This window comes from Mauremys mutica, chromosome 4 (assembly GCF_020497125.1).
Source record: "Mauremys mutica isolate MM-2020 ecotype Southern chromosome 4, ASM2049712v1, whole genome shotgun sequence".
NCBI lineage: Eukaryota > Metazoa > Chordata > Testudines > Geoemydidae > Mauremys > Mauremys mutica.
In genome coordinates, this window is record NC_059075.1 from 67,696,445 (window position 1) to 67,765,218 (window position 68,774).

A 68,774-nucleotide genomic window follows, 5' to 3' on the forward strand; every position below is an offset into this window, starting at 1 on the left:
TGCCATGGCTGAGGATTATGCAGACGGGGAAGATGAAGATGAAGAAGAGGAGGAAGACCTAGCAGAGAGCACACAGCACTCCGTGAGCCCCAGCAGCCAGGAGCTTTTTATCACCCTGACGGAATTACCCTCCTCCCAGCCCTCCCAAGCAAGTATCCCAGACAATGACACCATGGAAGGGAGCTCTGGTGAGTGTACCTTTGTAAATAGCAAACATTGTTTTTTAAGCAAGCGTTTTTTAATGATTGATTTGCCCTGAGGACTTGGGATGCATTCGCAGACAGTATAGTTACTTAGAAAAGTTTGTTAACATGTCCGGGGATTGAGAGGAAATCCTCCAGGGACATCTCAATGAAGCACTCCTGTAGGTACTCCAGAAGCCTTTGCAGAAGGTTTCTGGGCAAGGCAGCCTTGTTCCGCCCACCATGGTAGGACACTTTACCACGCCATGCATGTAGCAAGTAATCAGGTATCATTGCGTGGCAAAGCATAGCAGCGTATGGTCCCGGTGACTGCTGGCATTCAAGAAGTATCCGTTCTTTATCTTGTTGTGTTATCCTCAGCAAAGTGATATCGTTCAGGATAACCTGGTTAAAAATCAGGAATTTAATTAAGGGGGATGGCCATTTTCCTACTGGGTTCGTGGACTGCAGCAGCTTAAAAAAATCCTTTCCTCCACGTAGCCAAGCGGGGGGAGGGGAGGAATGAAATGCCGATGATCTTTTTTGTGTTTGGTCAGCGGGGCTTCCCCAAGCTACCAGCCACGCAGTGGGGGGTGGGGGGTGGGAAGGGTGTTGATTAGCAGGGAGCTAGCGTGGTATTAGCCATGCGTTGGGGGGAGGGGTAAATCACTACAGACGCCGAAAGACAGTGGCTTACCATGGCCGCATGCAAGCTGAATTCTGAAGCCTGGACCTGTGTCTGTGAGATCTGTAACTCCAGAGCTGCAGGCACTCACTATTAAGATGAAAAATGCGACCTTGTAGGGAAATCACATGTGCTATGTAAGGTGAATAGAGCTGTTCACTGTGAAAGAGTATAACCATTGTTCTGTAAAATGTATCTTTCTAAATATTTCTCTCCCTCATGCAGCTGCAAATTTTTCAACCATCCCTCCTCCATCCCAAAGGCTAGCACAGATAAGGCAGAGGAAAAAGAAGACGCGAGATGAAATGTTCTCGGATATTATGGAAGTTACACGCAATGAAAGAGCTCATCTGAATGAGTGGAAGGACGTGGTATCAAATTACAGGAAAGAGGCCAGTGAACGTGAGGACAGGAGGGACACCCGAGATGAGAGGTGGCGGCAGGAAGACCGGCAGGAAAATCAGCGGTGGCGGCAGGAAGATCAGCGGTGGCGGGATGCAACTCTGGGGCTGCTGCGTGATCAAACTGACATGCTCCGGCGTCTGGTGGAGCTTCAGGAACGGCAGCAGGATCACAGAGTGCCGCTGCAGCCCCTGTATAACCACCCTCAACCCTCACCATGTTCCATATCCTCCTCACCCAGACGTGTAAGAACGCGTGGGGGGAGGCTCCGTGCACCCGCCCACTCCAGTCAATCAAGGGGGGTTGGGTGTTCATCAACAAACACAGCAGTCACACTGTACCCTGGCCATTGATGAAGCTCGTTTTCAAAGCTTCTCTGATGCGCACCGCTTCCTGGTGTGCTCTTCTAATCTCCCTGGTGTCTGGCTGCGCGTAATCAGCGGCCAGGTGATTTGCCTCAGCCTCCCACCCCGCCATAAAGGTCTCCCCCTTACTCTCACAGAGATTGTGGAGAATACAGCAAGCAGCAATAACATAGGGGACATTGGTTTGGCTGAGGTCTGAGCGAGTCAGTAATGTCCGCCAGCGCGCCTTTAAACGGCCAAATGCACATTCCACCACCATTCTGCATTTGCTCAGCCTGTAATTGAACAGATCCTGACCACTATCCAGGCTGCCTGTGTATGGCTTCATGAGCCATGGCATCAAGGGGTAGGCTGGGTCCCCCAGGATAACGACAGGCATTTCAACATCCCCAACTGTTATTTTCTGGTCTGGGAAGTAATTCCCTTGCTGCAGCCGTTTAAACAGAGTAGTGCTTCTGAATACGCGAGCGTCATGAACCCTCCCTGGCCATCCCACGTGGATGTTTGTGAAACGTCCCTTGTGATCCACCAGTGCTTGCAGCACCATTGAAAAGTACCCCTTGCGGTTTACGTACTGGGTGCCCTGGCGCTGCGGTGACAAGATAGGGATATGGGTTCCATCTATCGCCCCCCCCCACAGTTAGGGAATCCCAGTGCAGCAAAGCCATCCACTATGGCCTGCACGTTTCCCAGAGTCACAACCTTTCGTAGCAGCAGCTTAGTGATTGCTTTGGCTACTTGCATCACAGCAGCCCCCACAGTAGATTTTCCAACTCCAAATTGATTCCCGACTGACCGGTAGCTGTCTGGCGTTGCAAGCTTCCACAGGGCTATCGCCACTCGCTTCTCTACTGTGAGGGCTGCTCTCATCTTGGTATTATGGCGTTTCAGGGCAGGGGCAAGCAAGTCACAAAGTTCCATGAAAGTGCCCTTACGCATGCGAAAGTTTCGCAGCCACTGGGAATCGTCCCACACCTGCAACACAATGCGGTCCCACCAGTCAGTGCTTGTTTCCCGGGCCCAAAATCGGCGTTCAATGGATAGAATCTGCCCCATTACCATCAGGATCTCCAAAGCGCAGGGTCCCGCGGTTTGAGAGAATTCTGTGTCTACGTCCTCATCACTGTCATCGCCGCGCTGCCGTATCCGCCTCCTCCTCGCCTCGGTTTGAAGGTCCTGGTTCACCATAGACTGCACGAGAGTGCGCGAGGTGTTTAAAACATGCACGATTGCGGTATTGAGCTGAGCAGGGTCCATGCTTGCTGTGTTATGGCGTCCGCACAGTTCACCAAGCAAAAAAGGCGCGAAACGCTTGTCTGCTGCTTTCAGGGAGGGAGGGGTGAGGCTGTACCCAGAACCACCCGCGACAATGATTTTTGCCCCATCAGGCACTGGGATCACAACCCGGAAATTCCAAGGGGTGGGGGAGGCTGCGGGAACTATGGGATAGCTATGGGATAGCTACCCACAGTGCAACGCTCCAGAAATCGACGCTAGCCTCGGACCGTGGACGCACACCACCGATTTAATGTGTTTAGTGTGGCCGCGCGCAATTGATTTTATACAATCTGTTTTGCTAAACCGGTTTATGTAAAATCGGAATAATCCCGTAGTGTAGACGTACCCTAATACTGACTTTGGTCTGCAGGTGGCTGTAGGCTTTCAGGAGTGACCACAATACAAGCTCCCTCGGGGTAGCATTTTCATCAATGCTTATGGAATCTAATGCATTTTTCTTAAAGGGACATTAGCAACTGCAAAGTGATCAGTTTCACCCAAACCTAACAAAAGCAGCTCTTGACCCCAAGTCCCCTGGCCCATTTTTTTGTTTTTTTATTTCCACGTTTGTTTTTTGTGGGCTTTTGAAAAATATTTCCCTCTGTCTCCCCTGCTGCTGTTTGCGACCCACAGGAAAGGACTGGGGCTGCAGCTCACGCAAAGGGCTACCAGGAACCCTGCTAGCCACCCAACTAACAGACTGGAAAGCAGCAGGAACTGTAAGGAAAGCATCTGTCCCTGCTCACTCCCTCTGGTCTCTGGTGCTTCCTAGGGAAAGATCACCTGCCCCTGCTACTTCCATTAGTGTTCACCTGTCCCCCCAGTAGGGTTGGGGAGTAGGGCAGACCCTGCTCTCTCTGACTCTTCCCACAGTCCCAGGAAGGGGTATGACTCTCCTGCCACTCCAATCTCCCTGGGCAATTTCCCAATAGAGTTTTATATTTTTACCTTTTAGAGTCTTAAAAATTAAACCGTATTGACTAGACGAGGCAGAGATGGCAGCATCCAATCCTATTCTCAGACAACAGCGGTGCAGTCCACTCCTTTTCGGAGAGGCTCCCCAAGCAAGGTATCAGAATGTGACGCCGTCAGACTAGTGCATGGCACTGAGATGGGAAACTATCAGTGCAGAAGCAAAAGTGATTCGACACAAAGCCCTATCCAAAGCACCCAACCAGCTCAAAGAGGAAACTGTTCTTGAGTTCCAGAAAACACCAACACCTTGAAAACACTTTAAGCAGAAATATGACCACAGCATTAACAGGAGAAAGCTCATTAGTGACCCCATGCAGGCTGAAGAAAGAAACGCTGCATCACTGGGGCAGCGCGTACCAATGGTACTGCCTGCTCACCAGTGAACAAGGGGTTAACTCCAGCACTACTACTTCCTCCTCTTGCATATAAGCTCAGGGGAAAGGCTAGAAGGGAGCTGCCTGTAAAAGAGCCTGTGGGGCTCAGCACCTGGTGGCCAAAGGCTGGGTTTACCCACAGGATGGGATGCTTTTCTCTTAGCTTTCTGGTAAGGTAACTCATTTTGCTTTCTGGTTAGACATATTAACCTCTGGGGAAAAGACCTCACTGAATGCAGCTGTTTCCTGCAGCTCAGTCACTCCCTCCGTTCACAGAGGCATTCCTGGAGGACACCTGACTATGGAATTAAGCAAAAGGCGAGCAGGAGCAATCCCTTCCTGGCTCGATATGAACACACGGATCGCAGAAATATCCCTCAATTAATCACGACAACCTAAGAACAACCACCACCTTAGCAACCACCTGGAAAGTCCTTGGCAAAACATATCAGCTGAACTCACTGATTTTCAAGGCAAATATTAGCAGCTGATTTGTATTCAGACTTTGCTGAATTGAGTCTACAACAAACTTTCTGAGTGTAGCCCACTTCTTGAGAGAGGGACTGTCTCGTGCTGCGCTCCCCCCACATCCCCACTGGCAAGAATCACCTTCCCTCCCCATGGCAACTACAGCAATTGCTCACATGGAAAAGTAATCATAGGACAATGTTTAGAGGGTGCCCACCATCTTGACTGACACCAGAGATTGACACAGCAACCTCCAGAGCTAGAAGCACAAATGTCTACAGCTTGAGGGAAAGAGCCAGGCTCTTAGCTGAGGCCTCTATTCTCTGTGCATGGGGCACACAGCAGGACACACCTAACACACACTGACAGTGGGTTATTACATACAGTTATTCTCAACTGTTCTGCTTCTGGCTCTGAGGACCGTTTCCTTTTCCTCTCCATCTCCTCTTATGTAGGAGTGGCTAACACTGTTGCAGATCGCATGGCTCCTCCTCCTTGTTTTCATTTATTTCTCTAAACCCCCGTGCTCTTGTGTGCAATGTGGACCTTGGGCAACCATAAAAGCAACTGGAAGCAGAGAGGAGGAGCCAGCCCCAGAGGAGCTGCCCTGCAGGCCAACAGGTGTCCAGGGAACCACAGTTTGTGAACCACCATTTGAAAAAATGCCCTGAGTGAAACTGATTTGTCATCAGAAAACTTCCTTTGCCAGCCACGGAATTCCTTTTCAAGCCTTTCCACATAATAGGTTTAAGCATGTTACATAGAGGCCGATGTACCCTAGAAATGGGCTAGCAGGCTGTACTGTTCAAACCGTCAGATACACTCAAGGACACAAAGGAGCAGACTCAAAATATACTTCAAGGGCACCCTTAAAGAAGGAAGGGGTTTCAGAGGCAGCCATGGGTGGGAGAAGCTCTTGTTAGCATGGCCATGGGAACCAAAAGATGGGGCTTTATGTGGAGGGCTTAGGGCCACCCTGAATGCCTACGGTCTGTGTAGATCTGGGGGAGCTGCATATTCTAGGGTGGACCTGCCTGCTTTTGCACGGGGGGGAGTAAACTCCCCCGCCCCTACACATGCAATGGAACAATTTAGGGAAAGCTCTCTAAGGCAGACCTCACAGAATTCTCCTGCCCAAAGACCCTGCCAGGTTTTTTTCTGTGGGATTGGCTAATCTGGCTGATGGTGATTAATGGTGTTATTGGACTAGGTGGATCATTTCCCTTAGCTGCTGACCCACTGGCGGATGTTACTGCTTTACATTGAAAATCCATGTAAAGCTGTAGGGTTGGAATAATTGTTTCCATTTCACTGCTGGTGAGCATGGCACTTTGCAGACAAAGAAAAGACAAAGGTCCTGCAAGGACATATAATCTATGGGCTCAGTCCTGCCCTGACTTCAATGGGAACCCTCCAGGCTTAAATCTATGCACTAGCAGATTGCATTTCAGGATCAGAGCCTAAACTAAGCCAAGAAAAATGGCAGCTGGGGTGCAACAGAAAATCTTGTGCTGTGAACTGGTAGGTTAACCACACAGTTCATTGATTCCAGTTGAGGTTTTTAGTTTAGATTTAGTGTATCTTTACTTTAATTTTAGAATAAATTTTAAACTGCTTGGCAGCAGAGATGGACAGAGGAGCAACAAGACCTGGGTGTACGGGTCCATCATAGGATGACTATAATCCACCAATGTGCTGCAGCTGTGAAAAAGGCAAATGCACTCCTAGGATGTATCAAGTGAGACATTTCCAGTAGAGAGAGAGAAGTATTAATGCCATTGGGCAAGGCACTAGTAAGACTTCATTTGGAATATTTTGTAGTTCTGGTCACCCATATTTAAGAAAGATGCATTCAAACCGAAACAGGTGCAGGGAAGAGCTACTAGGATGATCATTGGATTGTAGGGCCTATCTTATGAGAGGAGACTGGAGGAGCTTGGCTTGTTTAGCCTAACCAAAAGAAAGCTGAGAAAGAATACAATTGCTCTTAATAAATACATTAGGGGGGTAAATACCGGGGATGGAGTGGAAAGCTATTTAATCTAAAGGACAACGTTGGCATGTGAACAAATGGGTATTAACTGGCCAGGAACAAAGTCAGGCTGGAAATTAGAAGATTTCTAACCATCAAAGGAGTGAGGTTCTGGAACAGCCCCCCCAGTAGACTTCAAGCAGGCAAACAACTCTATTAGTTTCAAGCGAGTGCTGGACACGTTTACGAGTGCCATGGTAGGACAGGGTTGCTTGTGATGGGTAGTTGGCAGGGCTCGTCTGTTTCTGTTTTATGTTCCTAAAGCTCATACTTCAGGGTTTTAGCTGGCCACCGGCAGGGGTAAGAAGCAGATTTTTTTCCTCCCCAGGGTATTCTGGGAGGTTGTGACAGAATGCACTCCTGTATTCATCCCCTACACACTGCTGTCAAAATCTGTGTATGCAATATGCCTTGTGAGGTATCACTTGAAAACTAATAACTTTCAGGTCAAGAATATCAAGGTGTAAAGTTATGAACATCAGCTGAAATTATGACAGAAGTGTGTTTACCAGACAAGTCTGGGGAGTGGGTAAACCTGTTTCTCAAAGACAAAGAAAGAGGGTTTTTTTTTAAATCTCCTTCCTCTGAAGCATCAGGGAAGGCCATGGCTGGAGATGGGACATTGGGTTAGGAGGGCACTGAGGATTCTCTCTCTCAGGTGCTTGACTGGCTGGTTCTTGCTCCCATGCTCAGGGTCTAGCTAATCACTTTATGTGGGGTCAGGAAGGAATTTCCTCCCAGATCTGATTGACACTGACCTTGGAGGGTTTTCACCTTTCTCTGCTGCATGAGTGCAGATCACTTGCCAGGATTATCAGGTATAGCTTATTTAATCATTTCCAAGCCATTGCAGGGGCCTCAGGTACTGGTGCACTTTGTTCCCTCCTAGTCTTTGTCTGTGACACATAGCAGTCTAGTCTCCTGTGAGCTGTAATCCTTTGGTCTCATTTTGGTTGTTGGCTTAGTGTGCGAGTGGCATTGGTGGCCTGTGATACACAGCAGGTCAGACTGGATGATCTAGTGGTCCTTTCTGGCCTTAAGCACTAGGTCTCTACCACACTCGAGGAAGGTGAGTGAAAGTGGGAGGCCAGGGAGAAGGCATTTTATGTGCACTACTGTCATAGTTTGGCAGTGTACAGCACCTAGCACAGTGCAGTCTTGGTCTACGACCAAAACTCTTAGGCGCTACTGCATTGCAAATAATAATAAACAACAACAACAATAAATTCACTCTAGTAATTACTGAAGACTGCTAGAATAGTTTGATTGATTTTCATAGGGGAGAAGTAATGATCAATATTGCAATGTCACATCAAAACCAAACAGCCCCTTTAGAGATAATGTTGCTTTATTTGTTATGTAACTAATGTGCTGTATCCTGAAAGCAACAGCTCCGTATAACTGATATTGTGGAATTCAATATTTATTGTCGTTTAATGACTGCAGATCAGAGGTGTTGTGTTAACAAATCAAAAGGTGATTTTTCTAACTGCCGGGATTGCTAACTCTCTCGCTGGGATCTAGATATGGATGTGTCTTTCTCCCTCTTACATCATCAAGTAACAAAGATTCTGCAACTGGAAATTAAATGGTATTTTGGCCAGGAACGTGCAAGGAAGAATAAACTCCAGCTTGCTCCCCCATAGCTTTGGCTCCAGGGGTGCTGGAACAATTTGTATAGTGGGGGGTGCTGAGAGCCATTGAACCAATCTGTGAACCCTGCATATAATGGAAATCACTTCAAGTCAGGGGGTGCTGCAGCACCCCTACTTCCAGCACCTATGACTGGCTCTGCAGAGAAAATAGGAATTGAAAACACAAAAGGATCAAAACTGTTAAGGAGGCATTTTGACAAGGTCACTTATCTGATGATGACATTTAATGCCTTTGATGTCAGACACTGGAATCGTTAGGCACATCCCATTGCCTTGGCAGAAGGATGCCTGCGACTGCCTGCACAAAGGTATAAAATGAGGCACAAGCCATGCCTCCATGACTTCCCCTCAAATTTCCTGCTTATTGCCTAGGTAACGTCTGCATCTCCTGAATCACTGTTTGGCCCTGCTTTAGGATGGAGAGGGGAGAATGGAATTCTGCATAATATACAGAACAAGCCCTTCTGAATTACAGCAGCAGAACTACTCTTCAAGCTTAACAAACACTATGTTCATTGGGACAGCACGAGGCCTGGTTCCAGCCTCACTGCTGCTTTCTACCTATAAACTACACTCCATAGATAGGAAAAGTGGCCTACTAGATATCTGTAAGATACTAGATATCTGAATTCTAATCCAGGTTCTGCCACTAATTTTGTGGCTTTGGATAAGTCACTTAACTCTTCTGTGCTTCAGTTTCCCAATCCATACAATGGGGATATTAATACTCACCTACCACATATGTTTGTAAGTTATATCCAAGTGCTAAGTACTATTATTATTGTATTCTGGATACAAGCCTTGTACGGCTTGTTACTTAAAGAAGGTGCTAGTGGCCATCAGGTTTGCATAAAAAAATGATTCCTCTCTCTTCAGCAATTTACAGTATTATTACATGCTGGGCAAATCCTCTCTTCCAGCCTAGGTTGAGTCTGGGGGGAGGGATAGCTCAGTGGTTTGAGCATTGGCCTGTTAAACCCAGGGTTGTGAGTTCAATCCTTGAGGGGGCCATTTAAGGATCTGGGGCAAAAATCTGTCTGGGGATTGGTCCTGCTCTGAGCAGGGGGTTGGACTAGATGACCTCCTGAGGTCCCTTCCAACCCTGATATTCTATGATTCTATGATCAACACATCATCTACAGCATTCCAGGAAGGATGCAGGCCATGATGGAAAGGGAATGGAAGGGAAAGCCCTGATCTCTCAATAGGGGCACCACCATTGATAACACTTGGATAAACCATGGATGGTGTCCATCCTGCTACAACCTGGATAGTTGTAGTGAGATGGCTCCCAAACTTAAACCTGGTAGGTAGCTGACATGACGATGATGGTGTTATTCTGGGAAGTGAGGAAGCTAGTGCTCCTCAGGTTGTGTGTTAATTAACTAAGACTGTGGTAGCAGGACTTGTTGCTGGGTTCTCTTCACCCACCCTATGTTATCTTGTTGCCACTGATGGCGATGGCACCATAGACACCGACTCCATGGGTGCTTCAGGGCTGGAGCACCCACAGAAAAAAAAAAGCACCCACAGCAGCCCCGCGGATCAGCTCCTCCCCATCCTTCCCGCCAGCAGGCCCTGCTGATCAGCTCCTCCCCCTCCCTCCCAGCATCTCCAGCCTGCCATGATCAGTTGTTCAGTGGTGTGTAGGAGGCGCTGGAGGGTGGGGGAGGAGTAGGGGCAGGAAGAGGCAGGGCAGGGACGGAGAGGGGGCGGGAGGAGGGGGAACGCGGCATGCTTGGGGGGGGGCGCGAGCACCCACCGGCGCTGGGGAAAGTTGGCGCCTAAGCAAGTAATCCCCTCACCCCCCAGAATTTAGTAATCTGGTGCCTCTGGATGTCCCCCTCAGCCTTGCATTATTACAGGGATCGGCAACCTTTCAGAAGTGCTGTGCCGAATCTTCATTTATTCGCTCTAATTTAAGGTTTCGTGTGCCAGTAAAACATTTTAACATTTTTAGAAGGTCTCTTTCTATAAGTCTATAATATATAATTAAACTATTGTTGTATGTAAAGTAAATAAGGCTTTTAAAATGTTTAAGAAGCTTCATTTAAAATTAAATTAAAATGCAGAGCCCCCCGGACTGGTGGCCAGGACCCGGGCAGTGTGAGTGCCACTGAAAATCAGCTCACGTGCCGCCTTCGGCACCTGTGCCATAGGTTGCCTACCCCTGCATTATTACCTGCTTAAAGGGTTCTACATCAAGAGGTTGTTCCAGGCTTGACGTCATTGCACGCGCTTAGGAGATTGATATAGCTGCAGTGTCTAGGAAACATGATAAGGAACATCCTCCTTCCCAGCACAGATACTGTATTGGACCAGCTGAGAAAGAAGGCAAGACAGAGCAATTGGGCTGTGCCTTATCTGCTAGTTTCACTAGCTGGACATTAGGCTAAGAAAGGGGTTTATCAGCAGCACCTACATTTGGCTGCGGGACTAGACTGTGAAGAAATGACCTGACACTCCCTAAGCTAAAGTGTGTGATTCATTTGAACACTGATTGTGGGATTTTGGCAGAACACGTCCTAATGGAAACGGCTAAAGTAAAGGGAGGTGATTTGGGGGGAATGTCAGAGCTTCCCTGTAGTCTAGGGAAAGAGAGATTGGCACTGCTCAGGAACACACACTAAAAGCCACAACCCTGGAGAGTATTGCATGCATCCATCCTGCCCCTTTCCCCACAAAGGAGCAAATCCTCCCCCTGACCCCAGTGGTTTAACTTCTGATGAGGTGAACAATGAGCTGAGATCAGAAGCCCCCTCCTGATGGGAGGAGACAAGGATTCACTTTTCGTCCCCTGAGGCAGAATTTTTTTGTGACATCATGATTTGATAGAGGGTTTCTCGGAAGTGCTGATCCCGGCTCAGCCTCTTGGCTGCCTCCTTCAGCTCCTCAATGTTATCGGCTTCTGTCTGGGAGAAGATGAACGACTGGGACTGTTTCACTGAAACAACAGCAGCAGTAAAACAGGTTAGCACTCCCAGGCCGAAGACCACCCCACAGCTGCCCAAGACCCAGATTCAACGGAGAGCCAATGCAGAGCAGTGACATCTTTACGACCCTGGGCCCTGGCAGGGGAGGAGATAGTAACCTATGATGCCATTTGAGAGCACATGGAATAAGTCCATCTTGCTCTCCTCAGAGAGGGGCAAGAATGAAGGCAAGGCAGTGCCTGTTCCCGCCCTTTGCTGCTGTCAGGTTGCACAAGGGCCCCAAAAGGGGGCTTCCTATGGATCAACCACTCAAAGCAACTCAGCCGCAGGAGCGTGCTTCCCCAGCATGCACACAGAGAGCTGATGGCACTGAAAGGGTTCACCCATATGTTTCCAGGTATGTGAAAAGCCAGGGAATTCAGGTGGAGAATTGGTGCCTGAAGTTTCTCTGCCTTCAGCCCTGTGAGTGGGTGATGCCACAAGGGGGCAAGAAACACAAAGCACTTGTGGAACAAATTCCTCACCTCCTTCACCAAACTTCCCCCCCCCCATCCCCACTCCCCAGAACATAAGGGGAGAAGAGCCGCCAACACCTACAGTCATTCCATGAAGCGCTGGACCTCCTGCGGTGAAGCCGGCAGCTCTTTATCCGGCGGGTGGCAGCCTTGTGGAGATACACGGAGTTCTTCATGATCATGGGCATCTTGGCTTCCAGCTCGGCATTTCGGATGCACTCCTCGAAGAACTCTGGGGAGCAGAGATTCCAGGAAGCCATGTGAGGGAGGCACTTCAAACATTAACATTGGCGCCAGAGCGAGCCTGTCCCAATTGGGCATACTAGATACTGGATACACTGTCCTGCTCAGAACAGTCCTGCACTGCCCAAGGAGATGGACCAGGTACTCATACCTTGCATTTCTATAGCACGATTCAGAGAAGGATCTGATCCTGGAGCACTTTCACAGACACTCATTCACAAAGCCCCACAACATCGCCAGGGGATGGTGCTTCAAGTGGTTTGAAAGTAAGCAGGGCATCGATCATAACCTAGGAACAGCAGCTTTGGTAAGACACTGCTTAGAGTGTGTTCGGCAGTGACCTCGTGCAATTAAAGCAAACTTTTTCCAGGTCTGCACCCACTGGCAATCCCCCCTCCTTTCACTCTAAGTACTGCCAGAGGGCAGCAACTTCAAGACACTATTGATCTGGGCTGGATTCAGACTGGCGAAATGAAGGCATAAGAGCCCATTATCAGTCCCACAGAAGCCATCCACTCCCACCTCAGTTAGTCCTACAGCTGCAGCAAGAATATCGCAGCGTCACGGTCACTAGCTAGGAGCCAGCTAGCTCTTTCCTGGGTATTTAGCAGGAGAAGGTCTCTCTTCATGGGTCTCCAGAAATACAACTCTTTGAAGCACATCCCACATTGCACTTTGGTTCAGAGAGCCTGAAATCAGCAAAGTAATCAAGCCAGATGGAAGCTGTGGCCAGTGGTAAGCACAGCCATATTTCACGGCTCAATGGAAGCAGAGAATGGGACTGTGCCCCTGGCCACTGCACTCCTTGTTTCTCAAATGCTTCACCTTCCCCAAGGTGGAAAAGGGGAAGTCCTGCAAATGTTTCCATACATCTCCAAAGAAAGAGAATTTGCCCGTGTTTTATTCTCTCTCCAGGTAAGCTGTAGAAATGGGGGGACTAACAACACGGGCACATGCTGGGCAAACATTGCCGAGCAGCTCTGCTGATGCGTTTCTTTCCTGACCTGCAGCACCTCCTGCTATTCCAGCCTCAGTCCCCCTCCCCCTGACAGCTCTGCCAATGCACCTGCGTTCTGACCTGCTACATACCCTTCTATTCCAGCCCTAGGCCCAGCTCCCTTCATGATATGCCAGTGCACCTCCTCTGCCCTAGCCAGCTACATCTTGGGCCATTCCAGCCTGGCTCTCCTCCCCCATCTGCACAAACGCCTTAAGTCTCCTCTGCAACTCCCCTGCTAGTCACGGGCCCCCAGACATCTTTGCTAACACATCTTGATCCTGACCTGAAAGAGCAGGGGTGAGATGGGGTTTGCAGGCCAGCTTGCGGTATGTGATATTGGCCCCTGACCTTTATAAGCACTTAATTCACCCACACTCTTTTATTCTTTTAAGAGGAGACACAGTAAAACCTAGGGCAGGAAATTAAAGCTGGGAGGGGTCTAGTCCCTGTGCGAAAAGTTACCTGCCTTTTCTGTGCCAGAGCTAAGGTTTCTGTTCAGATAACTCAACACAAGGTAGAATTCTGTGCTGACAATGTAGATTTTGGACCTGATTTTCCATTCTCTAAGGCCTGGTTTACACTACAAAGTTAGGCTGATGCAAATTGGCCTCCCACCGCTGTAAGCACTGACACAGTAACACCACCTACTTGAGCTATGTAGAGCCACAGTCAATGTACTTAGGTTGATGCAGTGCAAGTGGAAACACTGTGTTACTTATGTTGACCTTAACTGTCCTCTAGTAGCTGTCCCACAATGTCCCACACTGACCGCTCTGGTCACCTTTGTGAACTCCACTGCCTGGAGTCACGGAAACTAGAAGCCTTCCCCCCCGCCACACACTTTTAAAGCCCTGTGAATTTTTGAAATTCCTTTTCCAGCTTGGTGAGCACCCCTAGCAGTTCTCCATTGTTGTGTGCGACTGCCCAGCTGACCATGCTGCCTACACACTCCAGACATGCTCCTGCCGGAGTAGACAGGGGATATTGGCTCTCCTGGGCCTGTGGGGAGATACTATGCGGGCACAGCTCCCATCCAGCCACAGAAGCATGGTCATCTATGAGCAGATTGCTCAGGGGATGCAGGAGAACCAGCACTACAGGGACCAGCAGCAGTGCTGTGTGACAGTCAAGGAGCTGCAGCAGGCAAGTCGGGAAGCCAACAAAGAAGCAGGTGCCAAGCAACAGACCTGCTGCTTTTACAGAGAACTATATGCCATCCTCATCAGAGATCCTCCCCTCCAACAGCATCGTGGATATGTCTAAGGAGCCTAAGTCACAGGTTCCTGCCATGAAAAGCGAGGAAGGAGGAGAAGTATGGGGGACAGGTGACAGGGGATCCAGCTGCACAGTGAACCAGGACCTGATTTTGACTCCATCGCAGTCTGCTGGAGCAATGTAGTGGAGAACCAGGCCCTTTGCTTTGCCACTACTTTGGAATCTACTGATTCACATAAAATGGACTGAATGCTAATCACTTGTATTTCTACGCTGCATCTCACGCTCAGGATCCCAAAGATCTTTACACACTCTGTACACAGGCTCGCGTCACCCACCCTGCACTGAAATGAAGCCTGGCCGTTCTTTAACGGCTCCCAGCAACATTATTCAACGTTTTATGACAGGCAGTGAAGAATACTGCTAATCTAATTGGAGCTGCAAGGGAATCAGAAGGATCAGAGTAAGGATTATATGGTGGTGGAATCACAGGACTGAGATGCAGAGCTCCATTCAGTTCTGTGTTCCCTGGTCTGCCACAGCTTTCCTGTCTGACCTAGGACAAGTCACTTAACCTCTCTATGCCTCAGTTTTTTCATCCGTAAAACAAGGGAGAATAACACTCACCTTTGCCAGAGTGAGACTTAACTCACTAATGTTTGCAAAGTGCGTTTGGAATCTGCAGAGGGAAGCTGCAAAGTGTTTTGAGAACTCACTAAACACCACTTTGCTTGGCCTGTGGAGATGGACCCTTCTGTGGAGCATATTCACCAGCAGAGAGGGGAATGGCGGATAGATGACTTACTTTTCAAATTGCTGACATCTGTTTTCATTTTCTCCTCCTTCTCTTTGTTGCGATCCAGAGAATTTAAGCCTTGCTCCAAGCTATGTAGGGCTTCCTCAGCCTCCCTCAGTCTCTTCTCTAGATCCATACGGACTTTCATCTCAGCCTGAGGAGGACAGAAGGAAATCAGTCACTCTGGAAAACCATTCAACACAACAGTGATACTGCTGCTGACTCAGGAGTTGCAAGGAACCCAAAGCTGAGGGTGGCATTGAATATGAAGGGATAAAAACAGGGAGAGCCAGTGTAGATAGAAACCATGCAAGCTGTTTATCAGTTCCTCAAACTGAACCCCTCCTTGAGGCTCAGCAGTGTTTGGGTAACTGTCTATTACTCCAGCTTTCTGATTTCACAGCTGCCCCCACCATTCTAGGTTCTGTTTGGAATCAGAGGTGTTGAAACATGTAGCGAGTCGGTGTGGCTCCCCTCCTGCCCAGCAGAGGGAGCTCCCTCCCAGACGCCCAAGTGGGCTGAGTCACCACTTCCTGTTCCCGCCCCCTGGAAGTCAAGGGGCGGGACAGGAAGTAGAAAAGCCGGCCGCCAAAGCTCAGTCAGGAGCCAGCCACCGCCACGAGTAGACGTGCCGGCGGGAGCTCCAGACTGGGAACCCTCCATGACCCGAGGCGGCGATCAGGACTGGCCCCCACTGCCCCACGCCTGGTACGATGAGGAACCCGCAGAACTTCCCTGGGATCGGAGCCCGGAGCAGCCGCTAGGACTTCCTCACGCCCGGTACGAGGAGGAGCCGCCGCCGCTGCTTCCGCCCTGCTGTTATCCGGAGGAACCACCAGAGGCAGCCGGGCCGGACTTCCAGCAGGAGTTGCCGGACCTGCCCCCAAGCCCTGGTCCTGCAGACCCCATGCCGATGGACTGGTCCGAACTCACGGCGACCGAGGAGCAGGTACCCATAGAGGGGGAAATGGAATGTAGCCCGGGGATAGCCGACCCCTGTCAGGCTGTAGGCACCGAGGTGCCCATGTCAGTGTGTTGCGGTCAGGACCCCACTGACCAGCGGCAGTGCTAGCCGCTAATAGGGCCCCGGGCTGGGACACAGTGGAGTGGGTGGGCCTGTGTCCCCCCTGCCACCCCACTCACGGGTGGCAGTCTCCCCCTCACCCCAGCGCAGACAGAGACGCCTGCACTAATCTGAGTTGTGGTCATTGCTCAGCTCCTGACACCAGGACCTGAGTCCGGTGGACTATGGTTTGTTGCCCCGCCCTGACCAGAGGGTCTGGGCTTACTGACTGTGTAGTTGCTCAGCTCCTGAGGCAAGGACCTGAGCCCTAAACTGAACTGCGGTAGTAAACTACTGTGGCCCAGCCCCCTTGCTCCAGAGGGCCTGGGTTTTATATTGAACTGGTGTTGCCCAGCTCCTGCTGTAAGGATCTGGGCGTAGAACTGCTATTGTGCTGCCCCGCCCTAATTGAGGGCCTGGGCTTACACTGATTGACTGTGTGCCTTGTGTTCGGCCCCTGCCTGAGGGTCTGAACCTGTGAACCTTCTTGAGACTGATTGCTGTTATCCAGCCCCCTGCTCCAGAGGGCCTGGGCTTATATGGAACTGCTGTTATCCAGCCCCCTGCTCCAGAGGGCCTGGGCTTATATTGAACTGTTGTTATCCAGCCCCCCTGATCCAGAGGGCCTGAAGGTGTTGAGATTGATTGCTGTTCAGCCCCCCTGATCCGGAGGGCCTGAGACGTGAGACAGTGCTAACCCTGCTTTCTTGCCGCCCCGCCAGTTAGAGGGGACAAGGAGCGAGTTGGTGTGGCTCCCCTCCCGCCAGCCGGAGGGTGGAGCCCCGACCAATAGTTTACAAAACACCATAAGAAAGGCTGTTTGTGCAGGTATTGCTGCTGAAAAAGAACAAGAAATATATGGAATCTTATGGAGGGGAAAAAACTGTCCTTGTGACATTTCTAGCTAAATGTTATTGACTCAAGATGAGGGTAAAAAACATTGAGACTTTTGGGTGTTTATCGAAACTGAACCGCCAGCCCTTCTGCACTCACCCATCTTGATAAGATAGGTGGAAATCCATTTTCCTTTGCCCTTTGGCTAAAACCAGATACTCTCTCATGGGACAGACTCTCTCATGGGACAGTATCCTCTTTTTTCAAGAGAAAGAGTCTGGTGGGCTAATAGACCAGCGATTCCCAAACTGTGATGTTTGGTCCATTAATTGCAATGAGATTGACATGGGACAGCCAAGATTCCCTTGGTGCAGACTGCAGCCCAATCATGTCAGCCGTCAGGAACATATAAGCCCCACTCTCCAGAGACTGTGCTGATCCTGTTCAACTCTGATGTTGATCTATAAATATCTACAAGATTTGGGTTCTGGCTAGTTGAGAGACTGTCTCTCTATGCAGCACTATAACAGCTGAGATCATCAGGAGAGTCCAGGAGTCCCTGGATATGGGCATCTGGTTGCAGAGGCAGGACAGTCTCTCAGAGGATAGCCCTGCTTAGTGGAATTCACCTGTTTGTCCCATCAGAGCTAAACCGGTTGACCTACAGGATATGGTATACATCTCTACTCTATCCACTCATGCTTTTTGCCTCTAGAGTGGAAGGGCTGATCATGGGGAACCCTTCTTCAGAGATTGAGTTCATTTAGGTTGACATTGTCAATAAGCATCTCTCTCACCAAGTGCAGGCCCTGAACCTCTCCCCACGCCCATCGTAGGCCTCAAAAGAAAAGCTACAACACCCTGAGGTCCCTGAAGAAGTCTGCAGTGGATAGGGGAGAAGAAGGAGATCATCTGTTGGGCCCAAAGCAGGAGCAGATCCAGTGAGCAATGTACAGGGGCGGTTCTAGGCATTCTGCCGCCCCAAGCACGGCAGGCAGGCTGCCTTCGGCGGCTTGCCTGCAGAGGGTCTGCTGGTCCCACGACCTCCCACAGGTGTGCCTGTGGGAGGTCCTCCGAAGCCGCGGGACCAGCGGACCCTCCGCAGGCAAGCCGCCGAGGGCAGCCTGCCTGCCGCCCTTGCGGCGCTGGCAGAGCGCCCCCCGGGGCTTGCCACCCCAAGCACGTGTTTGGCGTGCTGGGGCCTGGAGCCTCCCCTGGCAATGTATGCAGTACCTTGAGGTCTCTCTCCGTCTGCTGTTTCTCTGCAGTCAGTTCTGAGAGTGAGTTCTGCAGCACCTGTGACTGAGATGAGTAAAACTCCCGCTCCTCCTCCAAGGCTTGGGACCGCTCCTCATTCTCCTTCATCCTGCCACACAGCACGACAAAGGAGCATTAGAGAAGACCTCTCCCAGGTCATTGCAACTCCCAGAAAGGAAGGGAAAGAAAACCTTGGTTGAAAGCTGCTCTGATGGGTCAGACAGAGCAGGGCTGGGCTTGCAAACCCAGTTGGCCTCAGTTTTAGTTGTACATATTCACTGGGGCAATTCCCTTAGCACTTTATCTCCATTTTTGAAACCGGTAAATGTAGTGACCCAGATTGACAGCTCTGGAGGGTTAAGTTCTCTATGAACAGAACAGGTCCACCAGTAGCACATGCTTCTGGCCTATTGTCAGGCTAATGTGCCCCAATCCTGATCTGAAAGGAGCAGCTCTAGAGTCAAAGAGGAGTTCATTCTCCATGGCCCATTCAACCCTTGGCCTCTCTGCTCAGACTGTCAAGTGTCTACAATATGAACACTTGACCACAGGGAATTAGAAATGCCAACCAGCTCATTTCACACTGGCAACCAAGCAGCACAGCCACAGATGGCCACCTACCAGGATGAATTTGAACCGGCCTGGCAATCTGAATTGCCTGACTAGCACTTTCCCCCTCCTCAGCTGGCATCCACGAGGGGAAATGACGAAAGGTCTAAAAACTCTGCAGAAGGCTGTTGGCACCAGGAAATAGCCAATGTTAATGAAAATAGAGAAAATGCTTTAAAATGATCACAGTTTTAAGTCTGGAATTGTATTCCAGTGTCTCCTATTACCACAACCTTCCCTCTGCAGGAGTAATGGTAGCTACTTTCCCAACACCACATTCCCTCTGCAAGGAGTAACACTACGTCCAACCTCTTCTGGGACTCTGTAAGCTACTTTCCCAACCTCACCTTCTCTCCGCCAAGACTTTCTCCTCCAGCAGCTGGTGCATCTTCTCCTCAATCTGGCGCAGGTTGCTGTGCAGACCCCCGGTGGGGTTTGGCTGCTTGCTAGCATTGGCCAGGGGCTGAAGTTGGCTCTCATTCTCCTCCAGCATCTCCAGAGTTCTCTGCTTTTCCTGGGAGAGCTCCTTGGGACAGAGAAGGAACAAAGCATGTCATCATTAGCCAGGCCACCAACATTCTGACATTGATGTTTCTGTGGGTAGGCACCTTCACAGATGACTCCTCTCCAATCGCTCCCTATTGCCCCTCCTTCCTTCTGCTGCCCTCCTTTCCCCACCCACTTAAACCTTGGATTCCCCTTCTCCCCTGAAACCCTGGGAGCAATCACCGCCTTAATGGTCTCTCTTTATGCAGGCAGATGGGCCATCACCTGGGGCTTCTCTAAAGGAAGCTCAGCTGCCAATGCTGGCTCATGATTATTCAGTGAGTGGGCTCCAAGAAAGGGGAACTTTGCTTCCTCCACTCAACACTGATACTGTACAAGCTCACTGCCCTTCCTGCTCTTCCCTTCAGGCCTCTCTGCACCCTTGATTCCCAAGTGTGCCAGAGGACTCTCCCCTTGCATGCTGATGAATCCCTGTGGTGCTATCAGCTACAGGAGGAGGGCACATGACACTGTTTACCTCAGTACTGCTCATCCTATTGACTGTAGTCAGGACAGAATCATCCCTTCCTTAATATGGTCATTCCTGACCTTTGTCTTACCAGTACCTGCAACAATGGCAGAGCAGACCAGGTCAGGCAATGTGAGTGACCTGAACCATGAACGCCTGGTTTTTGCCCAGTGCTCAAACTGAAACCGAAACCACCCAGCAAAAAAACTCTAGAGGAAGAGCAAATGAGAGAGGATCTGTATTATGGGAAAGTCCTATAGAATCAAAAAGGGATTAAACCAATAGAGTTCCATGGCCATTTCTCTGAGAACTCGCAGAATGTAATACAGAATGAGATCCTTTCCATAGGATTTTTGGACCATCCTGCAGAGTTAAATGGAAAATTATAGGTCATGTTCTAGGTGCTACTGCCTAGCTGAGAATTCCCAGTGTATGGGGAGGGATCTCTCAGGGGGCATAAAGCTAGAAGAGCCACCCTGACACAGGGGTTATAATAGGGGAGGGAAGAGGTGTGATGGAGCTCCACTCTGTGCCACATTCTCAGCTGGTATATGATTCCTCAGGGACCACACACAGCTTTGTAAATTAGAGCTGCCACCTGGTTGCTCTAATTTAGACCAGGGAAGCTGCAGATTGAGACTCAGGGAGCTATAGCTGGATCCCTGACAGCTCCAGCCCTGTCCTGAAAAGATCTCAACACAGGAGATGATCTTGACCTATGTCCCTGCTAAAGAGTTCTATAGGATGGATCAATCGACCTGTAGAAGGATCTGATTCTCTGTCAAACTCTATAGGCTTTTAGAGTAATTGCTACAGGACACTATTAGTTTAATCCCTGTTTAGTTCCATAGCACTTTCCCCAAAAGGCTGTCACCAGGAGGAGAAAAATCTGACACTGACCTCCAGTGTTTTCTGTAAGGACTCTGTCAGGCTTCGTAGTTCCTTCTTCTCCTCCTCCACTCCTTTGAGGGACTGAGCTGTCAGTTCCAGCTCCCTAAAAGGTACAATGGTTATGCACTTTGTGGGGGAATAATAGTCCCAAACACTGCTCTCACACTACCATAGGCTGTAGAGTTGGCCATTCCCATAGGATGCTCTAGTACTGATTTGGAAGGGGTGCTGTCAGGAAGCAGAAATGCCAGGCACAAGCTCACTTAAGGTGAAACGGGGAGACACGACCCATAGCTCCCCTCCTTTACTAAAAACAAAGGAAGCATTCCTCCTTATCTCCCTGGCTTGGGTAGGCAATGCTCCCCCAACTCCCATCCGTCCTTGGCTGGCGTGGCGAGAGCCTCTTTCAATCGACTTTAACCACTGCATCTGGGCATACATGCATTATAAATTCTAGGCACTTAGGGTCCAAATCCATCCACAGTGTCACTCCACTGACTTCAGTGCAGTTGTGGCATGGTGACTTCCAGTGCCAATAATGTACACATGCTCCCACGTGCCATGACCAGCCATAGGCTCTTATACCTGAGAGGCATAGGAAATGCCCTAGTCTGGAATATGCGCCCGTGTGTGCTTTTCACCATAGTACTTAGAATTTATGGGAGTGATCACCCTTCCATCTTATTTACTACACTGCTCTAAAAAGGCTGTTGGAGTCCTGACTGCAAAGTGAAACTGAGATTGCTTCTCTCCATCTGTGGAAGTGCCAACTGTCTCGTCGCTCACCTGGTTTCCTACCTGTCTGGGATTCATTACCGTTTAATCTGCTGTTGCTCCAGCCGCAGCTCCTGTACCACCTCTTCAAACTGCTGCTTCTCTGCCTCTAGTACCTGGTTAAGACGCTCCAGCTCCTGAGAGGTAACATGGGGAGATAAGTGCACTCAGCTGCAGTGCTCAGAGGGTTAAATGGTTACCCCGCAGTAACTCAATTCATTTTATGTTATAGTCACACTACCCTTTTCTAACTGGGCCTTTGCCACCATCCCACATGGGCACTAGTGTTGTCTCCGAATCCAAAACAGTAAAGACATGAAATGCATAATTATTAAATCACAGAACCATAGGAACGTATGGCTGGAAGGGACCTCAAGAGGTTATCTACTCCATCCCACACACTGAGGCTGGACCCTGTAAACCTAGATGATCTCTGATAGGTGTTTGCCTAACCTGTTGCTAAACACCTCCAGTGACAGGGATTCCACAACATCCCTTGGTGACCTACTCCAGAGCTTAACTCTCCTTGTAATTAAGTAGCATTCCCTAATATCTAACCTAAATCTAACCTTACTCCACAATAAGCCAATTACTTTTTGTCCTACCTTTAGTGGACATGAAGAACAACTGATCACCATCCTCTCTAAATAACAGCCCTTAACATATTTTAAGATTGTTATCAGGTCCCTTCTCAGTCGTCTCTTCTCAAGACTAAACATGTCCAGTGTTCTTAACTTTTTCTCCTAGGTCAGATTTTCTAAACCTTTTATCATTGTTGTTGCTCTCCTCTGGGCTCTTTGGAATTTGCTCACATCTTTCTTAAAGTGTTGAGCCCCAAATGGTACACAATACAGCACCCGAAGCCTCACCTGTGCTGAGTAGATTGGGACGATTACCCCCCGTGTTTTACATATGCCACTCCTGTTGCTACACCGCAGAGTGACATTAGCCTTTTTCATAACTGCAACACATTGTTGGTTCATATTCTATTTGTGATCCACTATAACTCCTAGATCCTTTTCAGCAGTTCTACCACCTAGCCAGATATTCCCTATTTTGTAGTTGTGCATTTGATTTTTTTCCCCTAAGTGTAGTACTTTGCATTTATTTTTATTGAATTTCATCTTGTTGAATCTAGACCAATTCTCCGATTTGTCAAGGTCGTTTTGAATTCTAATTCTGTCCTCTAAAGTGCTTGCAACTCCTCCTGGCCTGGTATCATCTGCAAATTTTACAAGAATACTCTCCACTCCATTATCCAAGTCATTAATGAAAATATTGACTAGTACGGTACTTAGGACTGACTCCTGCAGAACCTCACTTGCCATATCCTCCCAGTTTGACAGCAAATCCTTGATAACTACTTTCTGAATACAGTTTTTCAACCAGTTGTGCACCCTCTTTATAGTAATTTTATCTAAACCACATTTCCCTGGTTTGCTTCTGAGTATTGGCACTGAGTAGCGTTTTAAATGTGTGCTAGCTGCTATGCATAACCAACTAGCGTTTTTAATCATCACTGCCTTTGTCTACACTTGGTGCTAAGTGTTTAAAAAGGCTGATAAGTAACACCACCCATCTTCCCAGTCTCAACAAGCTTATGCTCCCCAGTCACAATGGCTATTTTTTCACACCAGTGTTGTGGACACTGCACAGGAGAAGGATCTGGCTCACACAGAATAGCAAAGGACTTTTGTCTCAGGAGTCTTGGTTTAAAACATACTAGAGTTAGCCACTAAGTGAAGCTCTTACAGTGGCTCCGTTAGTGTCAGAACCATTGATTGAAACTGACAAGATAAATTAATAATAAAGTCTGTACATCCATATGGCAGATCCAACAGTTCAAACAAAGTGCACTCCCAAACCATTCCCGTGAAGCCCTGCAGGCCTGGAAAATGTCAGACCAATTACACTCCCTGTAGATTATGTTTTCCTTCCTCCTTTAGGAATAAAGGACCTCAAAACTGCCCTTGCTCTGTCTGCTATCCGTGAATGTCAAAGCCCCCATGGCAGGCCTTGTAAGAGTAGGGATCCAGCCCAGTGCTCTCTTTCTAAAATTACTCCCTTTCCACTGCCGTACAGCAGGTCTACTAGCCAGCTGCTCCAAAGGAGCTAGAGGGGACAGTAGATTAGCCCTAAAAGAGGGAGAAGTGGACCAGCCGCTTCTGTAGACCCAGAAGGGAGTAGAAACTTTCTGAACCCCCCACCCCTCAGGAAAACATCATAAAGTAGGAGGGATCTTTGTGGTGAAGCCATGGGAGAGAGCAGGTGCTGAATTGGTTCTAATCATTTGGGTACGTTTCATATTAGCATTTGAATTATTGGGTATTTATTTGAACTGAACCCAAAGCCCCAAACCTCTTGAATTTCACCCATAACTAACTTGCTGTCTCTTCTCAAGACTAGAATGAGCCAGGGTACTACTGCAGGTCAATACTTAAGTACACCAGCAGTGTTAATGAGGGGCAAGGACTTGAAAGTGTCGTGACCTGCAGAAACCTCCTGTTCCAGGTTGTAATTCAAATAGCGTCCTTATTCCCTGTCACAACAACTTTCAACCTTTCCTACATGTGACTAGAAGCTAACATCAAGGAAGGCGAGAGGGTGCAGTGAGAAGAGATGAAACCGAAAGGTGTGCAGGATCCATCTACAGGGCATGGCTGTTACCCCTTTACTCATTCAAGGGGCACCCAGAAGCGTGGCTGCCTTTGGGCTTTGCATGATGCTAACCCCTCCAATCAACCGATTGCCCTACACTCTGCCGGGAATAGGAAGGGGTATGATTTGATTGGTTTTGAATGTGCACCCACCTCTTTTTGCTCCCTCTGCAGACACAGCTCCTCTGTCTCTTCCATCAGCTTATCTGCAAACACACACAAACACAGGCCAAATGCAGGAAGAAGCAATTGATAATGCAATGGGATGTTTATGATCGTGGGGCACTGATCACACAGAGCTAGAAAATGCAGACTTCCCTCTTGTATTGCATACATCGGTCTGGGAGTTTCCTAAGGCCAAGATGACTTTAATGGGATTTTCTGTTATCCTCCTCCTGCCAAATTTTTAATAAACAAACAACACTAATACTTTGCATTCCCTCTGATGTCTTCCTTCTAAGACTCTTAAAGCATCTCAGTGAGGGAACCCTCACAACCCTCATGTGAGGTAGGAAAATATTCTCTCCATAACACAGTTGGGGAAACTGAAGCACAGATGGGGGGTTCAGTGACTTGCCCAAAGTTTTACACAGCGGCAGAGCCAAGAACAAAATCAAGGTGTCCTGACTCCCTGTCCCTTACCTGAACTAGCAGGCCACATTCTGTCCTTAATCTAGAACTAGACTCTGGGTCATGATCTCAGCCATCTGCTACTAGCCACCCTTGACTAGTCCTCATTTCCTTTCACGCTCGCTATTGTGCTCACTCATTCTACCTGTTTATTCAACAAAACTTGCTCTTTCCAAGGTTGCCATTGTCTCTGTCATGCTTATCATCAGCTGCTCACTACTACCAGGGATGCCACCAGCCATCCAGTGAGATGACAATAGCATCTATGTCCCATTTCCATCTCTGTGGCATGACATTGTGAAGAAATGGTCGCACTGTTATGATGCCCCAGCTAAAATTGGGTTCCTTCAGGTGTCTTGAAAAGCTCGAAGCCGCAGAGGGATTCCTGTGAGTAACAAAGTATCTCAGCCCTGCCCCTTGCTAAGGTCTCCAGCTGGACATTGGCCATGCTGAAAAGAGCTCCTATTGATTTATTAACAAGGTCAGTACCCAGAACTCCTGTGCACTCTGAGATTAACTCTTAGAGAGCATTAGTGGGACTCAACAGAATGGGGTCAATTCCTAGTTCTGCTACTGACCTAATGGGTGACCTTGGGCAAGTCACTTCATTGCTCTGTGCCTCAGTTTCCCCATCTGTCACATAGGGGTGGTGGTACTGACCTCCTGTGGAAAGCACTAGCTAAGAGCTAGGTGTTAGTATTGGGCACAGTGGGGTCCAGGCCTACAACTAGAGCTCCTAGATGCTACGGTAATACAAATGAATAATAATATTACTCTATTCTTTCTGAGAACCTCTACTCCTCTCCTTCCTCCCTCCTGTTCCCTTTCTCCCGTCCAAACACCCAGACTCTTCCACTCTCTCCCTGTGAGCACTGGAAGATGCTGACAAAACCATGGCTCCCCACCCAGGCTGTAGGCTGGAGAACCTAGGCTGCCTGCCCCATGTGCCACACTGCTGGCAATGTGCCAGTTCTTCCAACTCCTGCCCCTGTCTTGGGAGGACCAGGTCCTGCAGGGCCTGACCTTCTGATGCAATCCACCAATCCCTGTGGTTCCCAGCCTGAAGGCAGAACTGGGCACCAGTGGGGAGGGTTGGAAATGGATGGTCACTCCGGAAGGGAGGCGGGGGAAGTATAGACGCTCCCAATAGAAGGGAGGCAGAGCAGTATTTGTGCCTCCCAGAGTCTTGACCTGATTGCCCAGTGGCCAGAAACTCTCCTGTCCTCAAAGCCCTAACCATTGGCGAGACACTGAGCGCTGACCAGGATGCTAATAATAAGACAGAAACCTCAGCAGTTATATTGGAACAAAGCGAACCAAAGTAAAAGCTGTCAAATAAAAGTGGCCAGGCATGACAGTACTGAATAGTCACCCTGAACAGCCTGCTATGGGTCAAAGATCCCTATATATATATATAGCTGCTAATTAGCGAGGAAGATGTCCTCCCCCCCAACCCCCATATGACTGCAACCTGGGAAAGGACTAACCGTTCTTATGCTGTCCTGGGGGTTATTGTTTGGCCACTAATAGTGAAAACCCGCTAACCTATGACATTCAGGGGCGAGGGACAGGTCTTCCCACTAAGATCCTGTTACGTTCTTAGAGGGAGAATCTCTCTCATATCTACCACATTCTGCTAGGGTTGCATCACGTTCTGCAGCCTCCCTGTGGAAATTGGCAATGGTATTATACCACCTAAAGTGGGGTGGGGAGGGAATTGGGATACCATGATGCAGGTGTCTGGAAACAGCCTGGAGAAAGAGGGTTTGGTTGAGAGAAGCCTCCCATAGATCAGTCCCGGATCAGTCCATGGAGGGTTGGAGGCAAGGCCAGGGATTACAGCAGGGGAACGGGAATCCGGTGCTCTGGGATCTAGTCCCAGCTCTAACAGACTCACTGTGTGTCTATGGGTAAAGTCATCAGAGTTGTTTGAAAAATGGGGGAAAAAATGTGTTAACTAAAAGTAGTTAATAACTCCCTGTCAACACTGCTTCTGGTGCACAGGGGCCAAAGAGAATTTTTTGCACCAATTTGTTTCATCAACATTTTAACTGAAAATGTTATCGAACTGTGATGTAAATGAAAATGGTCAGTAACAATTTCCATAACTGTTTAAAATAAAAATGACAATAAAGGTGTCGATAAAAATATCACCCCAAAATTTATGAACAAGATTTGAAATACACACCAGCTTTTCATGGAAAAAATCTTAAAGCCCACAAGCCAATTTTAGACAAAGTTTTCTTCCAAAACATTTTGACCAGCTCTACAAGTTATCCTCTCTGGGTCTCTGTTTATCCCTTTGGAAAATGAGGATAGTATTACTCACTTGTGGGTTGTGAGGCTTAATTCATTCGTTATAAATAAATAAAATGTTTATAAATAGCTTTGAGATCTTCAGATTGAAAGTGCTTGAGAGCTCTAATTATTGTTACTACTATTAAATCCCAGGCAATGTACCGAGATCATCCTTGAGCACAGTGAATGCAATAATGTAAAACAGAAATATTTCTTCATCTTCAGATTTCCATAGAAAAAATCGGAAAAATGTAGGGCTGAAAGGGATCTTGAGAGGTCATCAGGTCCAGTCCCCTGTACCGAGGCAGGACCAAGTAAACCTAGACCATCCCTGACAGGTGTTTGTCCAACCTGTTGTTAGAAACCGCCAGTGATGGGGATTCCACAACCTCCCTTGGAAGCCTATTCCAGAGCTTAACAACCCGTATAGTTAACAAGTTGTTCATAATATGTAAATATATTAAAGGGTTATTAGCAGGAGTTGGATGACAGAGTGTAGCTCACAGCATTCATATTAATTATTATTTTATCAGGTGCCTTAGCTAAGGTGTAAGTAGTCTGAATTACCCAGAGAAGCCACTAATTATCTGAAATGTACACATGCACAAGCTGCCTGCCCACAAACTCATAATCTACCAGGCTAGAATTGCCATCATACACATTGTCACCACTAACACAAGGGTGAATTTAGATGGAGATTCAGCAATGTGAGAATAAAACCTCTGATGGAAAAAAACAACCACCCCAAAACTGTAGTCACCATAAGAAATGCCACCCCCGAGAAATTAAAACCGGCACATGAGTATCTGTGTATGCCTGACATGCAGCTGCCTGGTGCTAACTCCTAGAGTCAGGATGCTCAAACTTTTCAAGAACAAGGGTCACATTGTCCATTTATTAGGAGCCAAAGGATCACAACTGACTGGACACATGCATACTTTTAAGCACCTAAAATACATGTCCTGAACTCAACCCTAGTATTTGCTTTTATTTTCATCTCCCTTGATAGCTGAACAGAAATGGCTGATTTTTTAAATTAATCAGTCATAAAAACCTGCAGCTGATCAGACTGGACCTCACCAGCAGTTACAGGAAGTGGAGACTGGGTCGCTATTTAGGATTCTGCGGTCCTTGGGCACTCCTGAATCTAAAGAGTCCCCAATACAAAAAGCTGCTCAAGCCAACCTAAATACTCCTGCTTCTCCTTGGCCAGCTGGAGCCCCTGAGCTTCCAGGCTCTCAATCATGGCTTCTCCCAGTTGAGCATTCTTCCAGGTCCTAAAGAGAGAATGAACAGAAATAAAGAGAATTGGGAAGGACGCAGGACTGGGAGTTATTGAGTGAGGAGGGAAATTTAGGCTTAAATTGTACCTACAACTTCAAACAGAGTCCCATGCATTTGATGAATTATCTTTTTTTAAAATAAAATATTATTTCTGCTAAAATGAGTTGTAAAATTTCCTGGTATACAATGAATAGAGAGAGATTTTCCCAGGTACCTGGTAGTAGGATGTGCACTGGGCCTGTCAAATTGATCCTGATGGATTGGTAAAACACTGATTAATAGATGAGGATGATGACCAATGACATTGTACTTCCTGTCTAAGACCCATCCCTTCTAGCCACTTGTACCTCCCCTGGCTCCACCCCTTTCCAACACTTTGCCTCACCACTGCCAATTTCCAATTGGCAGTAACCTGTCCCCAGCTCCTCCCCTTTCTGATTTTTGTCCTCATCCCTTCTGGTATCCCATGACCAACTGGAAATCCCTTCCTGCTGGGCAATTAGCCAGTAGGATTTGATATATGTCCTGGAGCCCCTAGCCCATGGTTGTTATTAGCACTACCGCTAGAAACAACGAAGAGCCATAACTAAACATCAGAAGAAAAGCAAAAATGTAAAGAGAGAAGGGGATGCGTTATAACAATACTTTGCATGCAGTATCTGCCAGAGGATCTCAAAGTGCTTTGCAAACATTATTAAATAAAGCCACACTATCCTCCTGGTATGCATCACTGGCCACAATTTAAAGACACAGTAGGCTGTGGTACAGAGGTTAAATGACAATCCCAAGGACTCATAATAAATCAAAGGCAGAGCTCCAGCTTCTCAGTCCTCTGCTTCAACCACTAGAAAACAGCCTTTTTTATACTTAAAATGCAGACCAGTTAATTATATGCACATATGAATAGCATGCCACATTTAGGAATGTCTCAGTTCTTTACCATTCCTACAAACCCATTGTGAAAATCAGGATCCAGACACACCAGTGGGAGAACAGGGGATCTGAACTCCAAAAATAATCAATTAAATCAACTGCTCGTATAGAATATTATTGTACTATAGAAGTGTATTGAGTAAAGTATCATAAAAACTGGTGACATGTTAGTCATGAATATCATTGTGTGATGCGTGTACAGATGGTGTGCAAAGAGTTATGTAAAGTGTTCTAGAAATATATTCCTACAATGTGTTCTGGGGGCAGATGTGATAAACAAGTTTGCCCCAGGCAAAGTAATGCTGTTTTACCTGTTGGCCTGTGTCTCCAGTGTAAACTGAGGGTATGGCTACACTTACGGTTTGCAGCGCTGGTAGTTTGCAGCGCTGGTCATCCAGCTGTGTAGGAGCAGCGCTGGTGTGTGGCCACACTCACAGCTACCAGCGCTGGTGTGTGGCCACATTTGGAGCATTTGCAGTGCTGTTGGGAGTGCTGCATTATGGGCAGCTATCCCAGCATTCAAGTGCACCAACGTGCTTTTCAGAAGAGGGGGGTGGAGGGTGGTGTACTGTGACAGGGAGCGGGGAAGATAGAGAGAATGGATTTTTGGAGCCAACACTGTGTGTTAGCTTCCTGGATTGGAAAAATCACAAAATGTTCATGAGCCCTTAGTCTTAACTCTAATTGCAAACAGCCTGCCTCCAACACGGACTCCCCCCTGTTTCACTCACTCCCTGTGGTGTACTGTGACAGGGAGCGGGGAAGAGAGAGATTGGAAAAATCACAAAATGTTTGCGAACCCTAACAGCCTGCATCCAACACTGTTTCCCCTGCCTCTCATTTGATCGTTCACAGCCAGGTACAGATAGCTCCTGTTTGCTGTGATCAGTGTTTGTTTTTATAGATAAGCAGTTCAAACGGAGCTCCGATCGGCTCCGTTCTGTTTCATTCACTCTCCCTGCCTGACTCTCATTTGATTGTTTACAGCCAGGTACAGAACGGAGCTCCGATCGGAGCTCGTTCACAACAAAACAAAGAGAGTAATTTATAAAAGCATTCTGGGATACACCTTATTCCCTGGAGGCCAATCACAGCGCTGGTGTGTGGCCACACTTGATGACCAGCGCTGCAGCACCAGCGCTGGAATCCTTATTCCCCATGCCGAGTGAGGTGTACGGCCAGCGCTGCAGCCAGGGAGTTGCAGCGCTGGAAGTGCCCTGCAGGTGTGGCCACTTACTAATTGCAGCGCTGGTGGAGGCTTTCCAGCGCTGCAAATCGCCAGTGTAGCCATACCCTGAGCAAGGTGATGCCAGAGACAATGGAAGTTCATTTGCATCTGAGTCCACAGGAAAAACAAATTGAGAGAAGAGTGAGGAAGGCAGGATGGCATCAGCTTCCTTGTGCACAAGCAGCAGGAGAGAAAAAACTTTACCTGGGGATACACTTCAGAAGAATACATTTAAAAGGTTCACTGGACTATGAAAAGAGGAGAGGGAACCTCTTAGTGATCCCACCCTTAAGGAGCAAAGGGGACATCACCCTCTGATTCTGTGCATTGGAGCCTCCTGCTGTTAGTTTGATGTGAGAAAGCTGTTTAGGCAAAGATTGTAGCTTGTCAAAGTTAAGTCTTGGAAATGAAAAATGTGTTTTGTTTTGCTCATAACCAGACCTGTCTCTTGTTCTCTTGCTTAGTATGACTGAAATCTCTGGTCTTGATTAATAAACTTATTCTGAGTTTTACTGAAATCCATCTCAGTGCTGTTGTATTGAAATGAAGAGTGAGTCCTCAGCTAACCTAACTGTACTGTCACTTTGGGGGCAGAGAAGTTATTTTCTGTGAGTGTCCAGTGAGAGGGACTGGATGCTTCAGAGAGATATCTCTGGGGAACTCGAGTTCACTGATTGGTACCTGCAAAGCAAGTTACACTGGCAGAGTCTTGAGGAGTTTGCTGGTGGGGCAAGTGGACCAGTGTGGCAGGGAACCGACATACAGCTTAAGATCCAGCAGAGCTCTCCCTTGCTGGGGCAGAGCAGTAACACAGTGGCTATGATGCTGGGCTCCCTGAAGAGAGTGTCAAACCCATATAAAGGATTGATGAATTTTGTTTTCTTGGGGAAAGATGAAGATTTATAAATATTGGATGCAAACAGGACTTTCTAGATTGGGGCAGTTCCCCCCCCCCCGCAACTATGACTAGCTGTTTGGGCACATAGTTTGTGGAAAGAATTGTTAAAAATGTAACCAAACAGCTTTCTATAGAACAACTTCAATGAAGCCTATATTTTGTCTCTTGCAAAGTTCAACTGATGTATTAATCCACTTTTCCCAGAGGTCGGACAGCTCATTGTTCTAACAGCAAATTAGAAGAGAATTAGTAAAAATGTATGGCTTTGTCTATTATTTGCATACAATTGGATTTCTTTTAAGCTAATGTGTGTCCATGATATTTTCTAAAATGCTGAGAAGTTAGAAGAAAATGAATAAAAATGTACAGTTTCAGCATCCATTTATGTGCAAAATATGTCAATGTGTGCACGTGTGACCCAAGAACATTTTAATGCCAACTAGGGTTACGGAATGCCCTGCTTCTGGTCTGTACATTCTGGTTCACCAAAGAATATCATGTGAGGTCTTAAATGAAAGCTGGGGTCACACTAGTCATTAATGTCATTGTGAAATGCATGTGCTGATACTACATAAGGAGTAATGTATGTATACTGAAAATATGTTCTTAGATACTGTATCAAGGGGAGTCACCAGCAGAAACAACGTTTCTTCAGACAAGAGATGTTTATTCACTGCTCTTTCTGTCAGATGTAAATTAAGCATTGCAAGCAAACACAATAGATGTCCATTTACATACAAAGTCGACAAAGGCATGGGAAGTCAACAGGGAAGGAGCATGCAGGAAAAACAAGCCACAGGTGGCTATACTGTCTCTGAGTACAGACAATGAACTTTGGGGAGTATAAATAGAAGTCAAAGACGACATCTCCTTATCCTGCACCTAGAAGTAAACAGACAACTTGTTTACAGTCATGAAAACAGGATCTCAGCCAACCTTGGTGGAAACACTGCAGAGAACCATGGGGATGAGATAAACTTCTTTAGACAGGAGGTTAATCTGTTAGTTAAGTTTAGTCTCTAGAAAGCATGTTATGATTTTGTTTTGTATCTAACCGTTTCCAATATTCTTACTCACTATCATTTGAATCTTGAATATTTGATAATAAACTTATTCTTGTTTTCACTATAGAGATATCTCAGTGCTGTGGTATTGTACAAGTTGCTGATTCTGAGTTGAATCATTCAAGCTGGTGTGTACTGTTCCCTTGGAGACAGCAGACCAGGTATTACTAGGATGGTCGGGTGGATAAGGGGCTGAACACTACAGGGGAATGCTTCAAAAGGGTTTTGGGACTGGGATGTACCAGTTGTTAACCCACAAGGCAAAGCATGGGCTGGCATAGCCCAGAAGAGATTATTTGGGTGGCTAACAGGCTGGAGAAGTCAGGGAGCTGACAGCAGTTAAGCACAAGCAGGTCTCCCTCAGGCTGAAAGCTGCGGGGGGGGGGGGAGGGTAACAAGATAACTCACAGTCTTGGGTGCCCAGAGAACCATGTGTGTGTCTGTCTGTGTGTATGTGAGAGAGAGAGAGAGAGAGAGAGAGAGAGAGAGAGAGAGGTGCACATGGGGTGTGGGTATTTTCTAAAATTCTGAGACACTGGATGACTTCATTGAAGTCATTGGCAAAACTCCCATTTTCTTCAATGGGGCCAGGATTTCATACATTGTTATACTAATGGCTTGAAAATGATTAAAGCATTTAGGATGTCTGTTTATTTTGGTTAACTTTTCACAAATACTGCCCTGAGATTGTATCACAGGGGATGACAATCTTAAACCCATTGAAGCTGAACTTAAAAGCAGACGGGTCTCCCATGTCGGTGTAGTCTGGCTCATATTTCAGAAGTAATCAACATGTTTCTTTTATGTGCATTATAAACAAAAGCTTATGACTAGTGGCCCAGTTGCCTTGAAAGTTCAACCAGAAACCAACTACGTATTTTTCAAAGAACTTTCCTTAGGACTTTGGGACACTAAATAATTGATATCTAAAGTTCAACTGTAGCTAGCAGTAGGGTGACCAGACAGCAAATGTGAAAAATCAGGATGGGGGTGGGGAGTGATAGGAGCCTATATAAGAAAGAGACCCAAAAATCGGGACTGTCCCTATAAAATCAGGACATCTGGTCACCCTAGCTGGCAGACCCTACCTGAGAACCTCTGTTGGTATTTTCAATCTGTGCTTGTGTGGGTGAGTTGTTTTCCATCAAATATTATGTCAACTAGTATGAATGCATGTTTAGCTGGTTTAGGGGTTGTTTGCTTATGGATTTAGAAATTAGTTACATTAGACTATTTTCATAAGGGGAAAGAACTCCTGTGCACTTTGTGGTATCACCATCAGTTAGACAAATTTTGGCTTTTATAGAATTTTGGCCCTGCTCCAACAAAGAACTTAACGACCTGCTGAACATTAAGCACACACTCAAGTCCATCCCTATTTAAACACATATTGTGGCAAAGTTCCTCCTCTCTTCTAGTAGGTCCTGCGCTTATTGGCAGATTTCCTCCCCTCAGTGGTCTTCCCCTTGGATGAAACCCACAGTCTGGATCACCTCCTCCGATGTCTGATTAGGAGTAGCGAGGCTTGGGGGGAACCCGGGCCCGCCCTCTACTCCGGGTTCCAGCCCAGGGCCCTGTGAATTGCAGCAGTCTCTATAGTGCTACTCATAACCGCTGCTTGACTGCTACAGCTCCCTGGGCTACTTCCCCATAGCCTCCTTCAAACACCTTTTTTATCCTCACCATAGGATCCTCCTGGTATCTGATACTGCTTGATTGTATGGTGTTTCCTCAATCCTCCAGTAATACACCCTCTCAGTTCTTAGTTCCTTGTGTCTCTGGCTCCCAGCTCCTCATATGCCCTTCCTTCCTCTGGCTCCTCCTCCTTGACTGGAGTGAGCTCCCCTTTTTATACCAGGTGCCCTGATTAGCCTGCCCTGATTGGCTGCAGATGCTCCAATCAATGTAGCTCTCTCCGGTGCCTTCTAGAAAGTTCTTAATTGGCCCCAGGTGCCCTGATTAGCCTGCCCTGATTGGCTGCAGGTGCTCCAATCAATGTAGCTCTCTCCAGTGCCTTCTAGAAAGTTCTTAATTGGCCCCAGGTGCCTTAATTACCCTGGAGCAACTGCCATTTTGGTTCCCATGGTACTAGGGATTTGCTTAGCCTGGGGCTAACATACCTGTTCCTGAGTACTTTCCTGTAGCCATCCGGCCTTGCTCCATCACAATATACAAAGCTTTGTTGAAGTTATAAACATGCTTAAGTGCTCTGCTAAATTGGGGTTTTAACCCTGTTTTTGTAAACCTATCTAAAGATACACTTTTCTTTTTTAAAGAGTTTATTCTTTCCTGCTTTTCATTCTTTCTATTTATGGTGGCTATTCCTTTTCAAGAAGGATGTGTGATAATTTGTGGCTGTGAACTTTGATTTTAAATTCTGCCACAGCACAGAGGCCCCAGATCAGGAAAGCATCCCTTTAGAGGACAACATATAAAGATGGACTTAACTTTAAGGACTTACTTAAGTGCTTTCCTGAAGCAGGGCCAAACCATGTGCCTCCTTCACTTACACTGTTTAGCCCAGCAAGTCTTAGCAAGGTAAGAGCTAGGCATTATTAGTACATTTCTTCTTGGGATAGGTAGGAGACACTGTGTCATGATTACAAATTGCATTTGTTTTCTAACGAAATATTACCTTGCACATCATCTCCGTTCATTATCATAACAGGGTATAAGAAACAATCTGCAAAAAACACTCATATGTTTGTGACATTACATGTGTTTCCTTCCCCCAACACTCACTGTTTACTTTAAAACCAGTTCTAGCACAGACAGCGTATCTGCATGCTTTCCCTAATGATGGGTGGCACTGTTAGCATTAGCCTATTTCTGGAGGAGGAAATCAAATGTATACTACAGAGTATAAATTTGCTCTTGAGCAATAATTACAATTATTATTACTGCAATAGCACCTAGGGGCCCTATGTGAAATCATGGCCCCATTGTGCTAGGCTCTGCACATACCTATCACACATCATACTTATTTATAATAATCCCTTCTTTTAAAAACCATTTTACTCTCAAATCACCTATACTCATCAGCCAATCATTCCAGGGTTCCATACACTAGTTCCTATTGGCTAACAGCCTAGGCAGGGAGCAACTTCTGGATGTTCACGGGGCAAAAAAAAGAGGTGCCTGAAGGGATAGGGGAAACTACCCGAAGGGGAAAGAGACAGAGGAGATGGCAATGGTCAGAAAAGGACATTGCAGTGGTAGGGTCAAAAGTTGAAAGGAGTAGGCTTAGGAAAAGGCCAGTAGTCAGAAGGGACAGGAGGACCCAGCTACGAAGGGGGATCATCTGAATTGGAATCACGTGCGATGTTATGATCCTTACCTATTGATTAATCTTTTATTTATTCATGCAAATTGATTTGATAGGTACATACATTCCCGACTACTGTAATAGACTAGCCCAGGGGTCGGTAACCTTTTAGAAGCGCTGTGCCGAATCTTCATTTATTCACTCTAATTTAAGGTTTCACGTGCCAGTAAAACATTTTAATGTTTTTAGAAGGTCTCTCTCTATAAGTCTATAAACTATTGTTGTATGTAAAGTAAACAAGTTTTTTAAAATGTTTAAGAAGCTTCATTTAAAATTAAATTAAACTGCAGATCTTATCAGTTTAGTGCAGTGGTTCTTAACCTGGGGTGCAGGCACCCCCTGGGGCAGGGCCGGTGCAAGGATATTTTGCGCCCTAGGAAACTTCCACCTTGTGCCCGCCCCCACCTTGCACATCCGTTCATTGAAGGGCAAATCCCAACGAGCCTTTATAGACCCCAGGAGCCAGCCGTGCCCAGGGGCTGCTCCCCAGACCAGGTTCCCCCCTCCCCACCCGCTTAACTCCCCTGGAGAGTGCACAGCCCCCCCGGGAGCCCTCCCCTCCCCAACCCACCCCGGTGGCCCCCGCCCCGAGTCCACTCACTGGCTTTGCCGGGCTTGGGCCACTGCAGCAGCTCGGCAGGGAGGAGCCACCTTCCGGAGGCACCGGAGAGCCAGAGCGTCTCACTTGCGGCAGCAGTGAGCCCCAGCCATGGAGGAGCTGGCGCGGTGCAGGGGGGCAGCAGCCCTGCAAAGGCGGTGGTGCTGCTAGCGGGGAGCAGCTGCGCCTCCCCACCCCTCCAGCCCAGACTGCGGCCGGCGCCCCCCCGAGGGCTCCTGCAGGCTGCAGTGGATGTATGCGCGCGCCAGCCCCCATGTGCCCCGTGGCTCCTCCCTCACCTAGGGTTACCATATTTCAACAATCAAAAACGAGGGGAGAGCCCTGCCCTAGCCCTGCCCCCATCCACTCCCTCCCACTTCCCACCCCGATTTCCCCGGTCAGAACCCCCAAACCCCCCACTCCTTGTCCCCTGACTGCCCCCTCCTGAGATCCCCCCCACCCTAACTGCCCCCCTAGAACCCTACCCCTTACCTGTCCCCTGATGTCCCCAACCCTTATCCACACCCCTGCCCCCGGACAGACCCCTGGAGGACTCCCAAGCCCCATCTAACCACTCCCCGCCCCTTGACAGGACCCCCAGAACTCCCAACCCATCCAACCCTCCCCTTGCTCCCTGACTGCCCCCTGGGCTCCCCTTACCAGGCCCATGCTGGTCAGATGCTGACTCCACGTGGAGTGCTGAGGCAGCAGGAGAGGGGGAGCTGCAGGAGGGGCAGTGGTGGCGGTGGCTCACACTCCCAGGAGCCGCAGAACCTGAGCGCGGTGAGGGGGGAGCCGGGGGGCGCGCCTGATGCCGGTCTGGGGTCCCGGCTGTCGGCCCCGCTCAGCCTCTGCCTGCCTGGAGTTCCATTCGCTCAGCCGGCCGTGCTTAGTGGGGCCGACAGCCGGGACCCCGGCTGGCAGCCGCGTGCCAGGCAAAATCGGCTCGCGTGCCAAAGGTGACATGCGTGCCGTAGGTTGCCGACCCCTGGACTAGCCCATTGTTGCTCCAAATCAGTGGCAGATTCTTTAGCTGCCCTACAGATGCTAGATGGCCACTGGTGGAACCCAGAATAGATCCATGAAAATCTGCTGCCGCTGATTGGAAAGTGAAAGGGCTACACACTAAATTGTAGCAGGAATAAGTTATTCAGGGGGAGACAGCCAAAGGCACAAAGGTCAATAAGGTACCCAACACCCACTGAAAATCAGTCAGAGTTGAGAGCCTTACCACCCTTCATGCCTTTGAAAATCTCGCCCTTATCTGTTGATCTTACAAAGGCTTGCCTGCTATATGATGATAACGTGTGATCCCAGCCTGCAAAGGCAGCCCCTTTAGAACTAGCCTGGCTATTAGTCACTGTTGACCGTAGATACACCCAACTACTGGTGGTTGGTATATTTTTTGCTGAAACAAGTATTAATTAATGAACATTTTTGTGACTTTTCTCTATTTTCTGACCAGATCTACTTCTAACCAACCCAAGAGAACGCAGCAAAAGCAGCTCCAAAAATAATATGCATCACCCTAGTATCATGGGTATATGGCCCCCACTCCCCAGACTGGTGGAGTCCTCTGAATGCCTGTCAGAGCTAGAAGATCCCTGTCCTGTTTGCACCACTTCATACTCAAAAGCTTTCAAGGCCTTCCGTGCACTGAAGCTGCTGTCCTTCTGGCCACCACAGAGTGGGGGGAGGCTTCCCTTTGAGAAGCCATAAACTCTAGTCCTTAATGAATCAGAGGGCTTTGGGCTTAGTCATTAAGCTAGGGAATGAGAGCTAAGGACCGGAAATCAGTTCAAACACCCCCAGGTGACGGCGCATTTTCACTGAGCCACCAGACTAGCCCACTTTCTGATATTTTAAGTGCTCTATACCCCACTATATTTGCTCCAGACTTAAGGAAACAGTACACGTATTCTCACACTGTACAAACAAAGGAGTCCGGGGAGAGGATGTTACCCCACACCAGTCTCATTCTTTCCTATGTTCCTTCCTTATTTATTGTAACCCTGGTCTATCCGTGCTCCCTTACATTATTCTTATGAAGTGATAGGCTGCAATGATAACCAAGTATAAACCGTACAGTGCAATAAGCAGCATGCTTTTCCTCTAGGAACAAACGAGCACTCAAATGTGGTGCCTAAATGACTTGAACAGTGTCCTTTTAACTTTCCCTTTCCTCACTGCTCAATTTACTGGCCAGTCTGCACTTTTTTCACTGTTGCTCAGCTCCACTCCCGACCTTGCTAACACACCTCACTTTATCTCCGCTCTCCTTCACACACACAGAGTCATCGAAAGCGATTAGGTGAATCTGGAGCCAAATCATTCCTGCAGCAGTGGTGCATGGGGGGGCAAGACAGATGCCACAAGCCTGTTTTCATCCAGCACAGCGGGTTACGCTGCTGCACTGCTAGAAACGTGCCAGCAGCCGTATCAGCTTCTGCATCAAGCACAGGGGGTTGGAGGAACAGAGTCGGGGCCTACAATATGGCTTGTTCTAGGCATGGGATGAAGCTGATAGCACACAGGGCCTTATGCTTTTGGGAGCCCTCTCTTTGTTCGTGCCCCTCCCAGCCTGAGCCCAGAGCCACCCCCTACCATGTTCCCACCCCCACTCTGAAAGGTAAAGCTACCTGTCTCCAAAGCAAGAAAAGTCCCAGGGCTAAATTCAACATTGATGTAAGTGAGAGCAGCTCTATGGACTTCAATGACAATCCTCCTATTTACACTAGGGCTGAATTTGGTCCCCTCATCCTCTCCAGCAGCCAAACCCTTCCACCACCAGGCATACTAGGTAGGTCACAGAGCTCTGCCTCAGCCCTGGCGTATCTTGCACCTTGTCCTGCCAAACCCGGCTCATCGCTGGTCAGTACATACAGGGCTCAAACCCCTTGCCTACACTAGCACTCCTGTTAAAGTATCCCTCCCATTTCCCTGTCCACGGTGCTGCTCTCACGGAGTATTAACCCCTGCATCATCTACACTCCTGAGCTGAGTGGTGTTAGAAAACCAGGAGAGAAAAACCTCAGTCGACACCAGCATCCCAGCTGTGGCTAGCACAAGGGGAGCAGGGTGTGGACCGTGGAACAGAAATGATGGTGGAGAGTAGATAAAGCCAAAGGAAAACATACCAATTGGCCTCTCTTCTCGTCTTGTGAATGAGAGCTCATTGGTCAGGACTGAACTCCGACTGGGGTGTCAGGCTAGGGCTGAGTTGGGCACATGCTCCGTGCAGCCCTGGGCGGGGTGCTTTGTAGCATGGTCACCACTAATAAAAAGTGAGCCTTTATAGCACTTTTCACCTGACTCTGATATTCCGCCCCCCCCACACACACTTTCCTCTTCACAGAAATGAGCATTCCCCACCTGCACATGCTGATACCCAAGGATTAACTCATTTGAAGGAGAAGTCTTTTTCTAGTGGGGCTCAAAGGAATAAGTCCAACATAATAGCTCTCTTAGGAAAAGCTGCAAAGCGCTCTTTCCTCTAAGCAACTTAGCTGATTACCAGGCTCCGGAGGTTCTGAAAGTTCCCATGTGCTCTGGGAGAGTCCCCATCACTCAGCTCCCTTCCTAGCCCCTGCCTTTTGATATTGCTGCTAAGACCTAAGAGGAGCACGTTGGTGTTAGAGCCAGTTGCTTACTTCCTTTGCAGGCACTTAGCAGTGAGAACATGCTAGGACTGGTACTCACTGAACCTTAAATCTTTCAGAGGTTCCAGCCATATAAGCAACCAAACATCCAGATGCTTACAGCATCGGAACACTGTAGAAGTGGGCTGGAAATCCCACAATAACAGATTCTCTCAGGGGATTTACTTTACTTCCTTATTTTCAGAGCTAAATACACCTCCCTCTGCACAGCCTGAGCCTACTGGGATCCGGGCAAAAGGACCCCAAGGTCACAGATCCATTCTACAGCTGCAGTTGAAGCCTCAGGGTTGAAGTAGCCCTTGTAACACCTGTGCTCCATCTCCATGGGGTAGTTTGACTGGTACATCTAGATAGTCATGATTTCACCCCTAGCTCTCCTTCATCCTGCCCCCATCTCACCCAAAAGTCCTTCTCCCTGAGGCACAGGGAGCTTCTGTGAAACATAACCCCAGAGCAGGAGCTTGCTCCCCACACACAGCGGCATTGCACTGTTTCCATGAAGTCCAAGGACCTCCACACCAGAGGAGAAGGAGCAGGACAGCAGAGGCCATGTGGTATTTTATCACACCCAGTCCTGACCACAACCAGGGGTATATTAGCAACACAGTGAAACATTAGTAGGACAGAGGATGCTTCGTTTGAACTTTGAAACGTTTTGGTGTCTGTTGGGAGCAGAAAGCGAGGAGGTAAAAAGGATTTGACTAGCCACGGAGGAGCGTCTCAGCTCTTCCACACGGTCACTTTTGTTGGGCCTTGTTCTCCTCAAATCCCCAGCACCTCCCACAATGCTTCAAAGAGAAGGAAATAATGGAAATATATCCCCGGTGCTTACACTTTTCCAGACTCCTGCAGCATCTCCAGCCACTGAGCCTGCTCAAATTCTGACTCCGCTGCCAGCACAATGTTACCCTGGAAAAGAAGAATCAAATGAGCGTTGCTGATGTGAGCCATGCAGACATGCCCACCATCATGCACAAACAACCCCCATCCCTATTCCGGTTCCTAGTGAACTCAGGTATCCGTAATACAGGAACTGCAACCACTGCAACTGGCACTAACTAGTTTCCTCCTGGTAGCCCATTCTGCTGCTTTAGTGCCAGGGAGACTGTCTGCGGGGTGTTGAGGCACACTGGGAGGACAGTGGGCCATGGCGGGGAGGGTTGCAAAACAAAGGACAGTAATATCCAAGGCTGTCAGTCCAGCACCATGTTCATTGGCTTGAAAAGAGAAAAGTTCACGCACGTGAAAGTCCTCATGGGAGATCTTCATGGCAAAAGGCATGTTGGGCTCTTCTTTGGCTTCCACGATGCAGCCTGCCAGAGGTATGACGCCCTAGCGATGAACCAGAGAATTTAAATCAGTCAGTAAAACTTCACTGAGCAGCTACAAGGCATAACCATAAGCAGTTCACATCAGGAACTGGACACTGATTCCTAGCCCCAGTTTTTGCTGCTGGCTCTTCCCCTGTGCTGGAAGCATCATGAAGGCAGTATGCTGAGGTCCTGAGAAGCAGAAGTGCCTCACATCACCGAGGGTAACTCCCTGAAGCCGACGAAAGAGAGGTGTTAACTGATGTCAACGAGAGTCTCATCCTGTCCATCTGAGCTGGGAGATTAGTGGCTGGGATACACAGGCAATGGGGAACAGGAGCTGTTTTATCAGGGATGTACAGATCTTCCCAATAGTCTAAAAGTTCTACCCGAGTGCATAACGACAAGAGCTAAAGTGAAGAGGGAGTGTCCTCACGTGTAGCCCCCCCCACTTCATTTCCCTACGTGGTTCTGTTTCCCACGTAAATAATGTGCCCAGGGAGCTGAAAGATCCTGAGTCCTCTTCTCTATTGTGCAGGTGTGCGGTTTAGTGGGCTTCTAAGGGCATCCACGTATGTGACTAATTAATTACAATTAGTGATGCGGAGTAAAGCAATAAACCCCCTGATTAGCAGGCTAGCCTTGCAGTGGCTATTCAAGTGACTGCAGGATCGATGGTACGAGTAGGAAATCTTTAAAACAAGGCAGGGTATAAATCCAGTATCATGATGTTAGATTTATACCCTGCCAAGCAGCTGGTGTGGTAGTGGGGAACCTGAATTAATTTCAGTTTTCAGAAGAGGTTAATCCATGTCCCCATGCTTCTTGGAGGCTTCTTGGATCTAATTACAAGGCTGGAGTCAGAGAACCTGCCTGTTTTGCTCTCCAGGTACCTGCGTGAGGCCAGGTGGAGTCAGAGAGGGAATAGCTGGGGGGTGCTCACCTTGGGATGGATATTGAAGTACTTATTGCTTTCAAAGCTCTTCTTTTCACTCTCAGAATAGTAAAGCAGAAAACTCTCCTTGATGATGAAGAACCTGAAAGGGGGAAGAGAAGGAAAGGAATAAACTCCTACTAATATTTATCCTTTAAAAAGCACTTACTTCATCAGAGCACTGAATGAACATTTACCTAATAACTCAATCTAATTTACCCTACAACAGCTCTCTGAGCTGGGAGGTTTTATTATTCTCATTCTATACATGGAAAAACCTAGGCAAAGAGAGGTTAAGTGACTTGCTCCAGGTCACTAGGCGACTCAAACTTATGCTTGGCATAAGTGGGTGGACCACTGTCACAGACAATAGAGTTGTGGTAGCATTTGCCAGTGGTGAAGTTGGCCCAGTGAATCAGCGTCAGCTCACTCCACTAAAGAATGGAAGACAGTTTCCCAGGAATTACTAAACAAAGATCCCAGCAAAGTCATCATTCTTTGTCATCTGGAACTACAAAGGAAATAAAATTCTCTGAAATATGTATCACATTAACTCTTTCTTGCCCTGTTTGGTTAGGTTTAGCTATACCCAGATGAACACGGTATGATAGGTGCAAAACATCACAGCTTCTGTAAAGGAAAAATCAGGCCTCCCTGATCTATTAGAATTCTTTGAGCATTGCCTCAAAATTGTGAATGAAGACGCACCAGTTGTAATGTTTTTGGACTTTCAAAATGCTGTTGACAAAAGCCTCCCTCTGTTCAGGAATCCATGAGTTAAGAGATAAAGTACTGCAGTGTGCAGAAGCTGGCTAAGAAACAACACACAAAGAGCAGGGTTAAATGGTCAATTTTCAACATGGTAAAACACAGGCCCAACATGTCATACCAGGGGAGAAATTATGACAATTTATACCAGCTGAGGATCTGTCTTAGGACTGGTGTTCTGCAGAACATTTATCAATAAGCTGCAAAAAGGGGGTGAACAGTGAAGTGGCAAAAATTGCAACACAACATTATGTAGATTAATCAAATCTAGAGAAAACTGTGAGGAACTTCCAAGGGACCCGCCAAAGTTAAGTGAAAAGACAACATGATAGCAGATGGAATCCGGTGTTGAAAAGCATGGTAAGCAATACTCATTGTAAGGAATAATTAATTTCCATATGAGGAATTCAAATTTAAATATAACTACTTAAGAAAGAGACCGGTAGAGGTGGTTGGGAGGGAAGGGGGGGAGTGTCACTGTGGATGGCTCCATAAAACCCTCTGATCAATGTGACGCAACAGTCAGAACACAGCAATAGCAAAATCCCTAGTAGACTTAACGGAAGCTCTAGCTTTTTTCCTTTTGGGGTAGGGGGAGGGGAAATCCTCTCTGACCGGGTATTTTTTGTTTGTTTTATTCGGTGGGTTAGTTGATTTGTTTGTTACAGGGCTTTATTTATGTTTAAATGTATTTTATTTCCTTTTAGCATTTTTGTTAACATATATAAAGAATGAGATAGACAATAATGCTGAAAGTATCAGGAGGCCCTTTTATAAAGCTCTGGTACATTGAATCAGGGGCGGCTCTAGACATTTTGTCGCCCCAAGCAGGGCAGCATGCCACGGGGGGCGCTCTGCCAGTCGCTGGTCCTGCGGCTCCGGTGGACCTCCCGCAGGCGTGTCTGAGGAGGGTCCGCTGGTCCCGCGGCTCCACCGAAGCCACGTGGGACCAGCGGACCCTCCGCAGGCACGCCTGTGGGAGGTCCACCGGAGCCGCCTGCCGCCCTCCCGGCGACCGGCAGAGCGCCCCCCACGGCATGCCGCCCCAAGCATGCGCTTGGCGTGCTGGGGTCTGGAGCCGCCCCTGCATTGAATTCTCTTCTAGCTCACATAGGACATAGCAGAAATAGAAGGGGCCCGGTGATGGAAGGCATGGAAAGACTGCCATGCAAAGAGCAGATTTAGTGGGGGCATGACAGAGGTTTAAAAAATAATTCGTGGCCCAAAGAAGGTAAGCCTTTCCTTATCCAAGAACCAGGGGATCCTTGATGAAAATGAAAGGCAACAAATTAAAACTGATAAGAAGGAATATGTTTTTGCACAACACAAAACAGACCTATGGAAGTCACTATCCCAAGGTCTGGAGGCCAAGAGCTTAGTACAATTCAAAAAAGAGTTAGACAGGATAAAAAAAAATGAGAAGCACTATAACCCCTCATGCGCCAGGGCATAAACAGCCCACCAACAGAGCGGGGTCAGGAAGGAACTTCCACCTGTGTGGGCAGGCTAATCCCATAATTATTTTTATTAATAATAATGTTTATTATAGTAGTGCCTAAGAGCCATGGGGCCCCATTGTGCTAGGTGCTGTACAGACAGTCCCTGCCCTGAAGAGCTTACAATCTAAATAGTCAAGACAGACACAGGGTGGAGGAAGGGGCAGGACACAAACAGAGTGAATAATGTGATGGCAGCAAATGGCATTTTAGTGCCAGGACCGATTTTATTGGGGGAGGGTGTTAGGAAGGGATCAGCTAAATGGAAAAAAAGAGAAGGGAAGGGTAGGGGTGAGGGGAATGGGACAGGGAAGGAGAAGGTGAAAGGGGCAGGTGTGGAGTGAAGCTGAGAGTGAAGAGACTGGGGGGTGAGGGGAGGATTGGAGCAAACAGCCACTCAGCACAGGGACAGAGAAAGCCCTGCCAACACCGTAGAAAGTTCTCTGAATGTCCAGAGGTCCCTGCTTTGGCCTCTTTTGCCCCTGCCAGCTGGAGTCAGGCTGGATTCTCTCTGCAGTTTTTCCCAAAAGACACATGGGGGATGCACGCCCTGGACACTACTGCCCTCACACTGTGTGGGGGGTCTCCCCTACATGGTTCTGTGCTAGGTGAAGGGGTGGATCCTGATGGGCCCCATTTTACACCCTCCCTCTGGTGTACAGAGGAGAGGAGCCCTAGCATCCTAGACCTCTTAAATAACTAATAATAATCATTAATAACTGCATTCTTTGCACAATTCTTGCACCTTCCTCTGAAGCATCGGGTGCTGGCCACTGTCTGAGACCGGATACTAGGCTAGATGGACAATGACTCTGATCCAGAATGGCAGCTCCTATTTAACACACTGTGCCCACTACTGCAATGCAGATGTCTGTCAGGTGGAACTAAGCAGCCGTGTCCTAGTACAGGAGATCCCAGCAACACTATGCAGCAGTTAAAGACACCAAGTGAACAATAATCTCCTACCCCACTGAAATTGCAGCGAGAATTTTGAATTAGGCAGAACGTAATTATCCAGCTTGGAATTTGGTCAGCGCTTCGGCTTCTGAAAAGTGCCACGAGAGCTTTAACAATGGCCAGCAGGTCAGTGCCCTGGCTTCACACCCAAAAGTGTTGTGAACATAACAAACAGTTTGAGAGGCTTGCAAAACCTCAGACTTCAGCTCCCCCTGCCCAGGAGTATATTTTGGACTGTGTGCATTTCCAGAGTCAGGCAAGGTGAAGGCAGTTTGCTGCCTCAGCAGAACATAGCTCTTTTGATTCACACCCCCAAAGCCTCAGGCCTGGCTGGCTGCTCTGCATTCTGTTCCCCACACAAGCACCTGCTCCTGCACTCAGTCCAGCAGTGTCTTTCTAGATCAGGGGTTGGCAACCTCTGGCACGCAGCTCACCAAGGCAAGCACCCTGGCGGGCCGGGCCGGTTTGTTTACCTGCCACATCAGCAGGTTCAGCCGGTCATGGCTCCCACTGGCAGTGGCTCGCCGCTCCGGACCAATGGGGGCTGCAGGAAGCAGCGGCCAGCATGTCCCTCGGCCTGCGCTACTTCCCATCACCCCACTGGCCCGGAGCGGTGAACCGTGGCCAGTGGGAGCCGCGATCGGCCGAACCTGCCGATGCGGCAGGTAAACAAACCGCCTCGGCCTGCCAGGGTGTTTACCTTGGCGAGCCGCATGCCTGAGGTTTCCGACCCCTGCTCTAGATCTAAGATCACCACTCAGGATAAACTCACTGCTTACTGATCACAGGATCAAAGAAGGGTCAGTGGTTGTGGTGGCTCCCTCTCCAACAAATCATTTGAACAGAAACTGTTGACCACCGCTTCATTCTCACGCACCTGTTCCCCTCCCAGCAGTAACTAATTTCTCAATTTACTTCTCAGAGGAGCCTTAGCAACACCATTCCTCCAGCTGGTAACACAATGGCTGGCCTCATCTGTAGCCACTGTCAATGCTTTGTTGTACACTAGCTAACAGATGGCGATGTATGAGCAGAGCAGTTAGCACACAGCACCTCACTGCTGACCTCTGAACTGTTTGCTAAAGTTGCTCATTGAACATCTTTTCTGCTCTTCTTACTGAAACTCAGGTTCTTCTCTCTTGTGCTTGGAGCACAAGGATTTAATAGGCTACATGCAAATTAGAATTAGAAAAATCAAGGGCCTTCATTGGTTGAGACTAAATTAAACTGCACAAGAAGTGGAGCGAGTAAAAAACATCTTGAAACTGGAAAATCTCAGTCCTGAGGCCAGTGAGAAATGACAAGGGGCTAAATGTTTTCTCTTCCCTCAGTGTTTCTAAAGATCTCAGGCTTATCCTGGTAATTATTTTTGTGTTATAGCTGTGCCCAAGATGTGCTAGGTGCTGGGCTGCCCAGCTGGCTCACTGCACTTTCAGTGGATCTTGACAACACCCTCGCAGGCATCTCTAGAAACTTCAGGTGTATTCCATGGGTTACCTGCTGACCCATGTCAGGGACCAGGGTTTACACTAATCCCTAGGGACAGCATGGGGAGGGACTGAGAGACCCAGAGAAGGGAGGGGGCTGAGGCATCCCCATGCCTCTAGCACTTTGCCATTACTGTTTCAAAAAGATCAAAGCCTATTTGCCAAAGCTGAACATGGCTCTGTGTGACCCCCTCCTGATGCAGTGGTTCCACTTAGGTTTCACCTCTGGGTGACGGGATTTTCCAATACATTTACACTAATGGAAAATGCATCAGCATTTACTGCTGCAGCAGCTCCAGACCTGCTGGCACCCAGGGATTCATTCTACCTCGCTAACTCTAAAGTGCCCTGTTGTGGTGCCCAGGCAAGACATCAGAAATATCCATACTGGCTGACTAGCTAGTTTTGATCTCGAAGCTCTTTGCCCCAGTCCTTTGTTCCCCTCCACTGCATGCCAGCATCCTAGCTATTTCTTTGTTTCATCCACTTGTTACCCTTGATCATTAACCCAGACTGTAAACTCTTTATGTCAAGGGCTGGCTTTTTATTACAAGTTTCTACAGTGTCTAGCACTGAGGACTCAATGCCCGATTTGGATCTTGCACCAGTTCTGCAACAAATTAAAAATATATATATTTTTAAACAGATCTTCTCCGGCAGGGCTTGCGACTCAAACATTGCAGCACTCTGCCAGCACATGGAATCAGAACATGAAACTGACTAGCCACAAAAACAAAATGGAATGGTCTATTGCACTGAGAAAAATGCAAGCAGCAAACAGTGTAAGTGGTGAAAAGTACATTCATTTTTAAAAAATTATTTCAGTTTCAACATCAGGTGTTATTTGCAACACAAGTAAGGACATTTTATTATTAAGTATGTGCAATTCACAAGTCAGAGCCCCGCCCCCCCTTTAAATCCAAGCTCTATAGTTCAGTATTTGGTTTTTGGCTGCTTAGCGCTCCCAATAATCCCTATGATTTAGATTTTGCTCTGAGAAAACAGAGTTGAGTTCTGAGCAGTGCTGTGCTTCTGGGGGATTAAAGTCCTGACCTCCGAGAGGTTGGCAGAATACGGGGGGATTTGGAATGATAAATAAATGAAATAGAATTCAATGACAAATAATACAACAATGCATGTGAATAATAAAAGAAAAGAAAACCATTTCAACCTGGGTTATTGATGGGCACCTCATGACATGTTACACGCATATCTCATGGTCTCTCCCTACAAGGGAGGCTATCGTCAGTAAGATTGCCACTTTATAACCATTGGCCCCTAGGACAAAGTCATGACATCACTATGTAAGGACCCTGAAGGGGAGGTGACTAGGGCAATGTGAGGAGGGGAACGAAAGCCCCAGAGAAGCATGGGGGTTGTGAGACACACACACAGCAGAGAGCTGAGAGACACAGAATGAGCCATAGGAAGTAGGTAGGGACATCTTGGGGAATGGGCAGAAGAGGGCGTGGTGGGGAGACAGGACAAGATTGTGGGAGGAGCAGGAAGGGAGACAGACTGGCAGGAGAATGAACGTGAAGGTGAGGGACAGGAGAAAAGAACTTCCCATCCTCCAAATGTGACACTGCCATTGGGCCCCTCCAGCCATTTGCCTGCGGAGCCTCTCTTTTAAATCCACCCCTGTAGGTTACGGCTGATGGGTCCCTAAAATCATATCTCCAGCATTAGGCCCATATCACAAATGTCAGAAACAATTGGCTAGATTTCTCCCTAGTGTGACTTTACTGAATTCACTTGCATTACACCAAGGTTGAATTAGGCTCAGCAAGCCAGATTCCCCTTGCACATCAATGTCACTGAAAGAATTTGACCCAGTTGTTTTATGTACTTGGAAGCTGCATGCCCAGCTCTCAGATTGGTTCCAGCTGAAATATTTGTTTCTAGCTCCAGCCAATCTCAAGGTAACGGCCGCTGAAATCATGTTGCAATTAAAGTAGGGATGGAGAAGAAATGATAGCAACCAGAGTTATGGGACTCGGGTGAAAGTCAGAGGCGTTGTGCTCTTCTAGGGCAAAGCTACATCCCATTGGGAAGCTGAGATCCCTGATCTCCGGTGACAAAGTGTCTTTTTTCTAGCACTGATGGCTAATGAGGTTGGTTAGTTAATGTATGCAAAGTGTTTTGTGGAGATAATGGGCCACACACTAAGTATCAGGATCATCAGACTTTAAAACGGTCACTGGGGCTTTAGTTTAGCAGTGCTTTTTTGGCACTGGTCCAGGATTAAATATAGCAAGTCCCAGATACTGGACCAGTATCATTTGCATTCCCTGAGGCTATCCCAGGAACACTTGGATAGTGACAGCCTGAAAAACAAGTTAACTCAGAGGCGGCAGCACCTGTCATTTCTTCTGCCCCTCGGGATAGATATAGGCTTTCCTTGCCTGTCTTATATTCTGGTGAGCTCCGGCTGGAGAAGGGTACCTCGGAGAAGGCCGTGTGATGGGGAACAGGTGTACAGATCAGCTAAACAACACACCAGGAGGTGGGGGCTTTTGCTTAACATTGTTTTCTCTCCCTCCAGGATGGGGAGCCAGCTGTAGCAGTCCTTTTTGGGGTAGTCACACAGTAAAAATCAATCCTTGCAGCATCTACATTTGGACATCAACGGTGTGCTTTTAAGTAACGTTTTTTTTTTAAAATCACCATGCAAGTTGCCTGTGATTTTCAGAGCTGATGAGAGCTCTGAAGACTGATGGCTTCTGTTTATCCACAGAGCAGCTACAGGAACAGCAGCAACTTCTCAATCCCGCTTCAGCTCAAACCTGACTCCTGAGCTGGAGGGACCATGTCCAACGAGGAGAGGGGAGTTCACTCTCCAAGGCCCATTAACGACCTTGACCTCTGCTGAAATGGCCAACACGGTGCCAGTCAGGGGTGGTGGGTTTTGGATGGGGAGCTCATGTTTGTCCACTGGGAGTTGGATTGAGACACCCCCCCCTCCCCCGCTCTCAATTTTATTCCTCGTAGGTCACCAAATAGCTGCGAGAGGGTAACAGCTTGCAGGCACTGCCAGCTTAGGCCTCGATCCTGCAATAGTTAGAGCACAGTGGGCTGCTGCCCCTACACAGAGCCCCATCTCTTGCAATGGGCTCCACATGGACCCAGCAGGCTGCCACCTGCAGGATCAGAGCCCTAGGCAGGAGTCAGGCAGGCTCCTTCATCACTTCTAATCCCTTCAGTCCCCTGTGAATAAATAATAATAATAACTGGAGATATACCAATCTCCTAGAACTGGAAGTAACCTTGAAAGGTCATGGAGTCCAGCCCCCTGCCTTCACTAGCAGGACCAATTTTTGCCCCAGATCCCTAAGTGGCCCCCTCAAGGATTGAACTCATAACCCTGGGTTTAGCAGGCCAATGCTCAAACCACTGAGCTATCAGTCCCCCACCAAAATGTACAGAGCAACTAAATAACTGCCACTGCTTTTTCTGAGCTGCTAGTACCTGTAGTGGTCCATCCTGCTGGAAAGCCAGATCATGTGCAACCTCAGCAGTATTAGCTCCGTAGGGAAATCGAGAGTTGGTACTCCCTCCTAATTGCTCCATGTGCGTTCCAGCTCAGCAACAGCCTGAGACCCTGCCTGCCTCTTTCCTGGGTCTGCTCAGCCACCTTCAGCAGGCAGCAGAGGATCGATTTACTTGTTGGAGATATTGGGAGGCCTGGCATCCTGGGGACGGGTCTGGTTGGTCAGCAAGTGGTAGCAGATGGTCAGGCTGCTGGGAGCATACAGGTAACGCTGGAGATGGGGATGAAAAGGACACGCTTCTGCCCTGCTTTCCTATTGATGGGCCCCTCAATGCAGTGATAGGTCTTGTGCATTTCACTCTGGTTCCACTCCCACCGTCGGCATTAGTGCTGTAGTGTCCGTGGCAGGGAAAGGGGTTGAGCTGCTAGTTGGGGCGCATGGGAGGAATAAGCAGCTGCAGGGAGAAGAGGGGGAATCACAAGTCAGGCAGCAAAAATTTCTCTCCAAAGTTGCTCCATACCACAGCAGTCACCCAACTTGGACTTGACTGGTCAAAAGCACCAGCCGTGTCCACTCAGGGAACCAAGACTCTGCTTCTCCCTCAGGGGGCTGCTGGCAAGGGAGCTCTTTTCCACTGAAAGACGTTGCATTGCCTGGAGCATTAATCTCTCCTTCTCCTCCTGGCTGGAGAGGATGCTGCTAATATCACTTCAGATGATTGCTTATATGAAGCACAGCACACAGATGTCACAATAATGACGGATGAACTCAGGCTGTCAGCCTTGTTCCAGTACCAGACCTCCCCCTGCCACTCTGGATCAGTAACAGAGACAAGCAACTAAATGAAATAACTTGAGCTTTGCCACAGTATCCGTGGAGAGGTTGGTCGATTGAGACAGCCCTTGTCTCTGCTGTTTCTCCCTATAGCTCTCTGATCTCTGCAGGAGTCTTCACCTGATTCTCCACTGACTTGTACCCTCGGCAGCTATTTACACCTGTGCAAAGTGGGTGTAAGTTGCTACTGTTCTGATCTTGTGTAAATGACGACATCAGGGGCAAAGCAGTGGAGAATCAGGTCCATTCTCGCTATCTATACACAAAGGGCCAAATCCAGGAGTCTTTATACAGGCAAAGCTCCCATTGACTTCAGCAGGAGTTTAGCCTAAGCCAGCACTGCAGGATTTGGTCCACGTGCCCCTAGCTCATTCCGTCACAAGCACTTAGTGTGATGGAGCCGGGTATTGTCAATGAAGATTCTTCAGGGGGTCAGAAACTGAATTCCTCCTTATACTGGTAGATGGATTAATTACCATTGATCCGTGTTTGCTCCATTCCAGCCCCTGGCTTTGATAGTCCCAGGGCAGGAAAGAGCATTTCCACTGTTGATGCGGACACAGGAGGTGGGGAGGGTAGTGTGGTGTATGTACATATGGAGAGTGATGGGAGGGCTGCATAATAAAATGCTAACTAAGGCAACTCATCTAGGAAAACTGGTTTCTCCAGCTGGCCTGCATCCAACATTTGCTGACATTCTGCTCCAAATGACAGATGCTCTGACCTCGGAAGGTCTCCCCCTACTTGCTTTTTAACCCTGCTCTCCCCTCCACCCAAACTGGCTACTATGGTCTGGCTATAACTGCACAGAGTCTAGATGAGGTGGAAGGTGGCTGTATCATCAGTGTTCCAACATAAAATGTGTTAATTATTAACCCCAAGTCCTCCTGCATGCTGCAGCCAGTTAGACCTACTTTCTTTGGCTAGGCTCCTGGGCTCTGCAGCTCTCTGGTGCAGCAGGCTGGGAGCTCTGAGGCATCTTCATTTACATTTAAAATTTAAGCTTTTTAATTAAATATGAAAAATTAATAATAAAATCAGGTCTCTATCCCTTCTGTTTTAATAATAATTTCTCCTCCGGGAGAGGGTTGTTTGTGACAGGATAAGGGAAATAGTTAACCATGTAGAAACCAGATTGCCGAGTTTTAGAGTTAATAACCCACTGAGATGCCTAGGGGCAGTTCACGCCTCTTCAAACTATTATTTCAGGCAGTCTGCAAACTCAGGAAGAAAACACTGCTATAGTCTACATATCCTGTTCTCAAGATTATTTTCACAACCACGAGGACCAGAATTTTTAAAAAATGAAATCTTGGATGCTTGAACACATTTCTGTGGCCAAAAGGTGAATTGTGTGTCAAATTCCATGTGTGAATCACCAAATCGGAACTCCATCAGCCCTGCCCCATTATAGGATCATAGTATTCAGACATGAGATCCCTTTAGACCAGTGATTCTCAAAGTGTGGCCCATAAAAGGCTGGTGATCTGCAAAATATTTCCAGATGGCCCACACAGGTGATTCTGCAACAAAGATGGAATCTGTGTTGGTCTTCAAGCAGTGACAGTTCCTGCTAGATGCAGCTCTTCTAACAAGCCTCCAGAGACTGTTTAGGCCAACTAGACTCCAAACAAAATTAATTCTTCTTTGCATCCTGTGCGGCAGCTTCATGGCTCCCTTAATCAACCGTTGTAAATTCAACCATGATCCAAAGTGAGAGGTAGCAAACCACTGAGAAGGACAGAGCCAAAAAGCATCTGTCATCTGGGAAGACTGGGGCATTGAGCACTGCTGGAAAGAGGGTTAATTTGGTCCTAACAGATGTAAAGCCCTTTATGTATGGAGAGTAGATAAACAGCAGAGGTACAAGGTGGAGACAGGTAACTGTGCCCCTGCACTCATTGCATTGCATTTAACCTAACTCCTTGCCACTGGGGTATTACATTTTCCTGTAGGAAGGTTGGGTTTGGAAAAGGAGATGGTTCGTGAGAAGGTCCTCCTGAAGGAGTGGTCCACAACATGAAGGAGTTTATTACCACTGTAATAATGAGGGGCCTTATCCTGTCAGGTGCTGAGTGCCACCAACTCCACCTAACTTCCAAGGGAAGTCAGGACACTCAGTGTCTTGTGGGACTGGGCTCGATATCATCAAATCCATCCCCACACATGGGTATGATTGACCCTTGATCCTGCACGGACCTCTGTGCAGGTGGACGCCTGCAGCCCCATGGAGCCCCACTGAAGTCAATAGGACATGGGGCAGGTGCAAGGGCCTGCCCATACATACAAGTTTGCAGAAGCAGGACTTTAGATAATCCCCTCATACATACCAACTCGGCGCTGGATCCACATACACACTCCACTCTAGTGGCAGCAAAGGGGACTCAGGAGATCTGGGTTGTTCCTTACGCTGCAATATAATTTCCTGGTTGACCTTGGGCAAGTCACTTCGCCTTTTGGTTTCTCAGCTCCTGGTCTACCATATAGGCTTGACGAGAATATTCCCCTGCCTCACAGTGGGGGTTGCGAGGATGAATCAAATGTGAGTGAGGCACTCAGCCCACGTGGTGATAAGTGCTGTAAAAATGACGGCTGCTGCTGTTTGACCTGAGCAGCTAGTCAATGTTTGGGGCCCAGTGGGTGTTCCAGTTGGAGGCAATCAGGTAATTCTCTGTACAGTCTTTGTAAATCAAATTGCACTGAAGTCCTGTGTCTCTGAACTCCAAAGGAATCAAACAGTGGGAAACAGCTCCTTTTGCTCACAGCACCAAGAACACTGTTTTCAGCCTGCAAACTGACCCAAAAACCTCTCTGCGGGTTTCTTCCAAGGTCAGCCACATGCTTTTAGCTGCTCCTTCAGGCTGCCTCTGCATCTATTCTGGTCTAACCTCAGTGTCTGTGAGATCTCTCTTCCCCACCTACCCATGGCCCTACTGAAAATAATATTCAGCCCAGAGCACTGGGGCAGGTGCACACACAGCTATTGTCTAAGGCTATGTCTACACTAGCACTTTTGTCCGTGTAACTTATGTTGCTCAGGGGTGTAAAACACCCCCCCTCTGAGAGATGTTCTCCCGCCGACATAGCTACCGCCACTCATTAGGGGGTGTGTGTTAATTATGCCGGTAGGAGAGCTCTCTCCCGTCAGCACAGAGCAGCTACACATGAGACCTTACAGCGGTGCAGCTGCAGCAGTAGAGCTGTGCTACTGTAAGGTCTCTAGTGCAGACATGGCCTTATGTGAGGCTTATGCTTACAATGGATGCTAAATGAAGGGTGAGTTCACACCTACCAATCTCAGTCGAGTTTTAACTCAGTCCCTGGGAAAGGCTATGGGGATGCTACAAATTACTTGGGAAAGACTTACGTCGCTCAGGAGTGTGAAGAATCCACACCCCTGTGCGACGTAAATCATACCGACCTAAGCCCATGTGGAGACAGCGCTCTGTCGGCGGAAGAGCTCTCATGGAGGTGGAGTTATTAAGCCGATGCAAAAGCTCTCTCCTGTCAGCTTAGAGCAGTGGCTCTCAAACTTTTGTACTGGTGACCCCTTTCACATAGCAAGCCTCTGAGTGCGACACCCCCCCCCTTATAAATTAAAAACACTTTTTAATATATTAAACACCATTATAAATGCTGGAGGCAAAGCGGGGTTTGGTGTAGAGGCTGACAGCTCGCGACCCCCCATGTAATAAACTTGAGATGCCCTGAGGGGTCCCGGCCCCCAGTTTGAGAACCCCTGGCTTAGAGCACCTTCACCAGAAGTGCTACAAAGAGGCAACGGCGCCACTGTAAGTGGTGTTGTGTAGACATAGCCAAAGTTTCACCCAGCTCATAACAAGCCGATCAGTAAAATGTTGTTGCCCATGTCTGTAGTGACCTGCCTGATCAAGTAGCCCATAGACATCCCTGAGTCCCTCCTCTAAGGGCAGGTCTACACTAAGGGCGGGGGTCGAATTAGGGTACGCAAATTCAGCTACGTGAATAGCATAGCTGAATTCGAAGTACCCTAATTCGAACAACTCACCCGTCCAGACGCGGCGGGGTCGAACTCCGCGGCTCCCCCGTCGACTCCGCCAACTCCTTTTGCCGAGGTGGAGTACCGGAGTCGACCGCAGCACTTCCGGAGTTCGAACTATCGCGTCTAGATCAGACGCGATAGTTCGACTTTTCGGAGTTCGAACTCTCCGCGTCGAACCGGCAGGTAAGTGTAGACGTACCCTCAATACGTTTCTTGCCAGTCTCTCCAGCAATGACCTTAGCACAACCCTATAAGCAGGAACCAACACGTGAAGCGTGCCGCTCTAGCAAGTGCACACCTTTAGCAGTGTAAACCTTCTTCCCTCATCTCCTGATCTGGTTTGTCTCCGCATCACATGATGTCATACTTCACTTCGGTTGTAGGCACCTCAGGGCGGGGAATGGGCCTTCATTTTCTATGCAAGGTGCAATGCAAACCAGTGCTGTGTATAAATGCTAACTAGACAAATAATAGTAATAAACAATAATAATAGGATTTCATAACAACAAAGGCTTTGCCATAATCAACAGACCACTAGCAGGGGCTGCTCCAGGCTCCAGCACGCCAAGCGCGTGCTTGGGGCAGCACGCCGCGGGGGGTGCTCTGGCGGTCCCCAGGAGGGCGGCAGGCAGCCAGCCTTCAGCTGCATGCCTGCGGAGGGTCCGCTGGTCCCACGGCTCCGGTGGACCTCCCACAGGCGTGCCTGTGGAGTGTCCACTGGTCCTGCGGCTTTGGTGGAGTCACGGGGAGCGGGAGGTCCACCAGAGCTGCGGGACCGGCGACCGGCAGAGCGCCCCCCGCGGCATGCCGCCATGCTTGGGGCGGTGAAATGTCTAGAGCCGCCCCTGACCACTAGTGCATCTAGTCACCTGTCTCCAGCATTGGCCAATAATATCCATTCATTTAAATTAAGATGAAAAACACCAGGTTCCCCTACCCTCTGAACCAGCGTACCTGACCAACCATGTTTTGCTATACTCGGGGTGAGTGGATTATTTCTTGAGCCTCACCATGATCAGTTTACACAAGCCTGCAAGAGATTTGATTTCACAGCAAAATCTTTCTGTGCATGAGAAAGTAATGGTAGTTCTACCGAGAACTTCAAGAGCTAGCATCTTGAGGCAGAAACGGGTGACACAGCATCTTAAAATCCAACCCTCTGCAAATCCTGACGTGTGACATGTTAAAAGCCCTGGGAGCTCTGCAAAGAGTTGCCATCTGTAATGTGCACTGATGCAAATGCACATCCAAACTGAGAGGCTTGCAGGAGGGAAGACAGCAAAAAGAAACACGGGATGGAAAAGTCTGAGAAAGATTCAACATGCTGCAGAACTTGAAAGCCTCAGCAAGTTTATGTCCCATTTTCTTCCAGCGGTCCCTCTGATTTCCCTTCCCCTGCTCAAACGCTTTTTGTCTTCCAGGACCCAAGTGCCACTCCATTTCTGCTTTTCTTCCAGACCCCTTGCTTTCAAGACCCCTGTAACCTCTTGGTCCTGTGCCCCAGCCTTCCATATGCTTCGCTTCCAGGCTTCTCCCTTTCCTTCCTAGGGTATATCTTCACTGCACAGTCAGTCCAGGCTCTTATGCAGGTTCTAGCCCCAACCCCCCTACCAACCACACCGCAAACCGTCTGACCCAGGTTTGGCAGTCCTTTAAGACTGGGCTAGCTTACTCGGCTGGGTGGAGTGGGGTGTTAAAGTCTGGGATTCACTTTCATTCACTGGAACCCACCCACTTTGCAGTGAGGATGAAGGCAAAAAAATCACCCAAATGCTGACAGTCCTCCAACGCCTTCCCACAATTCTCTGCAGAGGACAACATTTCTCCTGCAGTTGACGTAACTGACTGGAAAGAATCCTAGAGCATCTCAGTGCAAAGAACCAGGGGCTATGCCCACGGATACACATGGATAAGTACAGAAACGTGAGGACACAGTAATGCAAGTAGGGCTTTGCAATGGGGGCACTTGCCCCAGGCTAAGCGAACCTGGGTGCTCAGACCTAGGTGACAATCGCCCAAGCTAAGTGCCGTGAAGACATACCCTCATGCATCTCCCCATTCTCTTCATGTCTCCTGGTTTCCTCTTGTTCCCTTTCACCATTTACCCAGCCTCCTGACTTCGGAATACCCCATCAATTCCTTTCCTTCCAAGCCCCAAACCCTTCCCATTTCTTTTCTCCCAGGGCACCTGATAGTTCCAGTTGCAGCAAACATTCCATCCCATCCCATCCCATCACTGTCTCCTGAGTGTCTCCCCCACCTCTTGCCACCTGCGATCACTAAAATATTTACAACTCTCTGCCGAAGGGGGTGACTTCTAGGAATAGAACCGTGTTAAATAAATAATGACTCAAATGTCAGATAGAGTTGGACAGTTTGGTTGAAAGAGCTTCTGATTGAGAGGAAATGAGTGGGTTAAGGACTCCTTTTAATCTGCGTTGGAGGAGATCTTGCCCTTGGTTATTCTCTCTTGCTGGGAAAACACCAATCCTTGGCTCCTTTCAGTAGCACAATCACATTTGTTTTGAAACATAATTCATGTAACAAATGTTTGTCGGCTAAGCTGTGGTTACTTACCACAAATCACCTCCCAGAAAATAACACCTCAGTTTGCAGAAAAAAATTGCAGTACACACACAGGGGAAGGAGGGGGGAGAGAATCAACATTGACACGTGAAGCCACCTCTCTGACAATGTCAAATTATTTTTCTGATAACATTTCTATATATTTTCATGGGTTGGACTGCAGTTACAGCACAGAACCAGGAGTCAGGAGATCTGAATTCTATTTGCTGGCTCTGTCGCAGTCTTCTTGTGTGGCCTTGTGCAAAAGACTTAACCACTGTGTGCCTCAGTTTTCCCAGCTGTAAAATAGGACTAGATAAATAATAACTCTGCCTTTTACAGTGGGGGCAAAGCCCCTTTCTGGGGAAGAACTGTTATCTCCTTTTTACAGAAGGGGAAGCTGAAACTCAGAGAGGTTAAGTCACTTGCATAAGTCCACAAAGCAAATCACTGACAGGAGCAGGAGAGAAATACAGGTCTCCTGACTGCTAGGTCAAGATCTGAACTGTTAGACCACAATTTGGACTGATAATGGTATTTCCCTGCTTCTCGGGGTGTTGAAAGGTTTAATCCATTCGAGTGTGTAACGTATTGAGAGCCTTAATGGAAAGTGCATTAGAAGTGTGAAGTATTATAAGAAGAGAATATATATGTAAATAGTCAGTTTTTGTTGTTTGAGGGCCACTGGAAATTTTTTTAAAATGTAGTGAAACTTACACTGAAATAACACCAACTTTAAGCAAAGAACCACCCACTGCTTCTGTTGTAAAGTACATACTTTTACCCAGAGACTAAGTAACAAAGGTATAGCCCCCTACAAACTTCCTGATCATCAGTATGCAACACACCATGCCAACTTTATAGCAACAGTGGGGATAGAACTCGCACTCTCCATCTTCAGAAGCAGAAGGAGAATCTCTTTGTGCGGTTAGCAGTATAGCACCTATGACACGGAGTGAAGCAGTTCTGATTCCACCCCCCAGAAGGCAGCAGTACACATACACACTAGCCAAGTATCTCAAGGAGCTTTACAAACACTAATGAATCAAGCCTCACAACTCCAGGACAAGGTAGACAAGCAACCTCAGCCGCTGTCACACAATTATCACCCTGTAACATTCGGAACCAGTTCCAATGCTGAAGTGATGCGTACATGGCACAGGGGTTAAGCAGAGCTAGAAGGAAACCGGCTGAGATGCCCTGTGTGTACAGCAGTCCCAGAATGGGGGAGCTGTCCCCAGAGGTTCACACTGCTAATCTAACCCCTGCCTTTGAGTCCTCCCCATCCCACTTGGAACTTGCCTTTGTATCCTTCCCTGCTCACCCAATGGCTCTTTCAGAGGTTCACCCAAACCCATCTAATTGAACACCTGCTGTTTTATCCTCTCTGTCCCAGCTTGTCAACCCCTCAGAGGGTCTAGCTGCATATCTAGCCCTCCCCTCCCCACTTGAACTTTGCATTTTCCCCTGACCAGACAGGGAGTCCCACAGTGACTGCACCTCACCACCGCCAAATCCTGCATCTTACCTCCTGGACCATTTGGCAGACTGCCTCCCAAAGGGTCTCTTCCAGAGCACGCCATACAGCTGCACTTTGGTGCTGATATCCAAGACGTCCGAGTCTGCCTGTTCCATGGACGGAGAAGGGGAGACAGAGTTGGATTTTGAAGTGAACATCGTAGACGGATTTTATTCTAACTCTCCCCCTGTGCCTGGCAGCTCAGGGAATCCGATTAAATGCAACGACCCAGAAGGACATCACCAGCCACTGCAACAGAGAGACAGAGGCTATGGTTTAAATCAATAACAGGACCGCTCAGTGCTCAGGCAATAATTCTCCCCCTGATGCAGAGATGATGAAAGTATCTTCATTTCGTATCACTTTGTGATGCATTACAGAGAGCGCAAAGGTCCCAGCCCATGAGTCAGAGGGCTGAATGGAGCCACAGACTAGGAATACAGAGAGAGAGAGAGAGAGTGCACACTCAGAAATAATGCAGCAAGCCTAATTATCTGTGTGAGAGCCAGGGTGTAAGGATGGTTATTACCCTGAACACTCAGGAGTCCCAGAGTGTCAGAGGGGACAGTCTGCAAATTGCCAGGCTTGTTTCTGTGACACATGCCCCCAAAGTCTTGTGCCTGCTCATGAGTTCTTCTGATTGGCTTGTGGGGCAAGGTGAGCAGAGTAGGTGTGAATCAGTGAGCTCCAATCAGACTTCCTCATCTATTTGGAGAGCTTTCCTTTCTGGAAGCCAGTGGGTAGGGTTCACGTGCTCACTCTGGTTTGAACGGGTATTGTCCGTGACACCAGTCTCATTCTTCCTTAAAGGGCCATTGCCAGCAATAAAATATATTACACAACTCGACAATTCCAGCTCTGGGACTTGGAACACATTACTCCTTCTGCTGCTCCAAGGCGAGCTTCACCACTCCATTCATCTCCTCTGACTCCATCGCCAAGGAACAGCTCCCCAGCCATCGCCCACCCCATGCAAAGTCCCTCCAAGAGACACTTCTTCCCCAATGCTCACAAGAAACCACAGAATAATGTTGTTCCAAGTTCCTGCATCCTGCCTTCTCTGTCTGTCTCTGACATCGTTAGATCTTTCTTGCCTTGGTTTTGTCTTGCCCAGTGCTGAGAGCACATTGATGGCAGCATCTAACAAATGATAAAGACAAGAAGTTAGAAGTATTATATTAATAATAAGTTTTGTGCATGGGTAAATCAGAGTGAAAGCTGGTGAGATCTAGAAGGGGTAGGCAAACCCAACATGCTGTTCCTATTCTCTCTACATTGAGTCCTTCTGTTGCATTACTTTACATCTCTCTCTAGACCTGCCCCTGAGCAGTGCCAAGAACATGCCGCTCCAGCTGCAGTCAGTGGGAGCTTTGAGTGCTCAGCTCCCCTCAGGATCAGGCCCACAATGAGGTGTGTGTAGACCACTAAAAACCAAGGCAGGCCCTGCCTTCTGTGCATCCTTTGCCTGTGCTGGATGCCTCTGGGTCACTGTGGAGCAGGCAACCACATCACTCAGGTGGGCTGCTACATTGACTGCACCTGAAATGTGGAGCCCTGAGCAACTCTTCAGGATGCTGTTCTGAAAAGAAGTGATTGCTTGGTCTGGGGTGGGGGTCTGGGAGGAAAACAGGAAGAAGTTCAGTTGGAATCATACTGCGTGCAGGATAAATAAGAATACTGGGCCCAAAACATCCACTTTTAGTTACCCGTGCTCCACTGAAATCAACTCACACAAGGACCACTCGCATGAGTAAGGGTTTGGAGGATCAGCCCTCAAAATAGGATTGGTATCAGTGAGGGAAAGAAGGGTTGCCAACTTTCTAACTGCACAAAATCAAACACTCTTCCCCTGCCCCTTCCCCTTCCCCGAGGCCCCACCCCTCACTCACTCCAGCTTCCCTCCCTCAATCACTCGCTCTCCCCCACCCTCACACACTTTCACTGGGCTGGGGCAGGGGGCTGGACTATGGGAAGGGGTGAGGGCTCCAGCTGGGTGGGGCAAGAAATTAGGGATTCAGAGTGTGGGAGAGGATGAGGGCTCTCGCTGGGGGTGTGGGCTCTGAGGTGGGGCTGGGGATGAGAGGTTGGGGATACAGATGGGGGCTCCAGGCTGTGGCCAAGGGGTTTTGAATGCAGGAGAGGGATCAGGATTAGGGCAGGGGGTTGGGGTGCAGGAAGAGATTCAGGGTGCAGGCTCCAGGAGGGAGTTTGGGTGCAGGAGGGGGCTCAGGGTTGGTGCAGGGGGTTGGGCTGTGGATGGGAGGTGCAGGATCAGGGAGGAAGTTAGGGTGTGGGCAGGGGCGGCTCCAGGCCCCAGCACGCCAAGCGCGTGCTTGGGGGCATGCCACGGGGGGCGCTGTGCCGGTCGCCGGGAGGGCGGCAGGTGGCTCCGGTGGACCTCACGCAGGCGTGCCTGCAGAGGGTCCGCTGGTCCTGCGGCCCTGGTGGAGCATCTGCGGGCACATCTGGCTAAATGGCTAGAGCCGCCCCTGGGTGTGGGAGGGGGTTCCAACCTGGGGCAAGGAGTTGGGGTGCAGGAGGGAGCTCAGGGTGCAGGCTCCAGCCAGGCAGCGCTTACCTCAGGCAGCTCCTGGTCAGTGGCACTGTGGGGTTAAGGCAGGTTCCCTGCCTGCCCTGGCTCCATGCAGCTCCCACAAGTGGCAGGCATGTCTGGCCCGTAGGCGGAGACATGGCCAGGAGGCTCTGCACACTGCCCCCAGGCACCGCCCTCACAGCTCCCCTTTGCCATGTTCCTAGGTAGAACAGACTGAGATAGCCTTTGGGAAAGACAGGCAAGGATGTAGACCAGTTATTGTTTTAAGATCTGTTTTATCTGAAATTCTTTTGTTCTAAATACTTTGCTTGAAGGAAATGTTGCTTTAAGGTTACCACTGTCATTGCTCCCAGAGGAGACAGACTGCAGGTGCTGAAGATAAGTCAGATCTCCTGACGTAGGGCGGGAAGTAAAAAGGTATATGGTGTGAAACTCAAACAACATGGGCAATTTTAGACAAGAATAATTTATTTTCTCAAACTGGGAATGTGGTCAGCACAAGGGAGTTAAAACTATATTCTTAAAAAAAGAAAGTTTCCTGGGGTCATTTAATGACCACAAGTACTCAAGACTTTGGTTTTATACTTCAGGATCAGCTGATAGCACATCCAACAGCACTGACTGCATATGTAATGGGTTTGGAGACAGCAATACGCTAACATCATGTAGAGTACCTCAGCGTACCTTTCTGCTGTGGTATTTAGCCTTATCAGGACTTAATACATTATGCAGAGTTAAATCTCCAATAGGAGAGTGACACAATACACCTCTACCCCAATATAACGCTGTCCTCAGGAGCCAAAAAATCTTACCACGTTATAGGTGAAGCCACGTTATATCGAACTTGCTTTGATCTGCCGGAGCATGGAGCTCCGCCCCCCCAGAGCACTGCTTTACCACGTTATATCCAAATTTGTGTTATATTGGGTCGCGTTATATCGGGGTAGAGGTGTACTTCTAAAGGAAATATTTACTAAATATCGATCTGTGAATACATATGTTTACTTATTCCCCTTGAAACCACTAGGAATATGGTCACTAACAACTCTTTAAGGATAACACTTTTGAGGGGGGTTTCCCCAAGTTTTAGTACTTGTTACTGTCACAATTGCAAATACCAAATATAATTATGCGCATACACACAAACTCACAAATATATTCCCTTAGGGCTCTTCTCCGGGATGATTTACACTTCTCAGTCATTGTGGGATGGTGTCCTGATCCTCTGTAGGGACTGTAACCTCCTTAAAGTCCAGGAAACAGGCTATGGTCTCTCACATTCTGCTTCAAACTCCCTATGTGGCTCTGCAATGGCAATCGTAACTTGCAGTCTGCAGGATTTCTAGTCCTCTTCTCCTCCAGTGGGGTGAAGGGAGCCTACAATTTAAATCCAGCAAGTTGGCAAGATCCCTGGAATATAACCCTTGTAGCAGATCCTTCTGGGCCTTGTGCTGCTCCACCCCTGAGTCTCCCACACTGGCTCCCACTCCTTCTATATATAAACCCCTCCCCTTGAGTTCCCACTGGTTCCACACTCAGAGTGACTCAGGGTGTGTCCTGCCAAGCTGATTTCCCTCAAAGGGAATCACATAAATAGCTTTAAACAGCTGATGAGCCTGCCTACTGTCGACCGCACCTGCTTTCTGTATGATTCTGTATGTATCCTCTCCACTGTTTCTTCCCTTATTTACACCACTAAATGCTGCAATGCAAGCATGTAGGTTACCCATGCGCTACACTAGGGCATTACTTCACTATTGCGTCAGTGGGAAGAATATTACCTACCAAATCACAGGACTGGCATTTGCCTTAGAGCTCTCCCATTGAAGTTTTGCCCAACCCCAATCCTGCTTGTATGACATAGAAGTAGTAATAGCTACCAAACCTGTCAACTATTCAGCATTTTGACTGGTGCAATACATTGTGTCATGTTTGTTACGTTAATTAGAATATTGTATTCTTGCTGGTGAAATGCACTTGAAAATAAACGCACACTTTCCTGTGCTATAAAGTGTATCAGTGATTATTACTAACCCATCAGACAGTGTAAAAACAGCAAACAAAACAAAACAAAACATGATCCACACATGCATCTGGTCTTGTCGGAATTCCACAGACTCCAGATGTCTGAAAGTGCAAACTAAACTCCAGGCAGACATGGCGGGAAAGTAGTCTGTCTAGGTTCTTTGTTGGCCCAGATCACTGGGACTATGGTTTTAGATACTAGATCTCCCTACACACGGAGATTAGTATTGATGAGGCTCTACGTGGTAGGACTGGTTCATGCTCACAAGCACAACAATATTCTTCAAAATTGCTCTTTTTTCTTGTATTACTAGCTGAGGTCTGAGATCTTCAGCATTTTCAACTTACTGTGCGAACTCTCTGGAAGAGAGGTCTGACTTCCTTTCGTAACTCCTAGCAATACGTTAGCAGGCTGTATGCTGTCACAGATATGTATTTTTGCAAGTCAACAGTGGGCACTGAGTACATGTCTGCTATAGGGTGAAGTCACTGGCTTGGTGATCAGATTGAAATCTAGGGCAACGGGAAACTGCAAACCCTGTGAACTAGGCATGGATTCAAACAACAAATCATTTTGGCAAGTCAGGGACCATTTGACATGGTATGTGTGTGTATTTTCACTGGCATGACCAGCTAATGAAAACTGAACTGTGAAAGGTTGGGAGTTGGATTCAGATAAGATCCCATAAATGTTTGGGCTTGAAACAAATAATTCCTTTTCCCTTGTGAGCAAGAACTAATATGAGAGCCGCATGTCACCCACCACTTCCACATTTCTGCTCCCTGCATCTAGCAGAGGAGACAGCACAGAGAAAAGGAAAAATTGAAAACGTTAACCAAACTTTTTCAAGTCTCAGATACAACACTCATTTCAAGATTTAGCAGGTGGTACATGTCCATCTGAGGCCTTGTCTATACTAGAAAGGGTTTGGTAGTATAGCTATATTGGCAAACCCTCCTAGTGGGGACACGGATTATACCACTTTTGCCAACATAACTGTGTCCACACTATGACTTTTGCTGGCACAGTAAAATTGCTTAGGGGATGATTTCCCCCCCATACTTCTAACTGGCAAAACTATGCTGGCAAAACTTTTAAGAGCAGATTAATTCTGCCCTGACTCAGGCCTAATATCCTGTCACGGTGGGGCCACTCCTCTGCCGGAGAAGCTGTCTTTCAGATGAAAGATTAAGCTAAAATCGTTTGCTAACTGTAGTCAGTAAAGATTCCACGACACTCTCTGTAGGAGACAGGGTGTTACCTCCATTATTCTGCCCAATGTTGCAAAGGTGCATTGCCTATACAGGAAACTGTATTCTACTGATCTTTGGGCTTGTGCCACAAACTTTAGATTTGGATCTGAGCCGCCACAAAGTCAAAAAGGGTTCAGATCTGGTGTTTCAGTTTGGATTCATCTTCCTAGTTTCAACTGGATGTTGTGGCTGTTTCCACACTAGGGAACCATAGCAATTGAACAGTTTAAGGAAATAAACGGAGACACCTACCATATATTTGGTGCTACAAATATAGTTTTTTTTAAAAAAATAGAAGCAGCAGCAGCCCAGTCCCCATTTGATGTGAAAGTTGCCTATTTATTTCTGAAAGTTACTTTCCAGCCGTTCAAGTGCTTAGCTCTGTGCAGAGGCTGTTTTAAAATGGGGGAAGGCAGCATGCTGCCAATCCATCCACTCCCATGGATAGATGGAGTTTATTCTGCACATCATTATTAATTTATTGGATGGGAAGAAAAAAAACAGCTGCCCTGCAGAGCTCAGAGCGGAAGGTTATTCAGCAAATAGTCATCAAAATAAAAAGCCTTTGGCAATGCATTCTGGACCCAACACACACAGATTGGCACAGTTACAGCCCCTCTGACATCTTCCTCTGGTGATAACATATGGTCTGTGTGACGTTCTGTACCTTGTGAGAACACCCTGCACCCCATGTTCATCCTTATAAAATGATTGTGTGGTATCCAATGCAAAGTTTATGTCGAGTGTCTTCAGAAGACTCATGATGCACTGAACATTGTTGTTATAGTAATATTATAGGTTGTAATTTCATGTATATAGGTATGAGGCAGAAAATATGTCCTCATGGCTAAACAAACCCAGATTTGCAACCCTCCTGCAAGACGGAGGTTCCTAGGGTTGTGTCTGGGACCAGAGATATTGGCTAGTGTCATTCGGTTGCACAATCCAAAGAGCAGCTTACATGCCAGAGGCTGAGTGTGAACAGCCCAGGAGTGGGGGTTCTCACAGCAGAGCAGGGTAAGGCTGGCTCCCAGAGTCAAGGATTGAAAAAAAATTGCTTTGTGGAAGATACCTCCAAATTCTCATAAGAGGCTTTTCCCCATCGTATTTCAAATGCCACAAAATGAACTGTATCTAGACTACTAGGCTTTCTAACAAGCACACTGTTAAACATGGTTTTTCCCTTAATGTGGATATGTTCTAAAATGTTAGCTGGTTGTCACACTGTTCCCTCTTCACGTCACCTTTACGGTAGTGGAGTCCAGAGAACCAGTGACAGAAGCCTGGAAGACCAATGCTTGACAATCACTTCTTTAGAGTACCTGTATCAAATTGCCAGAGACTAGTCCCCTTGCTCATGACAGGGGCTCTTATTCACAGCTCATTCTCATCTGTTCGGCTTTGTCTTACAGTCCCTTTGGCCCTGATGCCACAGAACATCCTACCCTCCAAAAAAAAACATTGAGGCACCATGTAACCAGATAGGCCTGGGTCATCTTCTCCTCCTACAGTAAAATCCTCAGCTGGGGACTCTGATAGGAAATCTCAGTGAAAATCCCCTCCTAGAGATTCTAATTTTGTCCTGCTGATTAGCAAAACGCTTTCTTCTCCCCCTCCCCCAAAGAAAAGGCTGTGGACTCTGTCCACATCCATAAACCTGGTGGATCCCCTGAGATCTGTGAGAGGCTAGGGCCATCTGCAGGAAGGCCTTCCCCCCCCACTTCCTGGAAACACCACTCCAAACACCACTGCCCGCAACTTCCCCAGGCTGGGAGGGAGGCAGAGGAACACTGTGGATATGACAACACAGCCTGGAGCCCGGCTCTCCCTTCTCATGTCTCCCCCTCAGTATGCACACTGGACTAGTGGAGAGCCTTCTCCAGTGGCCACAGGGGAGGATGGTGTTGTGGAAAGTGAGGAGATCTCTGTGCAAAGGGTCTGCTCCATCATGCACAATTCAAGGTAGGGAGGGCATGATCTGGTCAGCAGATTTTTTTAAATTTGTGGGAAATGTGTTCCAGTAATCAGAGCACTCCATCTTGGGGATGAGTAGTGAACAACAGCACGCAAGAGAAAAAAAAGCCCAAGGACAAATCTTTAAAATGATGATCATGACTGTTACATTTTCTACTGAGCAAGTACACCATGTACATTGTAATTTTCTTTCCTACAGCATTTAATTTTACCCAAACTTCCTATGCTTGCGGTTAATGCTATTCCACCCTCCTCCAGGCATTACAGCAGCATCAGCAACAGTGGCAGGCACAAAAGGAAACTGATTGAACAGGATAAACAGAACTGGGGTAATAACTTTAGTGAACACCAATGGAAGCTTTCTATAGAAAGAATACACAAGTCATAATGTTCCAAAAGCTACCTGGAGCCCAGCAACGAACTTCCAGAGGTTTTCCTGTCCCATGCTGTCTTGGAGACCAGAATGCTCCAGGATCTAATGAATAAACCATAAAGGTAAGCTTGCTATTCATAGCAGCCATTTATTTGGAAGAGCATGAGTATTAGAGGCATCTACTGCTGATTCAAGTCTGTTGTTCATTTCCAGTCCAGCTTTCCTTTCAGAAGATGGATGGCCTTGCAGTGAAGGCACTAACTCAGGGCTCAGTAAATCTGGGTTCAATTCCCAGCTTTACCATAGAGACGGTGTGTATGACCTACAGCAAGTCACTTAATCTCTCTGTGCCTCGGTTCCCTGTCTATACAATGGGAATTAAAATACTTCCTTAGTCCCCAGGAGTGCTGTGCAAATAAATTCATCAGTGTGTTGGATTACCTCAGACACTGTTTTGCAAAAGACAGGTTTTGCAAAATGTCATGGCTTCCACCTTCCAGAGTTTTCTTGCAGGACAACTGCTAGATCATGAGGTTTTTGATAGTGAATGTCATTACACAATTACATGATGTCACACTGTGACAAGTATGTCATCAGATTCCATTTGGGATTTTTTAAACATCTGAGAAGTTAGTCTTGCAGCATCTGAGGGCATGTCTACACTGGCAGAGTTACAGCACCGGGAGTTACAGCGTCACTCAGAGGGCACTAAAGGAAAACCGCTGTTGTGTGTTCACACTGTCAGCTGCCTGCGCAATAGCATGTTCACACTTGCGGCACTTGCAGCACTATTCAGACTGGTGCACTCTGGGTAGCTATCCCACAGAGCATCTCTTCCTCTTCTGCCGCTAAGACTTGTGGGAAGGCAGATGGGGGTTGGGGGCATCCTGAGTCCTATCCCAATGCCCCATGATGTGATGCTTCGCATCCCAGCAGTCCTGTGCTTCTGTCTGCATTTGACGCCATCTTTCAATGGTTTTTGTACTCTTTCAGGCTGCAGGAATGGATCCCGAACTGTTGACCAGTATGCTGCTTGCTCTGACCAACACATCACGGTGGCAGTGGAGTTATTCCTTA

The 68,774-nt window shown here is 47.9% G+C and overlaps 1 protein-coding gene across 1 annotated transcript; it reads right to left on the reverse strand.

The window, feature by feature from the left end:
* Positions 1 to 10,603: 10,603 nt before the first annotated feature.
* Positions 10,604 to 59,754, reverse strand: PLEKHD1 (pleckstrin homology and coiled-coil domain containing D1). The gene is made up of 13 exons (XM_045016226.1): positions 59,527 to 59,754; positions 42,389 to 42,482; positions 41,378 to 41,467; positions 40,968 to 41,044; positions 28,332 to 28,423; positions 24,372 to 24,424; positions 21,604 to 21,698; positions 20,797 to 20,890; positions 19,229 to 19,407; positions 18,249 to 18,381; positions 15,128 to 15,272; positions 11,947 to 12,096; positions 10,604 to 11,360 (listed from the first exon to the last, which is right to left on the reverse strand). Exons 1-13 carry the CDS (start codon positions 59,673 to 59,675, stop codon positions 11,200 to 11,202), a joined length of 1,512 nt encoding a protein of 503 aa, XP_044872161.1. The 5' UTR covers positions 59,676 to 59,754; the 3' UTR covers positions 10,604 to 11,199.
* Positions 59,755 to 68,774: the final 9,020 nt, after the last annotated feature.

Bases quoted from the DNA above. Each gene is read 5' to 3' on its own strand.
- PLEKHD1 (XM_045016226.1), bottom strand. From the start codon at position 59,675: ATGTTCACTTCAAAATCCAACTCTGTCTCCCCTTCTCCGTCCATGGAA. The intron at 41,468-42,388 runs GTGAGCACCCCC...GTTCATCGCTAG, and splicing joins ACTTCAATATCCATCCCAAG to GGCGTCATACCTCTGGCAGG. The intron at 20,891-21,603 runs GTAATGAATCCC...TGTACCTTTTAG, and splicing joins GAGCAACAGCAGATTAAACG to GGAGCTGGAACTGACAGCTC.